This window comes from Hevea brasiliensis, chromosome 9 (assembly GCF_030052815.1).
Source record: "Hevea brasiliensis isolate MT/VB/25A 57/8 chromosome 9, ASM3005281v1, whole genome shotgun sequence".
Taxonomy (NCBI): domain Eukaryota; kingdom Viridiplantae; phylum Streptophyta; class Magnoliopsida; order Malpighiales; family Euphorbiaceae; genus Hevea; species Hevea brasiliensis.
Window position 1 is genome coordinate 27,317,731 of NC_079501.1, and position 72,089 is coordinate 27,389,819.

The 72,089-nt window shown below is 31.4% G+C and overlaps 6 protein-coding genes across 10 annotated transcripts; 2 read left to right on the top strand and 4 right to left on the bottom strand.

Annotated features, from left to right (window-relative positions):
* The first annotated feature begins 7,648 nt into the window (after nt 1-7,648).
* Nucleotides 7,649-10,195, top strand: LOC110645370 (ATP-dependent Clp protease ATP-binding subunit CLPT2, chloroplastic). Its single transcript, XM_021798511.2, has 5 exons — nt 7,649-8,006; nt 8,097-8,135; nt 8,237-8,346; nt 9,015-9,194; nt 9,883-10,195. The coding sequence occupies exons 1-5, from the start codon at nt 7,759-7,761 to the stop codon at nt 10,038-10,040; spliced, it is 735 nt and encodes a 244-aa protein (XP_021654203.2). The 5' UTR covers nt 7,649-7,758; the 3' UTR covers nt 10,041-10,195.
* A 187-nt stretch (nt 10,196-10,382) lies between these two features.
* LOC110645374 (protein DETOXIFICATION 56) lies at nt 10,383-12,154 on the bottom strand. Its single transcript, XM_058153600.1, has one exon. The coding sequence runs from the start codon at nt 12,024-12,026 to the stop codon at nt 10,491-10,493; it is 1,536 nt and encodes a 511-aa protein (XP_058009583.1). The 5' UTR covers nt 12,027-12,154; the 3' UTR covers nt 10,383-10,490.
* A 4,002-nt stretch (nt 12,155-16,156) lies between these two features.
* LOC110645382 (disease resistance-like protein DSC1) lies at nt 16,157-20,573 on the bottom strand. The gene is made up of 5 exons (XM_021798530.2): nt 19,866-20,573; nt 18,629-19,721; nt 18,179-18,490; nt 17,041-18,087; nt 16,157-16,931 (listed from the first exon to the last, which is right to left on the bottom strand). Exons 1-5 carry the CDS (start codon nt 20,306-20,308, stop codon nt 16,350-16,352), a joined length of 3,477 nt encoding a protein of 1,158 aa, XP_021654222.2. The 5' UTR covers nt 20,309-20,573; the 3' UTR covers nt 16,157-16,349.
* Nucleotides 20,574-27,534: 6,961 nt separating this feature from the next.
* LOC110644856 (AT-hook motif nuclear-localized protein 24-like) lies at nt 27,535-29,195 on the top strand. The gene has a single exon (XM_021797820.2). It carries the CDS (start codon nt 28,058-28,060, stop codon nt 28,946-28,948), a length of 891 nt encoding a protein of 296 aa, XP_021653512.2. The 5' UTR covers nt 27,535-28,057; the 3' UTR covers nt 28,949-29,195.
* Nucleotides 29,196-36,285: 7,090 nt separating this feature from the next.
* LOC110645390 (kinesin-like protein KIN-UA) lies at nt 36,286-45,840 on the bottom strand. Its single transcript, XM_021798541.2, has 19 exons — nt 45,410-45,840; nt 44,958-45,058; nt 44,699-44,821; nt 43,149-43,334; nt 42,718-42,939; nt 42,432-42,588; nt 41,564-41,713; nt 41,014-41,102; nt 40,560-40,763; nt 40,109-40,255; nt 39,792-39,926; nt 39,563-39,694; nt 38,669-38,807; nt 38,462-38,554; nt 38,161-38,286; nt 37,898-38,023; nt 37,308-37,451; nt 36,943-37,071; nt 36,286-36,848 (listed from the first exon to the last, which is right to left on the bottom strand). The coding sequence occupies exons 1-19, from the start codon at nt 45,597-45,599 to the stop codon at nt 36,688-36,690; spliced, it is 2,754 nt and encodes a 917-aa protein (XP_021654233.2). The 5' UTR covers nt 45,600-45,840; the 3' UTR covers nt 36,286-36,687.
* Nucleotides 45,841-54,150: 8,310 nt separating this feature from the next.
* On the bottom strand, nt 54,151-55,972 carry LOC110645399 (zinc finger A20 and AN1 domain-containing stress-associated protein 1). 5 transcript variants are annotated; one of them, XM_058153602.1, is made up of 4 exons: nt 55,706-55,972; nt 55,203-55,386; nt 54,700-55,008; nt 54,151-54,578 (listed from the first exon to the last, which is right to left on the bottom strand). In XM_058153602.1, exons 2-4 carry the CDS (start codon nt 55,342-55,344, stop codon nt 54,400-54,402), a joined length of 630 nt encoding a protein of 209 aa, XP_058009585.1. In that variant the 5' UTR covers nt 55,345-55,386; nt 55,706-55,972; the 3' UTR covers nt 54,151-54,399. The 5 variants fall into 5 exon arrangements, with proteins under 5 accessions (XP_058009585.1, XP_021654245.2, XP_021654253.2 ...); XM_021798553.2 differs by having other exon boundaries at nt 54,151-55,008; nt 55,706-55,963; XM_021798561.2 differs by having other exon boundaries at nt 54,151-55,008; nt 55,329-55,386; nt 55,706-55,962.
* Between the last annotated feature and the right edge of the window lie 16,117 nt (nt 55,973-72,089).

Sequence of the window (72,089 nt, forward strand, 5' to 3'; positions counted from 1 at the left end):
AGAAGTGTCCCTCAAAAGACTAGTTCAGTGTTTGCCTAATCATATGGCAAGAAATGGGTAGTGTTGTTAGCAATCATAAATTCAGAGGAGGAAATTTCTGAGTTAAAGGAGAAATGATGCTGCTTTGTCTGGCTTTGAAGAGAAGTGAAGAAGGGGGACACCATCATCAATCATCATGGAAGAAATATGGGCCTGTTTGCTTGCTCAAATGATGATCACATCATGCAATGGATGGATTTCGACCTTCATTTCACAGGCAAGGTAATTAGGAAGGCTCAAGCTTTTCTCTGTTTCATGGTTTTAAGCTTGGGTCTTTTGAAGGATTCCCTGATGGGTCTAAAGGCCCAATGGCATGTCAAAGCTATTGCCGCTCTCAAAATTCCAAATTGGGTTTGAGGTTCACATCTTGTATCATAAAGTTGGATTTTCCAATCGTAGTTTTAAGTTCTATACACTAGCCCATTTACCAACCAATTCTTGCTATCAATAGAGGATCAAGATTGAGATTAAAGTTGTCAAAATCACTTTTTTAACTTAGAATCGATAAATGAGTGGTAAAATTATATAGTAAAATTTTATAATATATTTAAAATACCTTTAAGAAAATATAATTATATTTATATAAATACATTAATAAATTCTCATATATATTTAAGCATAACAAGTTAAAAAAAAAAGCTTTTTGATATATTGATTCAAGTTTTATATTCAAATTATTTCAATTTTAAATGAAATATTTTCTTCACAAAGTAATCAATATGATAATAATTAAAATTATATATACACATATTCATATATGAAAATGATATTTAAAAGTATAATTTCAAACTTCAACTTTGAAAATATATGGATAAGAATAATAGAAATATTTGATGAATAATATATAGAAATTGGATGATATTTATATAATTGATATATAAAAAAAGTTGTTAAAAAATAATATAAAAAATTACAATATATACATGATAATAGCTGTAGTATCACAAACAAAAGTTATTACTATATTTAAAAACTTAAAAAATCTCAAAATGATATTAAAATAAACAAATGACAATGATTTTGATAAGTTAAAAAAATTAATTATAAAATTTTAAATATATAAACTCATAAAATTGTGTTTTTTTTTTAATTCAATTTTATTATTTAAAATTACGATTTTACCTCAATTTTATTCAATTTTGATTTTATATAAGTTTTAACCATTTTAGTGATTTTAATTCGTAAAATCATGCGAGTCAACTCACGGTTTTAATAACTATGAGACCATAAAAATTTAAAAATTCTTTGGTTCAAGTCTCCATTTACTAATAGGGCACAAATTTATCATAGTCTTTATCTAGGTTACAGAGATAAAAAGTTCTTTGTTTCATTGAGTTTTCTTGTGCCAAGAGCGTCGTCATTTACCAGCTTTAATCGGTTTTCCCTTATCCCATCCAGGCAGGGGACAGCCATCCTTTGGCTCTAAAATTGGGTTTCCCTCCCTACGTTAACCCTTTTTCGTTTGTTGCACGACGGCGGTGATTCGTTAGGGATTCTTTTTGTCATATCCCTTCATGCTTTAGAGTAGCTTTAGAAATGCTAAGTTGTGTGTTTGTTTTTTATGGGAAGGCTTCTTGGTGTAGGACTCTTAGGAGATATGTTTGTCTTAGCGTCAGCAACTAAGGTGTCTGCACCCAGCCCTATGGTGGTCAACTCCCAAAGGCCGGTAGGCAATGTGTAAGCTCTGCGGCATCATCTCCTTGTGCAAGCTTCCTAGCACGCTATGGTGTGGTATGCTCAATGTGTGCTGATCTTTGACTTGCTTCTACCCATGTCACTAGTGTTCTTCTTTGGGAGACCGGCTATGGCTTTGACTTCCCTGTGTTTTTGGTGTTGTTTTCTTCTAGTGACTGTCCATGGAGAAGATGATGGCGTTGCTATTGTGCTCTTGTTGCTTTGCCCTTGTTAGGGTCTATTTTAGTGGGTTGAGCGTCTTTTGTTGGGCCGTGAGCATATAGTATTATGGGTTGGAAGCTTTTTTATAACCATGGATTGGGTCTATGCTGTAAGATGAGCTGAGCTTCTTGGAGTTAGATTAAGCCTGATAGTTAACCTATTGTAGTTTTTGTATTTGAGACCTAGGCCGTTTATTGTTTCTTCTCTATTAATATATCTATCTTTCAATAAAATAAATAAATACCACGAATTTTTCTCTTTATAAAATAAAAAGATTAATAGCTTTATTTCAAATTTAAATATTAATTCGAGTCAAATAACTAAGAAAAATTATTATTATTATATTTTTTATTGTATTACGGTACGTCTTATTATTTTTATTAATAGTGACCATAAAAATAAAAATTTTCAAAATTTGCTTTCATTAGATATGAAAACTCAATTAATTGAATCAATTGGTTTAATTAGGGCATGTATTTATTTATTTTTTTTTTTTAGAACTGAAAACTTGAATTGAGCCGGTTTGATTTTTCAGTTTATTTTTTTAATTATTGATTTAATTACTAAAATGAGAAAAAAAAATCAATTATCTAGTTCAATTATTTTTTATTTTTATCATTTATTCATTAAATGTTTTTGTTTTTACATTTATGTAATATTCTGTCATATAACCGTCATCAAACTATCGTTATTAGTCAATTAATCTCTTCATAAGCACTTAAGCAAGTAATTATTAAGTTACATATTTTAATTGGATAGTTAAATTAAATTTCTGTGTCGATCACTAATTGGAATTGTTAATTATGTTTTTTAAGCAAGGATTGTTAACAATTGATTTGCTTCTATTGGATGGTTTCAAAATTGAGTTGAGAGTGGGAATTATTTACTGCTGTTATTTGATAATTTGAAATTTGGATTGGGTTGGGGATTATGCAATTGCTAGTATTGGATGATTTGTGAAAGTTGGCCTTGAAATTGCTGTTTTTTTTTTTTGTTAATTATTATTTAATGATATGTGAAGTTGATTTATTTGAGCTCACTAATGAATTTTGAATTGTTGATGGTTTTGAATAGCAATATCCTGTCGACTGTGAGTTTGATTTTTCTGTATAAAATAGATAAATCAAATAGATTTTTTTAGTTTGATTCAATTAATTTTTCTCTTTGATTTGATTCATGTTAAGATATGTACTGTAAATAGCTAGGATATGTGTATTTGTAGTGATTGCTATTTGACTATTTGATATTGCAAATACTTCTTGTAATCAGCTCCAGTTAATAGAATAGAATCTGGCACCTGATCCTTTCCATCAAGTAATGGAATAATACCATTTTCACTGGATTGAGCCATATGAGCAGTTGATCGGCCCTCATTATTTGATTGAATGGGGCATGATGGTCGACCATGAAGGGCCCAACACGTGTATTGAGTGTGATTAGTCTTATCACAATAAGTGCAATGGAGCCTTTTACCCTTGTCTCTCTGATAAGGACCCTGTCTCGGTTGGTTTCCACTTTATGCAGCTAAAACTAAAGAATTCAATTCCGGAGAAATTATTCTTATTGAGTGAGATGCGTACAGTCTGGCAGACACATTCTTTAGAGTGGGAACAACGTGACTAGTTAATATCTGGTCTCTAACAGAATCAAGATTAGGTTTTAGCCCAATTAATGTCAAAACTATGAAGAACCTGTCCCCTATTGCTCAGAAATATTATCAGTACATGGCATAATAGAATTAAATTCATCTCTTCAGTGATTCTACCTGTCCCAAATAACCAGACATATCTTGTTGATTTTGCTGCAGATGAACCATATCTGATACTACCTTATAAATACGATTTATATCATTTGTATATAAGGTTTTCGCCTTAGTCCAAACTTTGCAATAGGTTTTACAAGACTGAAAAATATTAAGTAATTTTAGGTCTAGAGAATGCCACAAGAGACTACATAATTGAGCATCAATCTTAGTCCAATTAGCTCTATTTGCTAAAGCTATATCTATGACATTTTTAACCAAGTGGTCATCATACCCCTGCCCCATAAACCATAATTCCACTGATGCAGCCCAATACATACAATTTTGACTTCCTACTAATTTAACAGTAGTAATAGCTGGTGAATTACTAATGGAAGAAAATATGGGTTTGAGAATCTCAGAACCTGTGTTGGATATGGGTATGAGAATCTCAGAACCTGTGTTGGAGGACTGCTCAATCTCAGACATGTTGGCAAGAGAAGCACACTGAAATATTGCTCAGAAATACATCAGAAAAGCCTACTGTATAAAGAGATAGTGACAAAAAAGTGAGAAACAGGTGACGGGACCAACGTGGTTGAAGTCGCCTGGCGAGTCGACGGGAAGAAGTGCCGGCGAGAAACGGTCGCCAGAGAGCGCTCACGTGTCGGCGAGTGTGACGGCAGCTGATAGTGCGTGACGGCGCTTCAAGGTGCATGTATCGGAATCTTTCATTAACGGTCAGTGGAGTGGTCGATCCTGGGCTGGGTAATCCACTAGGCTAGGCTGTGACAGCTACAGACTCCCAGAAAGTGACTGAAAAAAGAGGGAAAGTTCCTCCCTATGAGAACTTTGTTTTAGATTTCAAATCAGACCCACCGAGTGCTCTGATATCATGTGAGAAAATATAACAGAAGAAGGATATTGAGAATGATTGAAGAGCTTGATTATTCCCTCAAGCCAATGGTGTCAATTTATAATCTGTACAAGACAACTAAATAGGAAATACAATCCTAATTAAATACGTAATTATAGCCACGATTCTAGCACATAAATATATTCACACAATCACTATAAATACACATATCCTAGCTATTTATGATACATATCTTGGGAAGCTAAAGTATTTCTTGAGGATTGAAGTGGCACAATCCAAGACAGGTATCGCCATTTCTCAAAGGAAATATGCTTTGGATATACTGATAGAGACGAGCATGTTAGATTGTAGACACGTAGATACTCCTATGGATCCAAATGTCAAACTTGTTCCTGCATAGGGGGAGCCATTAGAGGATCCTGGTAGATACCGGAGATTGGTTGGAAAACTCAATTATCTTACAATCACACGCCCAGACATCTCATTTGCTGTAAGTGTGGTCAGTCAGTTCCATCAAGCACCATGTAGTAGTCATTGGGATACAGTTATTTGGATACTCAGATATATTAAAGGAGCTCTAGGACAAGGTCTATTATATGAAGATAGCGGTCATTCACAGATTATTGGTTACTATGATGCAGATTGGGCAGGTTCTCCTTCAGACAGACGATCTACTTCAAGATATTATATTATGATTGGAGTTAATTTGATTTATTGAAAAAGTAAGAAGCAAGATGTGGTTGCTAGGTCAAGTGCAGAAGCAGAATATCGAGCTATGGCTTTGGCAACTTGTGAACTTATATGATTGAAACAATTTCTCCAAGAGTGAAGTATGGGGAACTTAAACAAATGCAGCTAATTTGTGACAATCAAGCTGCACTTCACATTGCCTCTAATCCAGTGTTTCATAAGAGAACGATACATATAGAGGTGGATTGTCATTTCATTAGACAAAAGATTAAATCTGGGTGTATTGCCACTAGCTTTGTTAGCTCAAATGACCAATTAGTAGATATCCTGATAAAATCTCTCAGAGGCTCTCGAATTGAATAAATTTGTAACAAGCTTGGAGCATATGATTTGTACGCTACAGCTTGAGGAGGAGTGTTAAGATATGTACCATAAAGAGCTAGGATATATGTATTTGTAGTGATTGTGTAAATATATTTAGGTGCTAGAATCATGGCTATAATTACGTATAGTGCATGTTAATTACTTAATCTTGTTTATTTCTTAAAATTTAGTTTGAATATGAACAAATAATTAAGAAATTGAGATAACTCATGTGTGAAATTGAGAATGGAATTTTGACCAGCTTTATGGGAGTAGTATTTGATGGATTTAAAATGGCTTAGAAATGGTGTTGATGTGTAGACATAAATTTGAAATGGATTAGTATGCCTAATTGATACGTGTTGTGTGAACCTTGAATTGGAGCGAGGGTTTGGACACAAAAACTTGGATCTTGTTCATGTGTTGGTGAATGAAAGTTTAAATGGTCAATTAGTGACCATTTGGTTGTGTATGATGAAGAATTGAAGTGAGTTGTAGCTTGGGATTTGAGTTTGGCTGAGCTGCCTTGTGTGACCTGCAGGTCTGGATGTGAGTCCAGCCTGTTTGGGCAGCTATAACTTGGGTTGTGTAGGTTCAATTGGTGCAAGGCTAATTAGACATGAAACTAGACACATAATGGCACAATCTTGGTATAGAAACCTTGCCCAGAAAACCAAACTAAGTTGACCTAAAAATTGCCCTAATCCTGGTAACCTGCATTCTGCCTGGGCAAAATGACCAAATAAACAGTATTTATTCATTTGGTCATAACTCAGTGTAGAAAGGTCCAATTGACCTGAAATTTTACCAGCAGAAAGCTGAGACATAGACCTACAACTTTTTTAAAGAACACAAATCTATATTCTGATCATAACCTAGTCAAATTGCCAACCAAACTTAGGTTACTAGATCTGGCAGAACCAGTTTTGCCCAGAATTTTGGATTCTGTCCAATCCGGCCAGTTATGGTGTTTAGGCCATAACTTGAGTTACAAAACTCCAAATGGAGTGATTCAAAAAAGGAAATGTAACTAGATAAAGTAAGGAACAACTTTCATGAAGATAACTTTGCCAAATTCCTACTGTAAAAATGACCAATGGAATAGTAAACACAAGGCTTGAAATGTGAAAATTTTGAACAACTAACATTAAGCTTAGAAATGGTATTCGCAACCAATACCAACAACTTTAGAATGCAAAATGTGGTATGTTAGGAGTATTAGAACCAATGTACCTATTGTCTATGCAAAAGTCAACATTTTATTTGACTAATGAAATGAATAGTAACACCTAAACTTAAATTTCAAGAATTGTAAAGTTTAAAAGTGTAACATGCCCTAGTACACCTAGTAAGATTGGTTTGGATAGGTTGGCATGCCAATAGGGTTCAGTTAGTTGTATTGCACATGGCATTATGCCATTCTGTATTTTCTATTTAGTTGTCCTGTACAGATTATAAATTGATACCATTGGCTTAAGGGAATAATCAAGCTCTTCAATCATTCTCAATATTCTTCTTCTGTTTTATTTTCTCACAATTCACATTTATTGAATCGATTTAGAGCTATCGGATTGTTTGCACACTCTAATTTATTATATAACGAGTCATTTTCCCCGCACAATACATATATTATTTATTATTTATTATTTTATTTTAATAACATAATTTAATATATATTCTGTTATATTTTACGTTTTTATAATTATATTATAAAATTTTAATAATAATAAATTTAATTAATTATAATTTTATTTTAAATTTAATAAATAAATAAGTTAATTAATAAATACTTTTTTTATTTTTTAAATTATTTGATATATACCAATAAAAAATAAATAAAATAAAAAAATACATATACCACTTACGATTCTTGAAATATTATTATTAAGATTTTTATATTTTAAATATAAAAAATATTTTTTACAAATATATATTTAAATTTTTTAAGTAATTATTTTAGTGAATATATATACATATATAATTTTTTTTTGTTTAATAAACTTATATATTCGAAGGCCAACAATATTTTAGAGCCCAACCTTCCGGTCCTGTTTTACAAACCACTTATACGTTGTCGTACCATATCTCTGCCAAATCACAATCTGCAATTGCATCAGTAACCGAAGTCGCACACTGTTGAGTTTCGCTAGAAATGGCTGCCCATTCCTTGGCCAATCTTCCATGGGCGACCCAAGCAATCACTCAATCCAATCTTCACGGAGCGAAACCCAAATCTCTATTACCTCACTCTCTTAAATCATGCACTTCACAAAACCCATCATGGCTAGGCAGCGCCACCACCCACATGACAAACCTCTCTTTCCAATCCTCAAATCTCAGACCCTACTTCCCTGCCCGCCGCCCCATCGCTGCCACGGTCGCCTCCAGTCTTCCCACTGCGTATTTTCCCTATTTCCCATCTTTCTGTTTTTTCTTTCTTTGCAATTTTTATATTTTTAGGGACTAAATTGTAGTTTCAGGTGTTTGCAGGAATCCAGAGAGATTTGCTTCTATTGAGAAAGTTCCCAAGTCAGTGACTTTTTTCCTTTGTTTGGTTTTTGATAAAATGTTTGTATGGTTTTCGGGTAGATTTGAGGTTTTTGTTGACGTTGGTACGAGTGAAACTTTAGGTGGTCATGGAGGGCAATTAAGGCGTTTGCTATGGCTGAACTGGAAGCTAGGAAGCTCAAGTATGCAAATACTGGGACTGAAGCTCTTCTCATGGGGGTCTTGATTGAAGGTAGTAACCAATTTTGGCCATCTCATGTTTTTCGTTTGCTCTTTTTAATTCCTGACTTAAAGTTAATTTTCTTTTCATTAGGTATTTATCTTTCAATTGCCTTAATTTTAGTATTGATTTTGTTGTTTATGGTCGAATAAACTTACAAATATCTGATTTCTAGAATGCAGTGCCATATAATAATTTAATGCTGTTTGTTTCTCATCATTCAAGCTGTAGGAGAAAGCTATACTACATTTATTGTAGGAAAACAGTACAGCTAATTGGTAAATTTCACCTGTTGTACTTAAATCATTGTAACAGTGCTATTATTAAATTTCATTTTCTAACACAAAACGATTTCAATATCAATTTTGTGAACATAAAAGCCTTTCTATTCTATTATAATCGGAGCAGGGGTAAGGGGGTAAGGCTGAGTACATCAACCCTCCCTAGAGCCCACAAGTGTGGAATGCTTTGAGCACTGGATCACCTTTTTTGTGTAACTGATAGGAAAGACTCCAGTTATTCTCATATAGCAAACTGTGGATGTTTTTCTGCCTCATTTTATTTTAAATCTTTTGTGATATGTAGAAAGATTAGACGTCACAGCTCTTTTGGAAGAATTATTATGCAGTGATTCTCAGCTATTTCTTGTTGTATAAGATATCTTCTCCTTTGGATTGTAGGGACTAGTCTAGCTGCGAAGTATTTATGGACAAATGGAATTACTCTTTTCAAAGTGCGTGAAGAAACTATCAAGCTACTTGGAAAGGCTGACATGTATTTTTTCCCTCCTGAGCAACCTCCATTGACTGAATCAGCTCAGAAAGCCCTTGATTGGGCTGTTGATCATAAATTAAAATCGGGTGAGTCCTGTTAATTTTCTCATTACTCTCTTATTTGGTTTTAATTGCCTTGCTAATTTTCTTTATTGAGTGTGTTGTAAACATAAGTTACAGCAAGTTATTAAAACACAGATGAATAATATCTCAAACAAATAAACAACATTGCTGGGAAGTATTTGTTGGCCAAGAATTTCTCTGCAATTTGTATTGACTAGGCTGCATGTTTTATGAGTTATCAACTGTTATTGACTTGTAAAACTGGGCAACTGGATGTTGTTTCTATTATGGGATCTTGAAAAAGTAAAAAAAGCTTAATTGTGAATCTAGAATTAGGTGTGGAAGTTAGTTTGTCTAATTTGCGGCTGCCAGTTCTTGTTTTAGTCTCTTGTGAGATTGTTATGTTAAATAGTCTTTCTTAGTTACGGTCAGTGATTCAAGATCTTTTGCTACAATGATTCTTGGGTGCAATTCTTCCTTTTCTTGAAAAGTACTCTTCTGTTTTAGCAATATTCGTACATTCTTTGGGATAATTGTTATTGTTTCATAATTTGTCCAAATGTCATTTCACAGTTTTCCTGAATGGAACCTTGCCAGGAATACTAATACCAAAATAAGGGGAAGGGGGTGGGGTAGAAAAAGTGAAAATAATTGTTTATGCTGTGCAGGAAGCTAAAACAGTGTGTTTGACTGATGAATCTCTCAATTACAGGGGATACTGGGGAAGTTACAACAAGTGATCTGCTTCTTGGCATTTGGTCAGAAGTGGAGTCCCCAGGTCACAAGATACTGGCTAAACTAGGCTTCAGTGATGAGAAAGCCAAAGAACTGGAGTCTTTGAGTACTGGACCTGGGTTTATAGATGGATGATACCTACAGTGTTCTTTATGAGCGGTTATGTAATTCTTAAAAATCATAGGTCCAAGGGTGGTAGTTTAAGGTTTGACTTAGCTGCAAATCTTGTCATTCTTGTATGGATACAATCTTTTCAAGGAATTATCACAAGTTGGCATTTGTGTCCTCAATGAGCCATTTGAGTTGTTTTCTATGCACTTAAGTCCTATTAGAAATGCTGAATTTTCTTAAAATTGGTTGGTTCAGGGCTTGATTCCGACCTGATTTTGTTACTGGATCCTATCTGTGAAAATGCCGCTGTTATGTCTGTCTTAGTTGCTTTATCACCATTTTCATTCCTATAATGGAGCCATCAGATGGATAATTGGCTGGCCATATAATTACAGATGAAATTAGAAGTTGTCTTGAAATCACCGGTAGGAGTCCACTAGAATGAGAAGCAAAACAAATGTTTCCAAGTTATTCTCATATGATAGCACCATTGATTATTGCACTGTTTTTGTCATTTTCACGTTCTTGGGTGGTCTCTTGCATGTTACTGGCTAGTTTTTGTGCCTTGTCAGCTTCAACTTCCCAATCAATCCTCATTACAAACACCAATAACAACGTCATGCACGCAGTGATCCCAACCAGAAAACCTATCAGCAACCCGCCAAGGCCGAGTCCTGCTTTAAATGCTAAAAGAATGGCTACCGGCAAGGCCACAAGGTAGAACCCACCAAGATTGGAATAAGTACCCAACCATGGCCTAGCAGTACCCCGGACAATTCCTCCACATACTGCTAGAGGAAAATTTACCACTTCTAGCAAAGCCATAAGCAACATCATCTTCTTTACACCTCTTATAATGCCCTTGTCATGGCTAAAAAAAGGCCCCCAAATACCTCTGGCTCCTACCATCACCAGGGCACCAATGCAACCTGATACTAAACTCAACGCCATAGAAACATACGCCGACTGGTAAGCAGGGCCTGCTTGATTGGCCCCAAGTTCATTGGACACACGAATTGAAGCACAAGTTGCTAGCGAAAGCATCACAGAGAAGAGCAAGTAGTCGAAGTTGAGCACAATGGCTAACACTCCCACTGCTTGCTTGGCATTCGCCAGCCGCCCCGTTAGCAAGATTAAGATCTCCCAGCACCACCATTCAAGGCAGGTGGTAAGGCAACATGGTCCACAAAGCTTTAGCAACCTGCGCCAGTCGCAAATGCCTTGGTCGAACCATCCTCCCTCCTTCCACTTCCCTTCCTTGCTATTTTCCTTCACCAACACGTATGAAGCTAGTAAAATCACAACTATAAGATCGGTTATCCATATTGCCATGGATACCCCCTCAAGACCCTTGGATTTTACAAGAAAGATGTTAATGGGTACGTGTAAAGCAAGACCTAAAGCTGAGCTAAACATTATTGGAACCGTTATACCTTGAGAGCTCAAGTAGGCTTTGAGAGGACAGAGTAAGGAAGTGATGACCAAGTCAGGAAGAAGATAGAAAAGATAGGTTTTTGCAACAAGTGAAATCTCTTCTTGTTGGCCAAAGTGGATGAGAATTTTCTCAATATTAAGCCATAAGAAAGATGCAGGCAGGGTTACTAGTAGCAACAAGAAAATTGTCATGAGAAGAGTCTTATGGAGCAGCCTAAAATTTTTAGCTCCATAAGCTTGACCACAAATAGGTTCCATGGCACCACAGAGACCATTCAAAACGGAGAAGCCAGTGACATTAGCAAAAGTGAAACCAAGAGTGCCACCAGCTAACCGGAGATCTCCAAGCCGGCCTAGAAAAGCAGTTGTTATAGCAATCTTGGCAAACCATGCCAAATTCATCGCCAGTAAGGGAAGGGTTATCCCTCGTTGTAGTTTTAACTCCAAGAATACTACCTGCATAAGGTTTGTGGGCCATTTTCGTGTAATTAGTGGCAGTGGAGGTGGTGGAAGAGGAGAAGGCAGAGATGCTATACGAACAGGATTCTCTTCCAATTTTGTTGTGGTAATAGACATAATGGCTGAGCCTAAGCAATATAGATTGGTGCGTTTCTAAAGGAAAGGGCAAATGCAGACTTCTTTTTGTGTTGGCCAATTGAAGGAGAGATAGATGGTAGTAATTTATAGTGCCTGATGAGAATGCAAGGGCCATATAACTTCACTTTTAGATATTAACATATTCCTTTAAGCTTGATCTTCATTCCTCATTTTTTAAAGATGATTACAGTTCTACTATTTTACTGCAAATAGAAGGTTCTTTTCTAGAGTTCTGAAAAATTTTCTAGTTGCTCCTGAACTCCTAACCGTGAACCTGCCTAATTTGTATTATTCTCGTCTTGAAGAATATTTGCTCTCATAAGGCAGCCACCGAAATCTACTGCATATACTAATGTTCTAGCAGATATAATTCAGTTCTCCTTATCTTTTCATGAGCCAAAGTTCAATTTTTTAATTCAAATGTGTACTTTATTTTTGTGTTCCCATTGGAATATGTTCCAACTTGTAAGAATTCAAATGCTTAGCATCTGCTCGTGCAAAGTGTCTGCAAATTCCGAATTCCATTTTATTTGAATTTTAATTAGCTATTTCTCATATTTATGATATTTAAAAAAAATATATATATAATTAATCAAATTTCATTGTTTTAAGTTAAAAAACAAGTCAATTTAGAAGGAAAAAAAAATCGTGGATGATTTTGTAAGAGTTCAATTCATTTAATGGAATCCATTGATTGTTACATCTTGTACTAATTAAATCTTGAAGATCAGTTTTGAATGCAAAATTATAAGCAAAGGAGTGTTTGTGTGGTAGGAAATTAAGAGAAAAAGAAAAGGGTTTGATCAGTAAGCTCATAGTTTTTCTTCCAAAAGAGAAAAAAAGGGTTTGTGTGTATGTGGTAAAGTTTCAAAGGGTCAAGATGAGCTATCTGCAAAAAAAATTAAGGGTTAGAGGACCAAGTGAGACTCCCCTACTTGACACTCTGATGCTGAAGTAAGATTGTGAGACTAATGATAGAATTAATACGAGAGTAAATGCATAGAGAATAAATGAAATAAGTATGAAATAAAGATTATGAAGAGAAGACGAAATTTAGAGGGGAAAATGAAATAATTTCGCTAAGGTTAATTTCCAGAAAAAAAAAAAAAAATCTTACGAAATGTTTGAGAAGATGATAAAGACACTGGTGGCCACACCATTAATTCCTTTTTTTTTTTTTTTTTTAATTACAACAATAATGAGAATCCATCACTTTGCTTTCCACCTGTTCCCCATTTCTAAAGCTCCCATATCTTTTCCTTAATTCTAGTGCTGCTCTTGCCCATTTTCTAACCTCTCTATGATTGAGTTTACTCTTCAGCTTCCTTAATTAATCATCTCATGCGATCAGTGTTTTAGTAGAACAATCAACCTTAAGTGCGCATCTAACTTCCAAAGATACTGATTAAATTAGTTACCTGTCTCAAATGAAATTCCATGCTGCAACTTTTTTATTGAAAAGATGTAATAGATGTGATCTCGGAAACCAGGAATTGTTTTCTTTTATAAGGTTGATATACTGTAATTCTGGTGGGATATGGTGGTTTTAAGATGCACTTTACGGTAAGAATGTACTCAGAATCATACAATAAAATATGAATAAGGAATATGAGAAATTGAGTGCTACTTTAACAGAAACATTATCTAAAGTACTTTGCTTTATCGATTTCAACTTTATTGAAAAAAATAGTGGATTACTTTCATAAGTTTTATTCTGATCATGAAGGTGAGAAAGACAGATTTAAAGAAGGTTTCTCTTCTCTGTGTCTGTCTGGATATTAGAATTAGTTTCTTCAGGGAATCATAACCTGAAGGTTAGAAATAAAATCATGAGTAATTGGCAAATGCAATCTTGATCTGTCACACTATGTTCTGCCTCCAGAAAGGATGGGCATATCAATCATTTCCCAGGAAAGGAAGAGGCAACCTTGTCATTTGCATTTCCATTTCCAATAAAAAAAAGCACCAATCTTTGTAATGGCCACTATGAAAGATTGGATGTGGGATCCGTCCAAACACAGGACAGGCTGCTTTATAAGTTTTTTTTTTATTATTATTATTAAGTGGTTGAGGCATTTCCTTTATTTGAATCAGTCTTGTTAGTATCAGAACAAATTGCACAAACAAGTGTCTGTGCTAAAGTTCCATGAAAGAGACCTCGGTTTCTCTGGCCCAACAAGGAGGTTACAGTAGGTTAAACAATCACCACAAATTGTAAATGTACATTTGAGAGAGCAACCTCATATCATTAATTGATAAAGTTGATATCGATCTCCATGGCAGGAAAATTTCATGACAGAAGCTAGTTGCACGAATGCTTCAATTCTCATTGATTTGAGAATACAAGTATAGAAGTGGCTAAGAGTGGAGATGATAACTGAAGTAGAATTCCAGGATCCAAAATCCCATTCTTTTTCCTAGGAGCAGTGTCAGGATAGGCTTGAATATATAGGAGATGTGAACGAAATTGGTGAATGATGATGTAATCTAAATGAATGCAACTTACCAGGAGTCTGCGTATTCTAAATGAATGCAACTATCCACTCTAATAATTACCTGGAGTCTGACAAGTTCGCCAAATTGCTTGCAGATGTCACCAGTCACTAAATTAAGCTAATAGTCAAATAGGGTAATAAAAGGAAACACTAGCATTATTATATTATCTCAAAAAGATTTCTTTTTTTTTTTTTTAATTTTTAATGATATGTCTGGAAATCTTATGATATGCCAACTTATTTTTTTTTTCTCTTTTTAATTGGTTGAATTTTTTAAAATATAATGACACTCGAGTCCCTTTAAATTTTTATCTAGATGTCTTATTTTTTAATTGAAAATTTAAAATTTTATTTATTCATTTAATTTTTAAGGAGCTGCACAAGGTATCATTGATGTCTTCAATTTATTTATTTATTTAAGATTTTGAGACCATAGAATCTTAGTGCTGAAATGAAAGGAGTGTTTTGTCTCTAAGAAAAGTAGCAATCGCCAATCAAGGTTTTCTCAGGTTGTTGTAATGGAATTAGAGGTGTACCTCTCTGGTTGTCTTGTCCTAGTCAGTAAAGATGTATTCTTGGTGGTATTACAATGAATCCAATTTCAGTAAAATAAAAGATTGAGAAGAAGCTAGCGCAGATGTTTTTGTTTTTTTAGCCGTACAAAATCCAATCATTGTTGTCAATTTGAGTTTAATATCATTACTATAATCAACCCATTTTGGACATCACATCTATTGCATAGAAAGGCCAACCCTCATAATACAAATGATCCCAGACCCCAAGCAAATGAGTTATTCCTAAAGAAAAATATTTTTCTACTAGGAAGTTTCCTATGAAGCAAATCAACTTCATATGATGAATGACTTACACTTGCAGCAATCTACTCAGCAATTGCTCTTCTTTTTCCTTTTCTCTGGATGTGAATGTGGTTTTTGACAGAAATAAAATGATGGCTGAAGACACTCCGCAAATTGCAAGAAAATCTGTTTTTGTATAGCAACAACTCAAGGGGATTTTTGATTTTTATTGAGTATAAAAATTCATTGCCGGGTATAAGATAATTGACCATTTCTATGATCTTGTGAACAAGCCATCAATTTCCAGTAACATTCTTCCAGCCAACGACCTTTAGAATTTTGAGAAGCTTCAATGCATTTGCATGCTTAATTCTTATGCCTTGGATCCTGGTGAGGGCATATAGAGATCAGGGTAGCATTTGGTTTAAAGCTTTGCAAGTTGCAACTATTCCATTGTTGTTACTAAAGCTTTACCTTTATCTGATTTCGTAAATTCCATCTTCAACAATGGTTGAATCCCTCCTAGCTAGAGTTCACCTGAGCCTAGCTCAATCAATGGCAGGGTGGGGATTTAGTTGGAAAAATGAACTTGAAAATGCAGGGCGTGAAATCTCAATACATAGGTTCACATTCCTCTTGCATATTTCATGTGTAAACAGCCATTTAGATGAAGTCCCACATGAGTGAATGTGATAGAAAGGTGAAATGCAGCGTATTTGTGTCGATCGATCAAACTGCCAAGAGATGCAAAATAGCAGGAATTGCAGATATTCCCCTGTCCTTCCATTTGAAGCAAGGCTAAATGTAGAACACAATAGAACACTCAAAAAGAGGGATGAGAAACAATTCTCAGAATTTGTATTAATTCTTAAAATCAATTCTCAAATATAATATAATATTAATTTTATCACCACTAGGATTTGGAATCCCAAACAAAAACAATAAAATACCTAAACAAATACTAATTAGGAATACTAAACAAGCTCAAACTTCCTAGATAATATAAAACACTACTTCCTAAATTTCTTCCTAAAATGATCCTGCATCATCATCCTTTTAGGATAGTCCTCTCTCCCACTTCCATCCCAGGATCTCTTTCTTTTACAAGTTTCTTCTTCCATGTTGCTGTATTTCTCTTCTTGGTCATATAGTGGAAAGACTGCACAGTTTTTAATCTTGCAACTCTGCCTACCATTGCTGTCGTTGTTTTGCAAGTGGAATTCAAATGAGGCTTCATCATAGCGAAATTCACTGGCTCTTTCAGCAGAGAAATTGGGATCAAAAAACAGTAGCACATGCTCTGACCAGATGTTTTTAGCATTACCGGATACATGAGATCTACTGCTATAAAGTTCTTGGAGATCACTGCAGTCTCCACAATTATTTTTGAAATGGTAGACACAAAGAACGTGGAAGAAACTGTTATGATATTCAAAATTAGCTTGGAATGCAAGAACAACGCATAGAACAAACCCCAACAGAACATACTTGCGTGAATGTGGAGGCAACTGGATCATGATTGAACTTCCCTCACTTTGATTTGTGAACCACTCAGGAATTTTACTTCCAGGATACCAGATGCTAAAAGATTCCTATTACAAGAATCAAGATTTTCAAAAATAGAATACTAATACAGAAAATAATAAGTAGGAAAATAATAAGTAGAAAAAAAAAAAAAAGAGAAGGGCTCGAGAGAAATACCTCGTCATTCACTCTCATTGACACTTTCTGAATCCACAACTGTGCATCTGCTAGGAAATCACTCCAAACATTTTCCTCCACTTTGAAGCAACAAGTAAATACGAATCTTTTCTGATAGAATTTTTCCACACATTTCAATTGAAAAAGTTGTTTAAGGCCAGAGATATCTTCCAAGGATCCACAGTCATGTGCATCTAAATCTGTTAGAGACAGTGGAAGCTCCATTACAGATTGAAGCCTCTTGCAGGAACTTATGTTGAGCCATTGCAGATGAGGAAGTTTTTTGATACTTGCAGGCAGTTTCTCAAAACTGTTTCCACTTAGATCCAGCTTCGATATACAGGACAAATGATTTAGATGAGAAGGTAATTTCAACAGATTACATCCACCTGCTGTGAGGTCTTCTAATATTGTTAAATTCGATAACTTTTTTGGCAATTTTTCAAGTTGTGGGCAAGAAGCAAGAAAAAGCCAATAAAGAGCTTTCAAATTACAGAAACTCTCTGGAAGATAAGTGAGGTTTTTGCAGTTTTCCAAATATATTGAAGAAAGCCCTTTTAGATGCTCAATAGAGGATGGGAGCTCTTTAATGCCAGTTGCATTTAAGATAAGCACCTTCAATTGATCCATAACCTCAGAGATTTCTGGGAAATTCTTCAGATTCAAGCAACCATGTAGACTAAGGATTTCAAGGGACTTTAACTTGCAAATGCTGCTTGGAAGAATCTCAAGCTCAGTGCAAAAATTCATTTCCAGTATTTGCAGTCTTATGAGGTATGCAATTGATGAGGGTACTTCTTTGATTGCAGTCCCATTTAAATACAGGAATCTTATGTTCCTCGATATCTCTGGAAATATTTTGAGTTTTGAGCAGTTGTTGACATCAAGAGTTCTAAGAGATCTCAAACCAATGGTACTTGGCAAACTTTTAATGTTGTTGCAGCCAGATAGCTTCATGCAAGTAAGATTACTGGCCCTTGATAGGTCAGGAATATCGATTAAGCCTTGGGAGAAACTAAGATCAATTTCTCTTAACTTTGTAGGATCCTGTAGTAAAAGAAAAATAGCTAGAATATGTCAGAAGTACCAAAAATTATGATCTATTTGACGAAAGCACATTATATATGCAGAATTTTACCTTGTTTCCCTTCCAAAGTGTTCTTACTTTGCCATGAGGCAACGAAAGAACAATGAGGTTCATTAGGTGGAAATTAGCAGGCAAAGATTCCAATGGGTATCCGTGCCAATAAAGATACCTTAGCTCATCAGGAAGAGATTCTAGGCCTTGAGAAAGTCGCACTTTACTTTCTTCTCCAAAATCACGACAGCAATCAGACTTGTAAAATTTGAGAAATTGTAGATTATGCATTCTCTCAAATGCATTCGAACTCAAGTGCATCTTGCTTATTTTAGACATATCAAGGAACATGCCTTCAATTGCTTCAGTTCCCTGAAACGAAGAACAGAAGATACACGTGATTCCTTAATAATTACATTGAATAACTGCTGCAAAAAAGTCAGTGTCTACTTTCAATATAAAAACTATAACCGAATATAAAATTCAGAAGTTCATGGACTTATATCTTACTGTTTTCTTTTTCAATACATGAAGGATTTCTTCATGATTCCATAATCTACTACGTCGGCCTGGCTCTTTAAATTCTTGGCGAACAATTTCCTTGCCCATTTCTTGCAGTAAATCATGCATTGCTATCGTATTATTTGGAATAGAAATGAGAGATTTATCAATGAGAACACGTAATCCAATTTCAGTTGAGAAGCCACATCCATCTAGTATTTGTGTTACCATACCCAGACTCTCACCACTAAAGAAACATGCAATATGAAGAAAGATATCCTTCTCTTCCCCATCAAGCTCATCATAACTAATTTTAAGCACATTTTTTATATCTTTATGAGGAGCTTTTTTGAGTTTACACAATGCACTATCCCATTCGCTTTTGCTCTTGGCAAACAAAAAGGAACCCAATACTTTAACAGCCAAAGGAATACCCTTAGCATATTCTATAACTGAATATGATAAAGCCTGGTAATCTTCTGTAGGATTCTGCATCTTGAAGGCATTCTGACTAAAAAGTTGCAGAGCTTCATGATGCTCTAATTTCTTAACTTCGTACATATGATCAACACTTTTTCTAAGCACTTGTTTATCTCTGCTTGTTATGATAATTCTACTTCCTGGACCAAACCATTGACGATTTCCAACTAATAACTCTACTTGATCGGAACTACTAGCATCATCAACAACAATTAAAACCTTCTTACTGCTGAGCATTCGATTAATTAAAAAAGAGTATCCAATATTAGGTGTGTCAACCTTGAGATCTTTTTCCTCTAATGTTTTAGAAAGAAGCTCCTCTTGTAAACAGGTTAATCCACCACTTTTTTCAGATTTTTCCCTAACATTTGCTAGAAAGCAACATCCTTCAAATTGACATGCAATTTGGTTGAAAACAGCTTCAGCAAGAGTTGTTTTACCAATTCCGCCCATTCCCCAAATTCCTAAAATGAGGACATCTACCAACTCCGAGGACAAAAATGCTTTAATTTCCTCAATGCTTGAATCCATTCCCACAAGGCCCTCTATCTTACTTAAAGGGACTTGTTTCAATTTTTTCACAATAAATCCGACAATTTCACCAACAATTTCAGACTCTGGCCTGTCAAATATGTGAGTAAAGCAGAAGATAAAGGCCTAGAAATTAGAAAATATAATGTAGACTATGAGCAGTTGTTCGAACTACAGAGAAAGACAGACCTAATTTTATTTCAAAGCAAAAAGCACAGGTTTTCCATTTCATTACCTGGTAGGAGGCAAATTCCAACCGGATAGTTTTGCTGCCTGGTTCAAGGCATCCTTCCACTTTGGCAGTTTCTCATCTTTGGGTAACCTTTCAATTCCAGTCTGATTCAATAAATCCGATGGATTTACACGATAAAATATGGGTAGAACCATGAGCTTGCGAGTTTCACTGCATTCCATAATCTTTACAAGTTCATCTAAGCACCATGGAGAAGACGCATAATTTTTAGAGAAAATGACAATGGCAATTTCTGAGTTTTCAATTGCTGAAAAGATTGCTTCAATGATTTTTTCTCCTCCTCTAACTTCAATTTTGTCCACGAAGGTGGTAATCGACTTTCGAGATAAAGCAGCATAAAGATGACTGGTGAAATTAACGCGAGTATCTTTGCCACTAAAACTCAGAAAAACATCAAATCGGCGATGGGTGATATGGGAAGCCATTAGAACACTTGATGGATGCTGCAATCAATTTAAAAAAAAAAAAAAAAAAGGATCTGATCGATGGACGTATAGACATAAATTCTTGGAGGGAGCTAAATATAGTGCTAAACCAAGAAAACAAATATAACTTTCAATTGAAGTTTCTAAATTGAAGTTTCTTGACAATCTCTATGAAATACCCATCAAGCATCAGCAAATGCTCGTCTTCAACCTCAATATTTAGTGGAGTGTGTTAACGGAGAAATTATTAGGGGAAAGCAACTCTCTCTTTCCTTATAGCTTCTAAAGAATTTTCAAAATTCAAAAATAAGGGGGACCTTCTAAGAAGTTTTTAAAATGTTCTTTGGGACACGGCAACGTTGGCTTCCTAGAAGTTTTCCTGGTGTTTCAAAAAAGTTACAAGTTGCTTCCTATTTTTGTTGAAATTATTGTTAAAAAAATTATTTTTTTTAAATATATTAATTAAAAAATATTAAAAATAAATTTAATTAATTTTAATTATAAAAAAATTATAATAATAAAATAAATTTTTTTAAATTATATTTTTTAATAATATTTAAAATAATATTTTTATTTAAATAATAATTTTAAAATTTTGAAACGCAATGATAAATAGAACCTTTTTTTTTCTCATCGAATAATGGAATTCTGATTTTAAAAAATGAAAATTCATCCTTTATTTAAAAAATATGAAAAAATCGAAGTTTAATTCTGATTGATTATGATTCTTACAAAGAATTGAATTAAATCGAGATCGAAATCACACATCTCCAATAGCCAGAACTGGGAGACAAATAAAAATGGGCAGAGTGATAAGCAAGGCCTACCAAATGGGCCTTGGATCAAGGAATGTGACGAAAATTGGGCCACATTATGGGCACCCATGGGCTACTTATTCACAGAAACTGAAAGAATTCTGAAGTGATGGGCAATTACCCTCTGGTGGACTGTGGTCTGTGTGGCCTCATATAATGGGTTTTTATTGGTCTCCTCTACACTCTTTTAGAAAAAGAAGAGACTATTGATGGGAGAGAAGGGTACGTGGAGCTTAAATCTATAATATTTAATCAAAATTATTTCCATTTTGATAATTATTTAACGTGTATATTTTAAGTAAATGTTACCCAAAAAAAAAAACCAAATAATAATAATAATAATAATAAAGATTGATGGTGCAAAAACATTCTTTAATTAACCTTGTAGCTAACTGGTGACCATTAAATAAATTAAATTACTATAGATTTTTTTTTTAATTAAATGAATATTATTTTATGGGAATTTATCCTCTTCAGATAACTCTACTCCTCGAACATTGGAGGAATTGATGTCTATATAATATATGTAATACTAGAAAAATGTTACACATTAATTCTTGCTTGATGCACAAACAACAAAGAAATATCTATTCATAGGCATCGAGCATTATCTAGTAATAATATAACTATATATATATCCAACATTTTTTTTTAATGTTGATTTGATCTCTCTAGTTTAAATATTATAGCTTATCCTTTGTTATATTTATTATGATGATCTTTAGGTTTGTTAATAATTAAATATATGATCTAAAATTTAAAATAAAAGCACTTTTTAACTTTGTGAGAAGTTATAAGCTAACACGAAGTCAAGAAATTATATTTTGCATTGTGATCAATATTATCTTATCTTGCCCTAAAATGATGCTTACATATTTCTGATTAATTTTCACATAAATTAATTAGCACACTTTAGTATTAAAATCTTTTGTCAATTCTATTTAATTAATTTCGCTGAATTAGTAATTAACAAGCTCATTTTCCTAGTTGCTTGTATAAATATCATTTAACATATATATAGCCCACATTGCATTGTGGGAGCTGCTTTATGATTAAGTATACATAATTTCTATACATAGATTGCCCTTTCTAATCCATAAATTTGGAACTGAATTCTAGGTTTTTTTTTTCAATTTATTTTTTTTATAATATGTTTCAAGCAAAGTTTAGCTTTTGGGTAGCAATCTACTTAGTCATGTATTAATTATTTACTGAAATGTATGTTAATGAGTTTTAATTTAATAGTATTAGAATCATCTCTAAAATTATTAAGTTTCAAATTCGAGTCATAATATAGCGAATTATATATATATATATATATATATATATATATATACATTAAATTTGATAATTTGGGTAAAGTTTATAAAGAAAAGTAAGTGTGAACCGAAACACTACTTGTGGCCTTAATTAATGGTATAAAACAAGATTAAACATTGGATCAAGCAGGTGAATATGTAAGATTCCACATGGATGGGCAATTGTCCAATGATCACATGGGTGCCTCATTTGTCATTTGCTTAGTCTCTATTCTCTAAGGCAATTAAGTCCTAATAGACTATCTAATCTATATATTAATCAATTAATTAATTAAGCAACCCACATGTCCCTGGAGATTAATTAAGCAAATGGGAACAACAGGCTTTTAACTCGAAAGAAAGGACTTTATGAGAAAGCTGAAACGTGCAACACTGTTATAGACTCGAGGCAAAGAGGTGCCTTTCACATGGGGTTTGATTTGTTTAAGGCAAAATGAGACTTGCTTAAGATATGATTGTTTAATAAGGAGATGGTAACGGGCTCATTTCTTTAATCAAATGGACTCTGATTAAGTTATATATTTTTGCTTATAATATTATATGATTCAGCCACTACAATTAAAGCTGTGTTAATTTCTATGCATATTCATCTCTTTCCTCATCATTTTCCACAACTTCTTTCTCAAGGTAAGAGCCTGCCTTTCTTGAAGACCCCACCTAGCCATGTCCATCAACCCTCTTGCATATACACTTCATCATTTGTCATTTTCTTTATTGAACATAATTTTTCAGATTTTAATATATACTTAAGACTTCAGTTTCTTGATTAGAATTACAAGATCTGCATTAAGAGCTCGTGAGTTCGTTGTTGTTGTGTATGACTTTTAAGGCATGAAGGGATAATCTCTACATAAGTTTATATTAATAAAGGACAAACCATATCAATTCTTGTGAACTTGAAAGTCATGGCATAGGAAATCCAACTGAAGCATTAATTATCACCAACATTGAGACGAAAATTGAAGATTCTGTTAATTAAATTTAAGATTAAACGCTTGCAGCCTCCATCTAATACAGAAGACAGACCAATGATAATGGAATCATGTGATGTTGAACTGAGTTTATTAGGTTTTATTCTGATTTATCAAGATGAGGATATAGCTGCTCATCAGATCAATTTCTAATTTCAAATGTAGAGATAAATTGCACATGGAACTTATTAATTCTTCAAGAGCAAAACAGAAACTGAATTCCCTGCAATTTCAAGTTTATGGAGTGTGGACAAACATTAATAATTTCTTGATGCAGAATCATATCCAACTAGTAATCTGAGCAACAATTTTTTTTTTTTTCTGAAGAAAGAGAATTTCATAGATGGAATCAAGTAGGCTGAGCAGAAATTAAGCACATAGAAAGTGGGAACATGTGCATATCGTAATTCACAACCAAGGTTAACATATGGGTTGAATTTGCAGCAATCAAGTCTGCTAGGTAGCCTAAGAAGCAGACAAGGGAGTCTTGGTGTAAGCAGTCAGCTAGTAAAGTTATTTCCTAGAAAAGAAAGGCTGAGCAGTAAGCAGCAATCAATCTAATTCTAATTATCATTGAAGATGAATTAGAAGAAGTGCAATTTTAATCGTAGAAAAGAAATTCAAGAGGAAAAATTACTAGCAACATATGTAATATCATCGTCTATGGTTGTGAAAATGTGATTATGATTATGTGTGATGATAAGTGATCTACACGTCCTCCTAATGAATTGCATAAAAGAGACCATTGGTTACCACCTCATTATCCATGTCCAAATTTTTGTATTTAAAGTCAAATTTATATATATAGCATTGACTAATTGTGTGCCCCTCACTTATCTTATCATCCATCACATTTATTAAGGAAGTCAACTCAAAAAAAAAAAAAAAAAAAAACAAAACTATGATGGAAGCATTAATTGTTTTACATTTAGTTTATTTGAAGAATCTAACCTAAGATTAAGTTTTTCTACTGATAGTTACTGATATTTTATGGAATTTTTTTGGAAACAATTTGGTGACTATTTATCTTTATCAATCAATTGTTTTTTTTTTCTTAAATTTTGTTGGCAAATCCATATATATGGACATATTCTGATTAAAAAAATGATTGCAATCAGACTAAAATTAAGTCCACTTGAAAGGGCTAGAATATTATATTCAATTAAGATAATTGTTTAATTTTGATGATTTGTTATACCCTCCAAAATGAAAATTGATTCCATCCATCCTTGTTATAGATATTAAGTTTTTGTAGTTTTTTTTAATAAAATTTTATTTATTTTTATTATTGACTTTTTTTTTAAGAAAAGTATTCTATCAGGAGTAAATATTTGTTCAGTAAAAGATCTAAATTTGAAAATCATATAATGCACTTGTAAAAGGATTATGAAATAGAATAGCAAAACATTTAGCCCAACCCTATATACTCTATTAACACTATTAAATTTTTTAATTGTTTTATATTTTATTTTATATAATTAATTAATTTTATTTATATAAAAAAATAATATATTAATTTATACTTATCTTTTGTATTCTATTTCTAATTAATAAAATATTTTTTAATTTCTATCAAAATTTCAAACACCCCTCAATCACAATTAAAAAAATTAGGTTTTGTTTTTATTTACTAATAATTTTATTAAAAAATAATAGGTAAACTTTTTTTTTTATTATTAATCTAACAACTAATAGTTATATTATAATAAAGAAAGTTAAAATTTTATTCTAAAATAAATAAAAATATCAAGTGAATGCAAGTTTTTTTTTTTGGTATTATTGTAATTGTCTTAAAAAATTTAATTCAAATTTGCCTAAGAAAAAAAAAAAACACAGTATAAATAGAATCTCATCAAACACAAGTCTCAACTTCCATCAAGAGTAGCTTATTAGAAGAGAGAGAGAGAGAGAGAGAGAGAGAGAGAGAGGTGTGGAGGAAGAGAAGATGAAAAAGAAGAAGAAGAAGAAGAAGGGGGCCACAAGAGAGATGATGCAGACAAAGAGCATCTTTTGATAAAAAAGAAAAAAAAATGGGCAGGCGTGGATGCGAAAGAGTGCCTTTCTTTCAGTCGCCAGCCACCAATTTCTCCGGCGTTCTTGCAGCCTGCCTCTGTTTTTTTTATTGGTGTTTCAGCGCCTCCTACGCTTCTTTATTTGTTTATTCTCTCTTCTTTTTTCCTCTCTTCCTTACTCCTCTGTTTATTATTATGCTCAGCTCATCATCTTCCTATGTCTCATCATTGATTCTTCTCATCTCTCTCTAACTTTAAATTAATTGTGTATATATACAAAATAACTTTCATATGTGAATAGTAATACTATGTAACAATTAAGTTAGAATTTTATTTTCTAATAAGATTAATTATTTAGATTTGGATTCTGATTCTTTAATTAGTTTGAATTATTATCCCATCACCCATCATACTATCATCAGCTTGCATAAATTAAACATTTATTATTATGATTTTAGAAGATCAAGGTGCACAAATTCAATACAGGAAGACTTTATAATATAGAAAGTAGCAACTTAAAATTTCTAAAGCCATTGGAAAAAGATAACAATGGCAGATACTCGTAAAAATTATCTATTTAAATCTGAATCAAAATAATATTTTTTTAATACTTGAATTTATTTTAAATTTAATTAAAATTTATTTTCAATTATTTAAATTTGTCTCAAACTTAATTATTACTTAAAAAATATTTAAATTTATTTAATTTTATATATTTTAATTAACAATATATATAATTTTTTATTAATAACTTATATCTTAAAAGCTTAATAATTCTATAAAACATTTAAATTTTATTTATTTAAAATATAATTTTCAAATATTATTATATTTATATTTAATTAATTAGTTACATAAATAGGTTTGTCAACTAATATTTAAAATGTAAAACTCTCAAAATCTAACAGAAATATTTTTCTTTAATTTTAAATTTATATTAAATCTAATTATATAACATTTAGATTCATCTTATGAGAATTTAATCGTATCATATAACAGATCTACAAATAAGCAACATGTTATCATCCCTAATTGAAATAAAACTAGAGAGCTTTGATTATTTTTCAGCATTTACACTAGCTAGCTGGGAGACAATCACTGAAATCCTTATACCCATCAAATTCTTTGTTATTGGTCAATGATGAAATGCATGGTTTTTCAATTACTTATCACTACCAGCAAAGTTTATATATTTATTTCCATCACTTGATGCTGATTTTTGCCATTAGATATAAATTAATTTGATAGTACGTGGCCGGAAAGAGAGGACGCTGGTTGGAAATTTTGGAATCCAATTCTCATAATCCTGAAGAGGATTCCATTATCATTTTCTATACCTCTTTAGCTGGTTGGTAGTCATCTTCTTCTCTCTGTGAATGCTACATGGCATTTTCGCATGGATACTGGGAAGATGAGCCTGAGCCTCTCTCGTGAATTCAGCCACGACAACTACTGTGGAAGATACATAGAATAGACCCGGAAGAACTGGGGGGAAGAGACACGTGTCATGCTTTGAAGCATTTGAACCGTAACGTTAAGACTGAGAGGAATAGATGGAAAAATTCAACCTTATATGGTGCATGTGGGTCATGCCCGAAAATTCATTCTCTCTTTGCCACCTGCTATCATTTTGCCCAGATCACCATGAAACCGACTGCAAGAGAATTTGTATCAAAGGCTTAAACCTTTAGCTATTTGGGTTGATTATAATTACGTTAATGAAGAAAACACTATAGTACTCCTTGTGAGTGGTAACCTTATACGTCCTAGGAGTTTCATTTCATATATATGATCGAGAACAATTAAGGGTTCAGGTGCAATAGATCAACCAAGCGGATGCTGATACTGAATTATTGATACTGATGCTGCAACAGAAGGAGGAGGAGGAGGAGGAAAGATGGATAAGTAAATAAGGAGAGAAGGAAGACGTTGAACATAATTGGAGATAAGGACTAAGAAGTAAGAAAATATATAATAATAAATTAACGTATCTATATAAACAAGAGAGAGAGAGACAGAGAGAGAGAACGTGGAGTGCTGGAGAGAGAGTGAGAGAGAGAGAGAGAGAGAGAGAGAGAGAGAGGGGTGGGGACCGATCCACCGCCCATACGCACGCAGTCTTTCTCTTACCAAAACAAAACCCATCTCTGATCTATTTTTTTCTCAACCTAACCCTAACCCCCAAACCAAAATACTACCCTACCCCCTTACAAACAAAAAAAGGTCGAGACTTTAGGCCCATCTTCTCTCTTCATATCTCCTAATACTTAACCAACGGAACCCCACAGTTCTTATGCTAAATTCTGCTCTGAATTTGGTGGGTGACACCAAAAATTCACCCATGTTTCCTTTCTTGGTGAGACCTAGCTAGCTATTACTCCCAACTTCATTACCCGACTTCCTCGTCTTCTTATTTTCTTCTTATTTATTTCTCTCTGCTTATTCCACTATAGCTGTTTCCTTCAGCTCCTCCACAAACGTTAACGTTTAGTGCTACTTTTTGTCTTTCCATTAGTTCTTTTGGTGGTCTCTCTACCCACTTGGGTCTTGTTTAAGTGAATAGGGCTGTTTTTTAGATACTAAAAGAAAGAGATAAAGTCAAAGAAACAAAACAAAAAAAAAGGGCAAGAATATGGATCCAGTAACGGCTCATGGGCATTCTCTTCCTCCTCCTTTCCACACCAGAGACTTCCAGTTACACCAGCACCAATTTCCCGGCCACCACCAGCAACAAAACTCAGAAGATGAGCAAAGCGGCAGTAGTAGTGGCGCCGGCCTTAACAAGTCCCAGAAACGAGAGCGAGATGAAACTAGCAATAACAACAGCGAAGGCAAAGAACTGATCCCAACTGGCCCAGGTGGAGGAGAGATCAATAGAAGACCCAGAGGCAGACCCGCCGGATCCAAGAACAAGCCTAAGCCCCCAATCATCATCACCCGCGATAGCGCCAACGCTCTGCGCACTCACTTAATGGAGGTTGCTGATGGGTGTGATATTGTTGAAAGTGTTGCCACATTTGCTAGGAGGAGGCAAAGAGGGATTTCCATTATGAGTGGAACTGGAACTGTAACCAATGTAACTCTGAGGCAACCGGCTTCGCCAGGTGCAGTTGTGACCTTACATGGTAGATTCGAGATATTATCACTAGCTGGGTCATTCCTGCCACCGCCTGCACCACCTGCTGCTACGGGCTTGACCATATATTTGGCTGGTGGACAAGGACAAGTGGTGGGTGGGAGTGTTGTTGGTACACTTACTGCTTCAGGTCCTGTTGTGATTATGGCTGCTTCATTTAGTAACGCTGCTTATGAGAGGCTTCCTCTAGAAGAGGAGGATCCACAGCTACCTATGCAAGGGGGTGCAATTGGATCTCCAGGAGCTGTTGGGCAACAGCAACAGCAGCAGCAGCAGGTTTTGGGAGAGGCAAACGCGCAGCTCTTTCATGGATTGCAGCCTAATCTCCTCAATTCAATCCAGTTACCAGCTGAGGCATTCTGGGCCACTGGTCGACCTCCCTTCTAACTAAAAGACTGATTCTCAAGGCTGTATTAGTTCAGTTTCCCATCACCTTCAGCTTAGTTATCATCAAGAGGTGACAGACTTTGTAGCTAGCTAGAGAATTTGGGTTGTTGAGCATTTTCAGGTTTCGTTTCTCTTTTATTTTCCTGAGTTTCTGTTTTGCATTTGATGTTCATTAGCCTATATGCCTGCTTGTTGATTGAAGGACTGTAAATTTTATATAAGAGGGTCCCCGGTGGTTTTCATTTCATGTTAATAAGTGCTGCAAAATTGCCCCAGTTGAAGAAGTAGAAGAAGAAGACAAACAAAGAGAAATTTTAGAAAAGGGAATGGATCTTTCTCATCAAATACTGTGTTAGTTCCAGCTTTAGAACTCCCTCTTACAATAAGGCTTTCAGTATTTTGCCTCTAAAGAATCAAGTAGAAATTAATTTTATTATGAAACTAAGAAACTTAAGGTTAACTCATTCTTGTTTAGGAAAGAAATTATAATTAGCAGCATCCCCTCCCTTTCATGTTCAAAGATCCTCAATTAACCCATAGTTTCTTTCTAATCAAACAAGAAATATTGCATTAATCTTTTTCCCAATGAAGCCATAATTCCTATTGACTTGTGCTGTGCAGGTCCCTGGAAGCAAAAGGGACATGTAATAAGTTATGTCAACCTTGCTATAATTCAATTATATACTAAAAGATACAAGTAGAATAGGTTCTGTTGACAAGATTGTAAGGACAAAAGAGGTTCAATTAATTAAAGCCGGGTAGTGACAGTTTCAAGGGGAGGCAAGAAGGTGTTAAGCTATTTACGAGAATCACAGAGGTATGGTCTTAGAGATTCCGTGTCCATCTTTCTTAGAGGTTACTAAGTATCTAGGGTTTTAGTCTTAGATATGGAGACATGGGTACTGGTTTACACGTGCGCTGCTCTGAACTAGCTCCTTTTCGAGGCAAAGCCATAACACTTCCATAAAAAGGCATTACACAAACACACACATTCTCTCTTTCTTTCTTGATAGATTTGATTGGGTGACTTGAAAAATCAAGCGAGAACATGCTTAGATTCTCTGCACTAGATAGCTCCTGCATTCACTTTAATTTGCTTTGCTAGCTAGCTAGCTCTTGCACACCATGACCATGGCCATTGGTTTCGCCCTTCTGTTATCTTTTTTTCTTGATCCACCTGTGATTTCACAATTAAATATAGCTTCCTTAACCTGAAGCAAACTGTCATCTTCTCCATGAATAAAGCCCATTAATTATGTTAGGTTAATTGTATACCAACCATTAAATTTCTTTGCTAATTATTAGTTTTTAAATAGCTGGGGATCAGCTGACACTCCTCAAACTAATTAATATATACATTACCTCTTCTTTGGATGGGACTGCCTCTGGCTGCATGCTTTGTGCTGTTGAGTTGACCAGTTAATCCTGCATGTATTATTAGGCAGTAATATGTGTATGGAGATAGAGATATGAAGTATACATTAGTTCTTCCACTGCATTTTGATACAGAATTTCTTGTTCTTTTTGAGTATTTTTCTCCTAATCTTGTTGTTTCTTCATGCACAATTATATATAGGTGGATTTAAGCGGTTCATGTCATTTCTACTTATTGTTCTTTCATAAGAAAAATTCCTTCATCTTCCAGCAGTTTCTATTGTCAAAAGATGGAAGAAATAGATAATTAATTTTCAGATTCTGCCATTTTCTCAGTTTTAATCCGTTTAATCCTAATATAATTTCTTGGCCATATGTTTTCGAGACACAAATCAAATGAGAGATGCCTTAGCATTTGATACCTTATCATTCCATAATAGATATGTACGAACTTTATATTCATTAAAAAATTAACTTGGAGTGGGAATTAGAGTAGAAAAGAGAAGTTCCATTAAGACCATGAACTATTGGCTAGAGTGATGAATCAATGATATATTTTAAAGACTTGATTTTCTTTCATACTGTTCTTGATAAAATCAGTGTTTATCTATAAATGTTAGGGGAATATTTTAGAAGATGAGTGTTGAGAACACTACAGAGAAGAGAATGTTTTTCTTATATATTATATGTTGTATTCTTTTTTTATTTGTTAGTATAAATAGCTCCGACTGAAACTTGAAATTGAAACCTTGCAGTTTAGAGATGACTATAATATTATTAATTAAAGTCTATTAGTTATTATCTGTTGTATCTGTTGTTTTCTGGCAATACATGAGGAATATATATATACTAATTTACATGAGCAATATTGTAGATAAGGATAAAAACAACTAAAGATTAAGCTAATATAATCTAAAAGATAACAAATAAATACACTCGCATACTAAAATAATCACAATACCTAAAGGCTTCCTTCAAGAAGATAATGCGAAACTTATCCCTTACAAATTCAAATATTTAACCAGTAACGGCTTGGTAACAGTATCTCCAATCTGATCTTCTACAGAAGGAAAATGAAGCTTGATATTTAGGAGAGACAAAACTAGATACTTGTGTGTTTTGACCTATAGAACTAAATACGTAACATAATGCGTTGGCCAAGACATTCCATAACTCATAACATAAGAAGAGGTTAAACTAATAACAAAGCGAAAAAATTATTCTGAAAGAGGAGATAGTAACCAAGAAAGAATCATTTAACTTATTGCTGTTTTGAGTATGTGGAAACATTTTCAGATCAAACTTATGATGTTTTGGTCCAGATTTTTTCACTTAATTTATGGCATCTAGGTCGGGTGTATTGGAATTGCTTGTATGGCTTAGTTTGGTGCTTCAAATTAAGTTATTCTTGGAATTATTAATATAATATTCACTTACCAAAAAAACAAGAATCGTCTAAGCTAGTTGAGACTAAGTTTGATATGCTAGATTTGCAAAAAATTTTAGTGGAGTAGAAGTATGTGTTTTTTTGGAGAAACACTTGGGCCATTCATATCGCAAAACCAACAAGATTTAATTTTTTTTTTTGATAAGTAAAATTTTTTATTAATAATTACTAGGAAAAACTTGATATGAGTACATAGTCTTTAAATTTTGGTCACTGGACTGTCTCAAAATACTTAATAAAACATGACATGCGCTAAGTGAAAAAATTTGGAAAAGGAGAAAACAAAAACACCAATATCAAGCACCATGCAAACTGAAATACAATTCTAGAGCATTAAAACAAATCAAAACAAGCCAAAGCCAAATAATTTCGGGGGACATTGAATTTAATAACAAAGGTATGTTGGATAGAGGAAATGGAGAAAAAAAAAGAGATAAGTATAACAATATTTATTATATTGATAACACTAAAAGAGAGAACTAATATTTTTCATATATTGTATATGAGATGCATGAAGAATATTAAAGATAAAGATAGAAATAACTAAACATAAAACTAATCTAATCTCAAAAAATCATAGATAATTACATTCCCATATATAATCACAATACCTAACAATGAGAAGCCATTTTGGTCTATCTTCAATTTCAAAGAAATAGAAAATTAAGGTAGTCTTCTGAAATTTCTTTTAAGAAAATTGAAACACAAAATTTTTTTATGTTCATAAATGCTCTAAAATTTAATTAAGATATAAAAAATAATTTTAAATTATTTTCTATTATTTTATTTTATAACAAAAATCCTATTTTTTAAATTTTTTTCCAAATAAAAAATAATTTTTATAATCAAAATTATAATATAATTTTTTATAATTAAAATTGAATAATTATAATTAATCATATTGTTATAAAATACATGAATAATATATATTAAAAAATAAGTTTGTAAATATATTTTATAATGATTATTTATTTTTTAATTATGAAAAATATGAGTATTTTTTAATTTTTTTAAAATTAAAAATTATTTTTTATTATTTGCAAGTGAATGCGCTTTTTACATTTATCTTATTTTTGCATAAAAGAAATTAAACTTTTCTTAAAAATAAAATTGTATTTTATACATAAATAAATCTGAAATTCTTATTTTGTGTAACGAAGAAATGATGTAATATTATATTTAATTCTCATACCATCCCACTAAGAATTGAATCAAAAGATATAAGGTAGCACGTGCATTATTATCACTCTATCCATTTATTTTCTTATTCTATATTTAATTTTTTAATAAATAAAATGGCATGTAGCTCTCTTTCTCTCTCTATCTTTTCTCTCTCTCTATATATAACAACAATTATGGCCATGATATTTTAGAATTACACTTAAATATTTTTCTTTAAAAAAATTATTAAAAAAAAGTGATTTTTGGAAGATTTTTAAAATATTGTTTTTCATAATTTTTTTTAGAAATATTGTTTTTTAAAATATTTTTCAGAAAGGTTTTTTTGAAATTTTGTTGGGAACAATTTTCTTTAAAAAATTAAAAAAGTTGTGAAAAAAAAATTTTAATCAAATTTTCTTTCGATAAATATTTTTTTCTTAAAGAAAGTTATCATTTATTAATAATTTAAATTATTTTATGAGAAAAAGTACCATAATATAATATAATACATTAATGAATATAATGAATAAATACACAATTTTTATGTAAGTTATGTTTTAATTTTATGCATGAAGTGATTTTGTACTCTCCATCATTAGCACTTGGTAAATCTTGAATAAAATAAGCAAAAATCTCCACATATAAATTACAAATGCGAGCATTAATTATGAGTATTATCACATTCTAATAATTTTGTTGTAATATTCACATAATCATTCAAAGCAACCCATAAATAAATGTGTGCAGTAATTAAAATTAAAGAAAAAAAAAAGATTTTTTTTAATACAATGATACAATTATGAGAAAAAATTCATTCTCCTACATAATTACAATTATGATAATTGTTAAGAAAATAATAGCTCATAATTTAAAAAATATATATAAAATTTAAAATAATTCACATAAACTTGCTCCACAAATAAAAATTTTTATTATAAAAAAAAATAATTATAAACACTAATTTTTTTTTTAAGCTCAATTATACCCAAAGCCTCATAAATCTCCCCCCCCCCTCCCCCCAAAAAACAAAGACTGCCATCACAAAATTGGGCTGCACAAAAACTGGAGAATTAATCTCCTTTATATAGGCAGTTGGTCCAAATATTAAAGTCGGCAACTTCTATGCCAACTTTATTCAAGCTGCTCTTTCCTACTTTGAAAATTAAAGTTGAAATCTTTGACCAAGTCAAAGATTAGTCGGAAGCACCTCATTGTATTTCTTAAGTTTGTAGAGCCAAAGTTGATTTATTATTATTTTTTATTGATAAGATGAAGACAACTTCTTAACTTTAAAATTCTTTATGGTTAAGCATTCTTAGTAATTAAGAGTCAAGTCCATTTAACAATAATTAATATTATAATAAAATATTTTTTATTAATTAAATTATAAATTAATTATGATTAATTAAAAATATAAAATATTAATATAATAATATTATAAAAAAATTTATTTTTTTATGACTTAGTAAATCATGGCTTCAAAAGAAAACTTAGCGCATATATATATATATATATATATATATATATATATATATATATATATATATATATATATGAAACTTGTAATATTCAAATTTAATTGAATAAATATAGTTACATATTAAACTAAATTTTATTTTTATTTTAAATAATAATATTAATAATTATTGTTATTATTGATAATTGAATGGAAATCAATATTGTGACAAAAAAAAATTGCTTTCTTTAATTACTTAATTACATAGAAATTTATTTGGAAAGTAAAATTATATAGGAATAAAAAATCAACAAAATAATTAATAAATTTTGAGAATAGAAATCAATAATTTTGAAAGAAATAATAAAAAAATAAAATAAAATAAAATAAATTCTAAAGTAATTAAATGAAAAGAAAACACTTGATGAAAGAAAAAATATTTGAAATGTGTCAAACGTCTCATGTAGCTTACTCTATACAGGCAAACAAATGAAACTTTTTAAATAAAAATTTAATTTTATTATTAATATTATTTAATTAAAAAATATAGCAAAAGCATTCAAATTTAATTTTTATAACAATAAAACTTTCTCATTTACTTGTCAAGTTTAATTTATTAATAATAATAATAATAATAATAATAATTATTATTATTGTTATTATTATTATTATTATTATTATGCATTAATTAATTTTAAGAATGTGAAATAAAAGAAATTTAAATTATTAATTAAAAAAATAATACATACTAATTATAAATAAGGTCAATATCTATTTTTTTTTAACTTTTCATTTAGATTATATTTTTAATCTCTTAAATTTTTAAATAATAATTTCATAATAAAAATAATAAAAAAATTTATTGAAGGTATAAAATAATTCTTTATGTTCTCTTACTATATTTAAAAAATTTAATATATTTAAATACTATCTTTAAATATTATTTAAAAAATAATATTAATAATAAAAAAGTATTAATTATATTTAATAAATAATTTATCATTGTAATACCACAGGACAATTTCTCATCTAGGAATACTACAAAATAGCAGACTGTTAAAAAAGTTTAGCTTCGTTATTCATAATGGTATATGACAAGCTCTCTTTTGAATATTACATGGCAAGCTGTCTTTTTGAAATGCCACATAGCAATCTCTTAAAAAAATTTAACATGCTTTATATATATATATATATATATATATATTCAACTGGTAATGGGCGATGGATAGGAATTAACAATGACGATGTGCCAACTCATGTTCTGATTAGAATTAAGGTGTAACTGTTTACTTGGGGACCTGGTTTCGCCAAATTTGTAGTCTGATTGTGCGAGGATAAGAAAAGGCATGTACAATTCAAATTGGATTCCAAGTCTTCTTGCTCTTGTTTCGTCTTTGAAATGAGCAAGTCTCATAAATCTTAAGGCTGAAAGCTTGTTCTTGTTTCCTCATCTTCTTGTCTAGAAGCTGAAATAGAAGCAATAAATGCTGAGGCTTTATAAGAGTTTAAAGCACAAATCGGTGGCGGAGTATGAGTGGCCTCCCATGCTTTTTGTCTCCCTCCAACGCAAACACAGCCTAAACCTTATTAAAATCAACCAGCATCTTCATATGATATGATGACACTTCATAATAAATACGCCATAAATGCTATTATGACAAGAACTTGGACTTGTGAATGCAGCCTACGTGTAACATCATTCACTCACTTGTCCAAAGAAGCCAGCAAGTGGCTATTTCTAGATTTTACTGAATAGCTCTAAACAAGAGTCCAGACGAACATCAGCCTGTAATTTATAACAGCTAAAATGTAGTTTCCTCCAAAAATTCACGCTTACACCTTATCACATCGGCTCAGTTTAAGCAAAGCAGCACTGAAGTGAGAAACTGAAATCCTGAATTACATAGAACATTCACCAAATATCAAAATCTGATTTTTTTTTTTTTGGTTCTTTACAAGAAATGCTAGAACGCTAGTGTCTCTCTATTTAATTCATATACAAAGAAATTTATACACTAACTACAAACTACACGGGAATATGGACTCACTAGGGTTGATACATAGTTAATCAACAAATAGAAGGACCACTATTGGAGACTCAAACCCCCTTGATAATAAAATTTCAAGAGGAACAGCAGTAACTCTTCCTGCTTGCTCTTGTCAGAAGGAGAGATCAATAATCCCACAGGAAACTAATTTAAGCTTCAGTTAAAAAAAATAATAAACAAAATAATTTAAGCTGATGTGCTCTTTTCTAAATATTCAAAACAGTAAGCCACTTCCACTATCTCTACAACTTCATCAATAATCTATACGTAGTCGCTTCAATTCAGCTTGAAATGTAGGGCTAGAGGTTAGGGTTCGATGTGCAAGAGTCTTTATATCTTCCCTTGAACAGTCTCGCGAGATGCGAACCAATTCCCATAATGCACCTCCACTAATCATGTCTTTGGCATTTACTTCTGCAATTTAGTAAAATCAAAGCCATCTTGGCTTTCTGATGACATTCAATGACAGATCAGCTTATTCAATATCTATAAAAAGAAGCAAACTTACCATGTTGTGCTAAGTGGCAAAGTGCAAGCTCTATATGGCGCCTGATTTGTGAGGCTTCATTGTTAGCATTCTGTACAATCCATGGAAGAGCACCATCCACAATCAGAAGAGACTTTCCATTCTTAGTTCCTGCACCATTTAATACTTGTTCAATAGTAGACCTCACATAAGTATCATTTTTAACCAGATATTCAAATTTGGAATTCAACATGGCACAAACCAAGACTAGATGTGAAGTTGCAAACTTAATGGGAAAATGTTAATGTTTGTTTAACATTTAATTGCATGACAAGCAGAGACAATTATGTAGATTACAAACAGCAACGCTGACAAACTTCAATAAAGCCTCTTTTCTAAAGTAATACCTTGAGTTGATGCTCTTGACTCGCATTTTGCAAAATTTGCTATTCCACGAGCAACTTGTGCAAGAACATCAGGATGCCTGCACTTAACCATTCCTAGCAAAGCCTTGATGCCGCCTTCACCTCTTAGCTTCATTTGTAACTTATCTGGACAATTCAACTTCGTAGTAATTAGTTACAGGTCACAGGTATATGTAATTAAAAGACTAGATAACAATATTTGGTAACATCACTACCACCACACATGAAAGGATCTGTGCTGCTAAGCCTAATTCAGGAGGAGGAGGAGAAGAAGAAAATAATTAGTTTTGAGCCTCATATCCCAATTAACTATCAACAGTTTAACAGTTATCTTTCAACAACAGATACAAACAAAATGGAGTGGAAAATTGGAGAGAAATTCTCTAACCTAATGCACTATTACAGCCTCAATATTTACACCAGGAAACATGACTAATATAATTTTTTGCACCCATTTTTTTCATGCTGGACAAAAGCCAGCAAACCCAAATGAAACTTAAAATTTTGACACTCAGGAAGCAGAAGAGTTACAACTTGGCAGAATAAAAATTGAAATTTATCAAGAACTTTACCATTTCCACAAAGATTGGCTATGGCTCCAGCAACCATTCGAAGTGTTTGAGGATCCTCAGCATTGGCTGCTGTCATGGACAATAAACGAATGCCCCCTTGAGTCATTATGAGCTCTTGGTTGGTTTCTGATTGGAAAATCAAAAGATGTCATACATGGAAGATGAAAATCAGATGCAAAAGTACCCACTGAGAAAAATAGCAATAATTTTAACTGGATCTTCATATAGGACAGAATGAATCAAGTAATGGATGCAATACTTACCATTCATTGCAAGATTGGCAATTGCACCAGCTGCTACTCGATGTATGGTCTCATCCTCAGAGCTTCTTAGCAGCGTCAACAGAGAGGTAAGACCACCAGCTTCTACAATCTTCTCTTGGTTTGTTTCTGTATAAAACAGGAATTTTCACATCAATACTGGCAGATAAGCAAGACTTGCAAGCTCTTATTGTCCTAAACTGCAGCAGTTACATATGATCAATACTAGTACAATTCCGACTGATCTGGGATAAAACTGGAAGAGGTTAAGAGAAGCGCATAGCTGAAAAAGTTAGAAAGGAACCTTCAGCTGCTAGATTTGCTACAACTTTCACAGCATGAATTCGCACGTCAGCATCTTCTGATTCAAGCAATGATAGGATCTTACTCAATCCAACTGAAAAATATCGGATCATATTAGGGGAAGAAATTAGCAAAGGACATCCATTAAGTTAAATTATACAACCACATTAAAATAAATAAATAGCAAGAGTCAAGAACCAACAACTACCTTGTTCAAAGAGTTTAGCTATTGAAGCCTTCTCCCCATTTCCTGTGTCATTCAGCTGTGGATGTCTTAACTGAGACATTTGAGAATCTAAACCACCATGAATTTTCTCAGACCAACCCTTATCAAGTCTTCTTCTTGTCTAAAAGACACACAATAATCAGGCTTCAGAATTTAGACATCAAGTGGTCACATTTTTACATGTGCTATGCACATAACATTATAGGTGATCACTCATTGGCTAACAATAAGAATGCCTAAAATTTTTAACCCTAACATATCACAATAGGCAAAATCTATCATTGATCACTGATTTCTTTAGTTTAAAAAAGGCTGCTTACTCCTGCAGTATTGCAGGGTCAATTCTCAACATCTATCACTTATGGAGAATTTGGCATATTAACATCTTCAATCTGAAAAAACTGTGAGAGCACTCAACAACAATCTATTCCATAAAAGTTATGATTTCCAATCTAATTGCTATTTAAAGAATACATCTGATGCAGGACAGCTAAGAAGAGTTTTTATGAAAAAATATCAAATCTGAAAATGGTAGAACTAAAGAAATCTGGAAGAGAAAGACAGGATTTGAGTGGCTGAAATCTGCAATTATTTGCAGAATTTCAGATCTGGTTTTACTGTGCAAAGAGGATAAAAAAATAAAGATTCTAAGCTTCACATTAGAATTTCTTAGGCATCAAGCCCCTGCTCATAAATCCTAGTGCTGATCCTGCAGTAAATACTTAAATGTAATTCTCATATGAAGTTCCCTTGCTGTCCGGATCAGAGTACGATAGAATTCCAGGTTCCTTGTTACACGGTATTGGAGGATCTCTCTTAGAAGCAACTAATGTTTTCACTAAGCCACAATGTACTAACATTTCCAAGGAAGCATACCTCATCAGCCTCAAAACTTATTTGTAACAACTGACTTTGTAGCATTGCTATTTCTCCTTCAAGTTTTTCTTTCTGGCGTGCCTCATCTTCCAGCATCTTGCTTAGATTTGAAACCTCAGAATTTCCCAATGCCTATTACACCAAAGTCAAAGTTCCATGTGACACCAACACAGACTAGAGATGCCAAAGAGATAAGAGGGCAAAAAATTGCTGAGAGACCAAAACGTACCTCTGACTTCTTTGATTGAGCTAGCTCACTTTTAAGGTTATCAACTTCCTCTTCGGCAGCCTTCCTCAAGAGTGCTTCCTTCTGAAGCAATTTTTTTATCTCAGCAACTTCCTCCACCACAGCTACCCCAGAATCCTGTGCGCCACAAGTGAGACGTTGAAGACTAAAAATTGTCTATTCAACAACCAAAGAGGTGAAGTTTCTAGCAGTTGCTTGTTAGAAAAGTGTTCCAACCCTAGTTAATTGTCATCTTAACACCATTGGACCAATATTACAGACCACGAAATCTCAAAAGTTGCACAATATTATAGAATTACCTCTCCCTTAGAAGTCACATCAGAGCCATCATCTTTGAGTCCAACCATGTTTTCATCACTAGCATGTCTTTGCTGGTTCATCATCCATTTCTCTTCTAGCTTCTTTATTGAATCCATACACTCTTTCTGATATTTTACTCTTTCTTTCTACAAAAAGGAATGAAAATTCAAATACATGCCCAGTTAGCTATTACGTGGAGTCAAGCACGATACCAAGCATGAGAATTAGCAAAATGAATTCCAAGGGGCAACTAAATCAAAGGCATTTCAGCAAACACTTTAATGCCAATAATATTTAAGGTATTATAGCATTATGAGTACAATATGAACAAAGAACCACAATTTTAATAGAAGTTGAAATAAGCAATTCTTTGTCTCTCTTTCTACCTCAAGAACCAACCTATCCACCCACACAAAAACTGATACTTCATTTACTGATATAAAAACTTACCTCTAATGCATCTGCATAGTTCCTTTCAACCTCAGAAATCTGATTTTGTGCTTCTATTGTTATTCTTTCAATTTCCTCCTCAAATGCTTTCTGTTGCCTTTCATGATCTGCAATGAGTTTGTCCAATTGTATATCTAGCCGTCTAGCCAAACTTTTGTAATCGAATTCTTCCTTTAATTTCAACATATTCTCCACCTTCATTGCCTATGATTAGCATATTGGAGAAAATTTTAAAAAATTAATGAATGATAATAACAAATTAAAATAAAACAAAATAAAGGAGAGCATTATTGTGTACTATGGACAAGTAAAGGAAGTCGAGGCATAAATTAAATGTGATGATAATAGAAAAAACAATGGTTTATCACAATTGCATCGAATTGTCTAAAATGGCATCTCAAAGCACTGCAGTAAAAAAAAAATAAAAATATAAGTCAGTGACTTTAGTATTTACCCTTTGTCCAAACATTATAGTACTTGCTGTCTCTCCTCGATGACGTGGGGATGGACCAATAGTAATAACCAGTGAAGTTCTTGCTGTCCCTGTTAAAATTTTAAGAATTCAGACACCAAGAAAAAATACTGCCTCACTTTTGTAAATTCATTTGCTCAGATGCCATTTCATAATAACAAAGCCAGATAACAGAAACATATTTTGTAAAAGGCACTGCTAAAAATTGCCAAGCATGAAAACTTTACAAATTGTTGCTCTCTGCATTTCTACTTTTATATGAAACCAACACATATTGTAGACATGATTGCCTAAAGACAATGATTATATATCCAATATATAGCCCTTTAATTCAATGAAAGTGCCTATAATCCAATCACCCATTTTCATGTCCTTTAAAAAGGCTGAAAGAACCCATAGTTGGCAATACTCAGCTATATTTAATTACATTAGAAGAACAGACAAAATATTTCCATGCACAATCCAGCAAACACCCAGATACAAGAAAGGAAAAAAAAAGTAATTCTCTGCAATCTGTACGTAAATATATTACCTCCAAATGAATCTCGAAGCAATCTAGTAAGCTTTGAATCACGAACTGGGACATGTGGACTATTTTCTGCCAGTGCATTAATGCATTTCCCTAGTGCACTCAAGGAGAGATTAATAGATTTGGCCTCCTCTAGCGTGTGCCCCTCACTTCCTGCCAAATAGTGAATAAGTAAACGAACCTCAAAATGTGAATGCAAACTTGATACCTAATACATAATTTTTATACAAAAAATGCAAAATAGAAGTGAAAATAGAAAAACAAAAAAGAGGGATATCCTTTACCTACTTCATCCTGGGCACACAACAATATTGCCAGGAGGAAGGTAGAATTATTCATTGTGTTTTGGATTTTTTTTTTTAATTTTTGTAAAGGGAAGGTGTTATTAAAGCATTCTATTGCCAAGAGGAAGGGAGACACTCATTCTTTGTTTCAGATTATTTTTTTTTTTAATTTTTGTACAGGGAAGGTGTTATGAAAGCACTCTGAGCAACAGTTCTGTTTACAATCCAATTATTCTCTACAGTTGATCATACTTGTGACTCAATTATAGATCCATTTGCTGACAATAAATGAATTAGTGTTTACATTTCAGAATTAATCATGTTAAACGAGTACAATATCCATTGGCTTTTTCTACATTTTGCAAGATCACATAGCTATATCCAGCTGCTAACAGCAGAAGGAAAGAGAGAAAAATTCATCAACATGTGCTAGTAACATATAGACATTCTGAGAAAAATAGTAGAGATTTCCATATGAGTAAAAAGATGAAAAATAAGTCAAAAAAGAAGAAAACAATCATGAGACTATAAAAAAAGATGGGAGTGGGAACTGTTCATAACACCATGTTGCATTGCATCCAACATACCAGACTTATCAATACGCTCTGAACCAGCAAGATCTACCACAACAAGCTTGCCTTTCCGAACAACTGGAGGCTTCAGACTTTTAATCATGTGGGAGTTGTTGCCATTGTCACTTGAAAGAGCAGACTCTCTTCCCTTGACAGACCTCTTTACATGCACCTACAGTATTTTAGACATCTATTAATGTTTTACTCAAATAGACATGCAAAAGCTCTAGCAATTTCTATTGAGTTCTTAGCTTCTTCAAAAGAACTAAATCATAAAATAGGAAAATATCATTTAGTTCACCATCAGAATAGCATGACTACGAGAAGATTCAGTATTCAATCTCGTATTTGCAGCAAAGCGGTGTGCTTCTCCTAAACGTAATAGTTCCACAAAACTCTGCTGATCCCTAATTTCAACTATGCTAGCTCCTGGTAGTGAAACATCTCCAGTTTTTGGGTCTTCCACAATAGAAATGTTATCATTAGTAGGATCAAGGAGGTCCTGTATAGTCTCCATATATAACTGCACATTTTTTCAAAAAAAAAAAAAAAAAAATATATATATATATATATACACACACATATATATTAGACATACGTGGCCATTCTAGTCATTTGAAAAAATAATTTACCAATTAGAAAACCATAATTTAGCATATATATTAAACAAAAACAAAAACAAATTATTATATCAGAATCATAAGATGAAGATTTGGTTTAATGACCAAGAACCTGCAAATAGGAGACTGAGACAGAATCTGACTCCTGAGAAACATCTGCTAAAATATCCTCCATGGCACGGACCATTATTCCACGAGCAGCTGTATCTTCTTCTCCAAGTCGTCCAAGAGTATATGTCTTACCAGTACCAGTCTGCCCATATGCCATCACTGTCCCATTGTATCCATCCAAAACACTCTGCAGACACAATTTACAAGTAGGCATACCAATTGGAGTCTGAGATGGCGTTGGAAGAAAGGAGACTCGCATTTAAACTCTCACATGCATACAATGCATACTTTGTTTAAATTTCCAAGTTATGACGCAAAGGAAAGGTGAAAACCATTAATGAATTTCACACGAAAGCATTTAAAATATGCATTTGTTGCCAGAATACAATCTGAATTCTATCAGAAATGAATAATCTAAGGTGGTCAAACTCAAGGGGACAAGTGGAAGAAGGAGAAGCAAACAAGAGTAGATTATTTGGAATGATAGCACAATGGAGATTCAATTAATCTAATAACTTCAGAGGTACTACTTTGGCATGCTTGGCAATAGCAATGTTGTTACAGTAACTCTCCCTTTAGGCCAAGTAGACTTGCAATCATACAAACTAAAACATAAGTTGGCACCCTGGATTTCTGCCCAGGACTGTGAAGTTCCCTTGTTATGCATTATTCAATTCTCCCTTACTGAGTCGACTTCCTCCACTTCATAAGTGAAGTATTAACAGGAACACGACTTGGGTGCCAATTTCTACTTGGATTTGAAGTTGGTAGAACAAGTTTGAGCTGATGTAGGCAGGATTGGTTTGAATGAATCATAGAATAAGTTCAATTATATTACTCTCAATTTAACCTAATTGAAGAGGTGATAATTAAATAGAACATTGCTTGATTGCTATTAATAACAGATGACCACTTCAATTTCTGTTCATAATGGAAACAACTTATTCAAAATAAAAGAAGGGAATAAAATTCTAGAGGGAGATGGGAAAGGAATTAAAGTGCCCTTTCTTTATTCTGGAATCATAGTGCCTTCATTATGTTCAAAGATATCAAAATATAAACAAAAATTATATGTAGATCTACTATCACAAAAATTTTAGAACATTAACTTCTTTCCTCTGATTTATTGATTTAATGTTGAATAACTCATCTAACCATTGCCATAAATTGCTTTTCTTGGGGATTTCTTATTTATTTGCTCTAAAAGAATCTGCCCTTTGACTCCATTGATGCCTTATTGTATATGAATGCAATAGTCAAAATGAACCTAGGTATATCTATATCATGCAGTTGAATGAAAATGTAATGTAATCAATAAGGCAAATGACAATTATTGCTTTTGATCAATGGCATAGAATAGGAAACAATGGACGACATTCTGTCAATGAAAAGAGTGGCAAAAACCTAGTTTTTTATATTAACCAGTGAAAACCCCACCTATGTGCTAGCAATCAAATAACTGAATACAAACAACTAAATGATTTACCAAGAATTTTGAAAGTTGATGTAAGAAATCCAAGAACTTGTAATACAAACAAAATCCAGATTTACCTCTACAACAGGCTTTGCTACAACCTCGTAAACACGTTTTTGCGATGCAAACTCAGTGAGCACTTCATCAAACTCATAGGTATCTGAGTCCCAGTTGTTTTTCCGAAGCTTCAACCTCTTAACCTAAAAGCATGTAGGGGAGAGAGAGAGAGAGAGAGAGAGAGAGAGACAGAGCGAGAGAGAGAGAGAGAGAGAGATCATTTGGTGAGCCAAAATTTATAAAGGAGAATGCTATTTAGTTAAAACTGTGTGAAGATACCTCAGGCTGTAATTCTACACAATCAGCAAAATCAGCATCTGCCACCATTTCCTCTGCATTTCGTGGCCTCAATCTCACAGCTACCCTAACTCTTCCAGGAACTACACGCACACAACATTAAAAAAACAATTCATCCGTTTCAAGCATCGACAAAAAATGCATCATTAGAAAATTTGCGATGATCTACATTTGTGCGATAGCCAAGCAGTTTTCGCAATGTAATTCTCACAACTCCGAGAAGAAAAAGTGGCAGCAGAATTCAAATTCTCAGTTCAAAGCAATTAAAAGAAGCTGTTAAAACTAAGAAAACATTCAAATTTCCAATAATGCAATGTTCTATCTTCGCAACTACTTAGCATTCAAACTTCCTCATGAAAATTCCAAAACAAAAATAACACGAGATCTCAGTGATTTAACAAAACAAAAAAAAAAAAAGGAAAGCATTTACAAACCTCCAGCATCGTCCTTGGCGGCGCCGAGAGAAGCAGGAGCGCTTTTACGGAAGCCGGAACTGTTCAAGGACTTGGATTTAAGAGAAGAATTCTTGGGATTTGAGTTGAGGGAGGCTTTGGTGCTACTATTGAGAGAGGCCCTAGTGCCGTGAGTGCCATTTCTGAAATTACCAAAACCTGTAGCGGCCATAGTGCAAATGAAACGAAGCTATCATAAGGTCAATGGAAGAATGAAAGGAACAGCTGCTTCAGGTTGTTTTTTCTTTTTGGTTCCCGAGGAAATAATAAATGTTTAGCGTTGTGAAAACGATAAGCGAGAGGGAGAGGAAACGAGCACAGATAAATCCGGAAGTAGAGCGAAGAAGAGGGCGGAGGTGGAGAGTGGAGGTGGTGGGTGTGGTCTGGTACCCGTAGTAGTAAAGGTTAAGTCAGAATTTTGTGGGTCCCACATTTATAAGTCCCCGCCCCGCTTTTTATTTTTTGTGAATATAAAATTACGGAAACACCCCTGCTCAAGATTATTATGTTCGTTTTGTAATTTATCGCGACGGTGCGTTTAAAAATACGGCGGTGGGTGCGCTAAGTTGCTTAATTACCCTTTCAAACGCTTTCTCGCTGAGCCCGTAACTTCCAACGGCTGTGAAATTGATCAACTTCACAGCCACATGATTCTTAAATGATTGAAGGGGTAATTAACAAATCAACATCATCATTTACAAAAGCTAATAAATTATATATTTGTAATCAACTTGGTAATTATAATTAATTAATAAGATATAATTGATAATTAATTAATTCCAACAGTTCGTAGAAATTAAAGAAAAATAAATTTATATAAGCATCAGTGATCAGTCGAGCTTCAGATTTGACATGTACAAGATCCAGTATACATAGAGACTTAAATTCATATAATTAAAATAAATGTATAAGTTAAGCAGATTATTCAATATTTTAAGTGAACATTAAGTGTGGGACATAATTAAGAATATAATAATGTATGCGCTATCACCGGCCACATTAAATCGTAAATTGACACGTACACATTAAAATTCAATGCATTTTCTTATATGTATTTAATGATTTAATCTGATAATATAATTTTGGTAGGTTAAATTGAATATTGTTATATATATTACAGTCACAGAAAGTTCTTAAAAAAAATGGATTTCAACTAAAATTTTCTAAGAAATTACTTTTACAGTGTTTGATATAAATAAATTTTATAAAATTTTATGAAATTTATTTATAATTTAAAATTTTACTATTTAATTTAAATGAAATTTTATGTAAAATTTTTAATAAAAATTTATTATAATTAAATTAAATTTCATCAAAATTGATATAATTTATAAATAAATTTTAAATTTAAAATAATATATATTTCAAGTGATAAAATTATTTTCTTATTACATATCATTTTATTGTATTTTAAATATAAAATTTATTTCATTTAAAATGAATTTCATATTTAATATAAAATATATTAAATAAAAATTTATTTACTAATAAATTTTATCATAAAATTTATTTATAAATAAAATAAATTTTATCATAAAATTAAATAAAAAAAAAAAAAGAGAAAAAAAAAAATCATTAGAATAGAGGCAATCCTAAATGGGACAAAGGCAAGAGAAATTTCAAAAAGTTTTGGCACAAAGAAGCAAATCATGAGAAAGAGCTTTTGCATGGGAAAGAGCAAAGCAGCAGTGGATATGAAATTTTCAAATTCATTGTTACTTATGAGTTCTAACATACAAAACATTCAAATTCAAAGGTGCCAAAAAGGGAATGTCATATATATTTTTCAAAAGTAAGTTTATATACTATAATAAATATTAAAATTAATAGTAAAAATTTTACAATAATAATAATAATTTTGTTATCTATATATAAAATTAACATACAGTAATAATATTAATAATCATTATTAATGATATATAAAAAAGATATGAGAACAATTATTGTTATCCTTGAAAATTTTTTGCAGTAATAATTATTATTGTTAATAATTATTTTTTATAGTAAATAAAATTTTATTATAAAATATATATGATCATAATTTTATAGTACTAATATATAACAATTCATATGTTATTGTCATAATATATAACAATTCATATGTTATTGTCATAAACTTATGACAATAAATTTTATATATTTTATAGTAAAAATTATTATTACTAATTCTAAAACTTCTTATAATTTTATTATGTATAGTGCATTAATTTTGATATATTTAAATTTTTTTTTTTAAATTGATTAAGAATTCTTATACACACAAAACAAATATATAAATTTTATATTCTATACATATAATATATCTGAATATTATAAGAGCATGAAATGTGATAAAAAAAAATTAATATAAAAAAGTGAGACCCAATTGATCAATTAAGTCTAATTGTTTTTGTTTTCTTTCATTTTTATTTTTTATTTTTTATTTTTAAATACCAAATAGAAGAAGTAGCAAAGCTGGCGGTTTCTGCCACTGTTATTGCTTTTATCATTCGCAACGGCTTCAGTTCTCTAGTTGAATCTGTGCAGTGATTTCAGAAGGCTGAGAAAAGCAAATTACCAAAAATTTGAAAACGCCATCATATCAAAGATTTAATACTAATAAATAAATCCAACCTAAAATGTCACAAAATAGAAAGGATGAACGAAATTCAAAAATATAAAAATACCATTGAGATTTTCAATATATATATATATGTATAATCTGAAGTCCCCATATAACAGAACAAGCAAGCCCACACCTGCAAATTGGAACTCCAGTGATATCTAACCCATATAACAATTTTCAGTTATAATCAATTTTTGTTAGAATTAAATTGATTTAGTTGAGAATTAGATTAATAACTAATCTGGTTCAAGTTTGAACCTCTTTTATTTTGAAAATCGGAGTTGAATGACTGAATAATTAGTGAACCAATTCATCCAATTAAATTGAACCAAGTGTACATTAGCTTACTTTAAAATAAAATAAAATGTACCTAACACGAGAGTTGGGACTTGAGCCTAAGTCTTTAACATTACTTATACACTAATTTTTAATTACTCTGCAGTCAAATCAATTTGATTTTTTCTATTTAAGTATACACTATCTCTATATCTCATTTCAAGTTTTTTTTTATAGATAATTAAATAATTAAATTACTTAAATTATAATAAAATATTTATTAATTTAATTAAATTATTTTTTTTTATCTCAATTAATTAAAAGAGAGATAAAGTGTTAAGATATAATTTAAAAAATTATATAAATAATTATTATATTAAAAAAATAATTAATACTCCTTAATATTTTAAAAACAACAAATAATTATAGACAATATAATTAAATTTATTAAATTTAAATTTATTAAATTTCATCTTTTATCTTTTAAATTTTTAAAGTCAATTCATATGGTCTTGTTCATGTTTAAATTTTTGATATAATTTATTAATTGTGTTATGTTCGTGTCAATCTTAATCGTATTCGTATCGTGTATTGACACGACACGAATATGACTTATCAATCCGAATTGTCACCCTTAATTTTTTCTCTTTAAGTATATACTACCTCTATGTCGTTTAAAGTTTTTCACGATAATTAAGCAATTAAATCACTTAAATTATAATAAAATATTTATTAATTTAATTAAATTATCTTTTATCTCACCTAGTTAAAAGAGAGACGAATGCGTTAAAATGAAATTTAGAAAATTATACAAATAATTATTATATTAAAAAAATAATTAATATTCTTTCATAATCTAAAAGCAACAGATAATTATAGACAATATAACTTCTAAAAAATAATTAATAGAAGTAGATGGAGATTTATTCTTCCTCTGCAAACAAAATCATATTTATAGGAACTTAATCGAGTTTTAAACTATAACGGAGGATCAAATTAGCATATTTTTCCATATTACTAATTTATAGTTGTCATCTTTGATGTTAGAGTAATTCTTAAGGTAAAAGACTTTGACAATCCTCCCCTTTATGCTATTAGCTAGCTTTTGAGATTGTCGATTCATTTACTTTTACAATTCTTCTTAAGTCAAATCTCACTCCAGTAACAACAATAACACTCTTCAATCTGTTAATCTGAACGAGAATTGTTGGTTTTAAGATTTGATTCAAAAACCGTTTCGCACCCATCAATAATCATTAGATTTGGTATTGAATTGCTAATTCATTAAGTTGAAAGATTATGAAGATGATGATGAAGAAGAAGAAGATGGGAAGAGCAAATCAAAGTTTGAGGAGATTGCAATTTGTTGGGCAATTTTTAAAGTGGAAATAGAGGTTCGATCAGTCACCTAACCAAATTAAAAACTTAATGTAATAGTAAAGAATGCTTGTGATTTAACACTTGAACTCTGGTTAGTTGACATGTCTATTTTTTTAGGACCCTCTCATCCTCAACCTCAACATGACCAAAAAAAAAAAAAAAGAAAACCAATAATTTTTTCACAGGAGAATGGTGATTACTTCTTTTATTTTATTTTATTTTATTTTTCTTCTACTTTTGTGCCATTAATGGTTGTTATCCTTTGAAAAAGTATAAAAAAGGGAATTCTTTTATGGTGATTATACTGGCCAAAAATTATGACTCAATTTATTCTTGTACCATTTACAATGGAAAACTGGGCTGATGTTTTATGGGAGTAGTTGAGAGAGCATTGAAGAACGAGATGCCAACCAAATAAATAGATAAAGCAAATAGGATTGTTTTTCTTGTACACAATAATATGTCTAAAGCTTTGTGAGCTTAGATTTGGTTTATTTCATAAAAAATATTTTTTTAAAAAGTATTTTTTTATATTTTTTTAATGTTTAGAACATTATTTTTGAAGAGAATGATTTTTTATTTTTTAAATAAAAAAAGTTATTTATCATTTTTTTAGTTTTTAATAATTTTATTAAAATATAAAAATATTTATATATATATAAAATAAATATACATTATTAATTTATCATTATAATCAAATAATAAAAAATAAAAAATATTTTTCATATATAAATTATTTTTCATGAAACAAATAATAAAGATTTTTTTTTAAAAAAAGAAAACATAATTTGAAGGAAATGCAGAATGTTTTTGTTTTGCAACAATCTATGTGAAGCTCTAAGTTTTATTTTATTTATTCATATAATCATTTCTTTATTTTTTTTTTTTTACTTTTTTACACTTTAGTAGTTTTATTATTAAAACAATCATTATTAATTTACTTAATGGTGATTATTTATAAAATAAAATAACCTCAGAATTTTTTTTTTATTTTAAAATTTCTTTTAAATGTTAAAAAAAATTAGTGAAAAATCAAATGCATTTATGGGGCATGTAGCAAATAGATTGTACAAATTATCATGCAAGTGATAATGGTTTGAGTACATAAACAACATCAGATGGTCCAAGAAGAAGCTATGGTCCATTGATGGGTACGAATTGAGCAATGGGATGATATTCCTTTTTTTTTTTTTTTTTTTTCTTTCATAATGACCTCCTTCAATTATTTGCCTAAAGTCAATTCATTCTCATCTTTTATCTTTTAAATTTCTAAAGTTGAGGAAGCTTGATCAAAAGGAAGACGTGAAATGCTGAGCTTGATACAGGTTTCCATTACTGTGCAATTCATTACACAAACAATAACACAAGCAAAAAAAAGAAAAGGTCTGTGACCTCACGTCTGCTCCACCATGGCATGCAGGCCTTATGGGTAGCTTTTATTTTTCCTCCAGTGTTCACTTTGTTATTGATTAAGACATCTCCGGTTGTCTATCCGCAGTTTGTGGTCCTCTTCCTCCAAAGTGCCTTAAAAGGAGTAGTTTTCATAAGGTCTTGTAGGGGTCACATAGATTCTTTCCCACATAAAATCACAGTAACTGAAAGCAATCTGTTCCCTAGAATCCAAGTCACTCTATTATAGTAAAGAACTTGCAAGCTGTTCATGGAAATGCTGCGCAGAAATGGTAGTAGTTCTTCTGCCCCATGACATGTTGCCATGAGATCTGAGATTTTCCTGTAGGTTCAGATAATAATAGAAAAAGGCCCAGAAAAAGAAGAAGATGAAAAATTATAGGATGGCTTTTTTTATATGCATTAGCATGTTTGCCCCATTAGAAACGAAGTTAGCTGCACCTCTGGTGTCTAGACCATCATTTGATCCCTCTAAAGAGGAAAGAGGGGTCGGTTGGCTCATGCCTGCGACCTTTTTCCTAACCTGTTACATACATTGGTATGCACGGCACATGGTAAAAGGCAGTGCCGTGGAAGTTAGGCCACAAGTCCAAAACAATGACATGAATAAAGGCTGCACACCTCTACTGTAACGTTTATGATCAATTATATTTATAAGTAGCTACTGGTGTTGAAACTTGAAAATAAGGTTCATGTGAACATTACACTTGGCCCCTCCCATCCCTCAAAACTTGCTCTCATGCCCATTAAACTGAAGTGTGTGTGGGGTTTTGGGCTCATAGCCAGTCCAATCGGATGGGTTTTTTTAAGCTCTTCCATCTTGGAGACCAGTTTATGGCGACGTATAACCAATTTCGATGAAGGAATCCAAATATGATTTTATCAAAATGCAAGGATTTCTCGTCCCATAAACGAGATTAGTGATGGGAAGGTTGAGCTGATTGCCATAGAGAAATATGAAGTTAATTGCGCTTGAAACATGAGACGATATCGAGTAATTAATAAGAATGAATTACGAAAATACCTCGGCAAGTAGTAGTTTTTGATAGAAACAACGATCGTCTCAGATAAGGAAATCAAAATTTATGAATTTTTCATTTTCCTTATCTTTATCAGGGTTTTGTTGATCCATTCAGCATGCTAAATTTAAAAATGTAGAATTCATTTGTTAATAAATTTCAGTAGAATTTATTTGTATTTCATATTTAATATGTTAAAACTTAAAACATGTATTTGAATTAAATTCTACATAATTATATTAAAAATAAATACAAAATTAAGATTCATTTATATTTATTTTTTAAAATATTCTTCACATACTAATTCTATATAATAAATAATAAATTTATAATTATACTTATTTTACTTAACATAATAGTAGTGTGTTTATATTTTTTATTTAAATATAATATATATATATATATTTTATATATAATTATCTTTAAAATAATATCTATTACTATTTAAATTAAATAATTTAGAATAACAAATACAACAAATTTAGAAGGTGAAAAATTAAATTTTCCAAGGGATAAGAAGTAAAAAAATGAAAATATGGGTAATTTTATCATAAAAATTAAATTTTACAAAATTTATTTAAAAATTCCATCTATTTTATGAAATTTATAATAATCATATTTAATTCTACATAATTCAAATCATAGAATTAATTTTTTTTTCCTTTTAAACACAAAATGTTAGATTTAAAAATAAATTCCATGAAATTTTATAAAATTCAATTGCGGGCTTAGGCCTTTGGTAAAATAAATAAATAAGACATTTCAAGCACCTTAATAAGACAACTCTACAAGAAGACTAGCTCCTAAACGGAGGACTCACTCTTAATGGCCAGAATTATTATTCTTGATATAGAAGATTAAGTTCTAAGACTCAACATACTGCGCAAGAAGTTCACAAGCTCAAAATCAATTTACATTATAAAACTTTATTTTAACAAGAAAAAATAAACACTAGCATGCAATTGATTCTCACATTATTCTTCCATAATATATTATAAACCAAAGAAATTGTTCACAATTCACAGGGAGCTTGACCCCATTACTAAAGCAGGAACAGCTGCCTCTACCGTTTGAACCAAGGGAAATTTTCAGTCTAAACCGTCCAACATTATCTAACTCATAAAATCTGAACCGTTATAAACAATTTCAGTTAGACAAAAAACAGGAATAACTTGTTCCTGCATTGTATTGCTTGCTGTCTTCCTTTGTTTAAACATTTCCACTTTGCCTTTGTTAGCATCCAAATCCCCATCCCTCATATAGCCAGCCAGGTGACAAAAGGCCAAGAAGCACCTCCAATACAACCAATAACACTATTCCACGGGCATTGTTCAACAATCAAAATCCACATTCTATTGATCCTTCCAACTTAAGAAGTTAGAAAAACCCATCATAATGATACTCTAGTCTTCCTATTAACAAAAAAACAAGCTACTCCTATAGTAGAGGGCAATGCAAGGACAGGTATGAAGGAAAAAGAGAAAAGTTATAGAACAAAGCTGTCTTTTGAACCTAATGGAAACAACAATGGAAAAATGATCAAGATCCTCTCATGACAGGTCATGTTAACACAATACAATCCCAACTATCCATTTCAAATTCAAGGGTTGGGTTGCAAACATGATAGGTCGTGTTTACACAACATGAGAGAATCCAAATCCGTGGAAAACATACAGACATAGGATAAAAGATTAGATGGCATTATACATAATCCCATTTAAAATGGCAAAATCAAATTCCAGGAAAAGGAACAAAATAATCAACAATGTGTGTGAATTCCACATTTCCAGTACTCGGACAAAGCATACAAATATCAATTATTATATACTAAAAATATTCAATTGGAGCAGGATAAGAAGATATGCCAGGAGATGCCAATTTAATAGAACAAAAAGAAAGAGGAACTGACAATATAGTAATATATATATATATATATATATATATATATATATATATATATATATATATATATATATATATATATATATATATATATAAACAGAGCACAAGCATATTAATAGACAGAAATGGGATACACAGAGAAGTGGCAAAGATTCTTATCAGCACCAAAAGAGGAATGCTAAAAAGCAATTTAAAAGCAAACAATCCAAGTGATCCATTTTATTATGGAATCAACCTTCCCAAGTCTCCCCAATGCAACCGTCCAATCCAGCCAGTGCTCCTCCTAACCCCAAACATCCACAATCACTAACCAAACCAGCATTAAAACCAACCCTTTGACCCACTAACACTGATAATCTATAATTGGAGGAAAAAAAAACCTAAAAAAGAAAATGAAACTCCATGGTGAATTCCAAATTACCAATCCAGTAAGGATCAGATCCTCTCCACCTTATCAGCCTTAACAACAGGGTTCGCCTTAGCAATCGCATTACGGCCAGCCCCCTTGAAATCAAATGAGCAGTCATGATTTTCCGAGTACCGATGAGACCCACAGAAGGTGCCCCCGCACTTGCACTTAAATCCAGTCAAGCCAACCTTCTTATTGCAACCAAAGCACCTATTCGCTGCTTTGGGCTGAACCTGATCATTAGCAGACACCGGAGGCACCGATGATGAAGATGATGATTCAGAGGTCGCCACAGGCACAAAAGGATTAGAAGACGCCGGCATAACAGCCACCACCACATCATGGATATCAGCAATAATATCCTCTTGTTTCGATTTGATACTGAGTGTCTTCTCCATCGCCGCCTTGGCTGAGGCAGCCTTTTCTTCCTCGGCGCGAAGATCGCGGTAGCACTTGGAGCAAAGGTTCATGTTCGCGGCCGTCCCAAAGAAGCCACACCCATTAGCGCAGAGAAGTGGCTCAGAGGGAGGAAAGCTTGTGCCATCGTTCTGCTCAGAACCCATCTTGAATTCTCTCGTTTCTACACAAGAAAATGAGGGTTAGGGTTTTGAAATCTTCTGATTTCCGTTGAAATAAACCCGATGAGTCGCTGGTGAGATCGTTTAATGCATTGTTAGATTAAAAAATGAAAAAAAAATAAAAACATTACTTATATTTTTTGCATTAGTTTGGTAAAATATTCACTTTTATATTTTTATGAATTCCCGATTTTACCCTCTGACCGCTTGCTAAAGAAACAATAGACTTCAGTATACACGTAGGCGAGCAATGGCATTTGAACTTTTGCGAAGGGTAGTATTGACATAAGAAACGCGTGCGCGTGAGAGCTGGCCAAATTACCCAAATGTCCCCACATATTCCTCGTTCAGCACGCATTTTTATAAGGGCAATGTTGACCCTACAAAATTCCAGGACCTCAATTAAATGTTGGTTTACAGCTCATAGAATTCGTCGATAATGTCAACTACTTCTTTATGACTAACCGACCTGGACCGTCCAAACTTCACGATTAAAGATCCAACGGCCGTTAAAAATCACACACTAATAAAGTTTATCTTTTTAAATTAAAAAAAAATGGCAATTTTCATCAGCGAACGCCAAGAAGAAATCCATAATAATATCATCCGAAATTCGAATCTGTAATCCAAAAACCGAGATATGCTGATTGGAAAAATCAAAATCAAGATATCAAAAATCGAAAAAATTAAAACTTTTACCTGATAATACTCGCAATTTCGAGCCTATTCTCTGTCTTTTCTTTCTATTGCTTTCCGATTGCAATGGATTACAAATTTGATTCACCGCAAGACTGAAACGATTTTAGGAGTAGATATCGGAGGAGGAGGGGAAAGGAAGGCGGTGGAGGATGAAGCTAAGATTGAAGTTGGAAGTAAGAAAAACACTGAATTTGGACGCGATTATTAACGCTAAAAAATAACAGAAAACATTCTCTTCTTCGTTTTTATGTTTGCTTCCAAGGCAAGCCCATGGTTTCGTGTCGGCAATAAATTATGTTCCACTGTATTATCATAAACTCCAAATCTTAGCTGTTCGATCTCATCCTAATCTCATCGTGACATTATTCTTTTATGATCGAACGGTTAGAATTTTTTATAAGTTGTATGGTGGAAGAAGTAGCGTTGGAGCAAAACGGTTGGGTGTATTTACGTAAATTTGGCCCGTTTGTGGTGTAACTATTAAAATTAATTAACATATTATAAAAGTACTTTCTGGAAAGCGACAGCTTTAATTAACCGTTAACCCAACCCAGCTCGTCGCTTCATTCTCACGTTTCCATTCTTCCGTGAGAGACATGAGACCAACCATTTCACTGTTACGCATGTTCTCGAGGTGTCACAAAATACCTTATATTGATGAAGAAAAATTTACATCAATTATTGCTAATATCTTGAAGCTGATGTGTTGGAGAAAGGTATAAGAAGGTGAATGGATATAGTCTTTGATAGAATTGATGTAAGTATGGAGAAAATAATTTCTTCCATATAGTCATTGTTTGAGAAACTTAGTTTATTAGTTTCAGTTTTTCTAATGGCCAAACTTCCAAACCAAAGAAATTTGGTTCAACACCTAGGAGTGCTAGGGAATTCGGGAGGCAGACTCTGCCACAGACTCCTCAGGATAGTTTTGATGGAAGCTGAATTCAAAGCGAAAGAAAGTACCAGCCACCTCACAGGAGAAACAAACAGGTAGCTAGCTAATAAAAAATATGAGTTCATCTCAGCCGCCCTAATGGCAAAGTTATTATTCTCATCCAAGGTTTCAGTAACACTAACCCGGTCACTTACTTTAGTGTTTATGATACAAAGGTAGCTGCAGATCAATAGGTGGTACCAGGACCTTTGGCTCACCAATCCCTCAGATGGTGGTACTTATAACTCAAATTCCAGTGGTACCAACAGCTCCTCAAGTGATTCCAGACTTGAGGGGCATTGGTCACATAATCATCATGAGAACCAATGCTTTTACAGTTTAGCTTCCCAACATCACAACACCAATTGACAAGTCCCTGGACAAGCCAAATTCCAGCTTATAGGTGATGGAGGAAAAATTTGGTCTTCAAGTTCTTGCAACTTTTAATGACCAATGCCTTAAGCTGGAAAAGCCAAACTTGACTTCCAAGAGTATTAAAAAACTCAGGGGGCACCAATCCGAAATTCCCTTGGGGGCAGTATAAGAGGAATTAATGTTTCCATAGCCCAGATTCCTTTTATGATAATTATAATTGCTCATATTTTTAAAGTAACAGTTTAAATGACGCGATTCTACAAGTCAAAAGCCATCACACCTTACAGAAAATCTAGGGAATAACACCAAGCATAAAACAGCCAAGTCCAAACCACTGCCTCAAATAGCCGACCTCGCGGCTTTTCTTGGAATCCCTGCAGAAGTGAAAAAGAAAATCCTGACACAATGACTAACATTTTGAAGCATTCACTTGTAATAAAACAAAAGGTTAATATAACAAGTAGGCTTTATGGCCTCTTTTATTCATATATAAAAGCCGAAACACAGCTTATTATTCAATAAATATCCAAATATTTACATGTATGCCAAACTTATTACAGTAAGACATAATGACTGCAACATGTAGAAAAAAAATTCTTAGAGGAAGCTTGGAGTGAGTAAGTAGCTCTGGAACAAGGCTGGATAGATAATTCCACAGTATTTGTTACCAGCACTTTACGAGGAAGTACTAGAGACAAACACTTACATTGTTTGCAAAATAATAATAAAGAAATGAAGTTAGGCACCTTTGAAAAGCTCCTGAGAAAATTAGCTCTTCAAGTATAAAACAGTCTTTGGAGACTGTAGGTACTTACAAGAACCTTAACAAGAGCGGATAAAGGCTAAGATTTATAGAGACACCTATGAGTTAGCAAAGGTACCTGGTCAGCAAAGATTTTGATAAGTCTCCTCTACAATATAAACATCCAAAAATTTGCTTTTCAATATTTAGCCAATTTCCAACACAACAATCAACACAGCCAGCAGGGGAAGCACATAATATAAAATAGAGTAAGATTCATTCGGCAAGCACAGAAGTGATAGAAGTACTTGGACCAGGTGTTGGTACTTAAATGCAGATGTCGAGGTACTTCAGCAGGGGATCAGGTACCTGCGGAGCTGTAGATACCTGCCAGGTGGCAGGTACCTGGGTACTATTCGATACCTGTGAACTAAAAGGAGGGTTTGATACTATCTCTAAAAATACAAGGGACATAATCAAATAAGCATTCCCAAACAACCATAGTCAAGCAAGAAACGCAGATACTAACATGCAAGTTCAACATATAGTACTTATATTTAATAGATACAGACAATTTATAAGTATCGATCAACATACTGTAGATACCAATCGATATATTGCAAATACATGAACAGGTAGCTGCGAAATTCCCAAATTCCAAAATAATCAACATGAGCCATTCACATTCATAGCAAGATCAACACCTAAAGAGTAATGAAAGGTTCAAATCTTACTAAATTGGGATGAACAAGAACACAAGGAATGGCGTGGTGCCATCTGCGATACCAAGCTGATGAACAAACAATTGTGCGATGGGGATGTTTGTTGAACAAGGAGGAATCGGCGATGCCAAAATCACGACATGGAATGGCGATCGATGATTGCTTCGAATTGCAAACCGATGGTAAGGTTGGGGGGGACGGCACCATCAATGGAATAAATAGTAATTGTCGGCATGGATTGATCGACGGAGGTGAGATGACTGCAAGAATGGGACGTGCAGGTAGCTTGTCAATGATGAACAAAGTAGCACACGGATGGGAAGGACAGGAAGAATAAAGAAAGGAAAAGTAATTTATTGGTTTCTCTTGGTTGGATGGCGTTGATTGAGAGAATGAAAAAAATAAATTAGTTTTAAGTGCCCATTGGAAAGACAAATCTACAGTAATAAGAGGTTTGTCGTAATAAGAATTTTATTGGAATGATGATTTGTAGTGATTAGAGTTCAATAAGAAATTGAACTCTTATTAGATGGAGTTAGCTTAAAATTCAAATTCCCAAGAAGATCACAAAGGATACTTGATTTTTTTTTCTTTGTGAATTTTGAACAGTAAGGAGATGAGCTAAAATAAGTTATTATTCACCCAGAATAGCTTAATAGCCAATCCAGGTACAGAGGCAATTGTTTACACAAAAAATAATCACTTTTTTCTTAATTATTTTTAGGCCTAAGAATTAATTAAATTAATTTTTGTGATATTAATTTAATTTATTTTATTTTATTAATTTAATTAATTTGTGGCCTGAGATAATTAATAGTAGTTACTGGATGATTATCTAAAAGAACAGAGTTGACAATAATTTTTATCGATTCCAAGCAGTTTCAAGGAGTGAGCATATGACTACAGGTAACCGCAGAACATGACAGAGTGTGTTCTAGAGTCTTTCAAAGGTCTTCCAAATATTTGTAGGCAGAACTATAAAAGTTAGATACACTGCAATGTAAAAACCCCCAACAACATCAAATAACAACAACTCAACCAGACTCTAGCAGTCTTTTATCTTTATTTTATCAGTCTTTTATTTTTTAAAAACTCTTGCATTTAATTTCAAACCTTGTACTCTTTCTTCAATTAATCTAAATATCCTTTTGATTTTCAATTTACTTGCCCTTTTAATTTTGGAGTGAGATTGACAAAATTGCATATAGCGTAGTTAGTTCCTGTAGTCGTTTGATCCAGAAGTCAAAGCGCAATCTGAGGTGATATACTCAGCATCTGGCATGCCTGCGCTTTTCTTAAGCTGCTAGCTAGCCAAATTGTTTTTTGAGAAAATAATAACATCAACAAACTTGTCTAGCATGTATCATTAAACAAGCCTAAACCCACATTATAGGTCCCAATCCATGACAACCAAAGAGCTCATAACCCAGGAATTGGAAGCCCAAACCCATACTCATATGGAGCTATGCAGGAAAAGTAAGGGATGAGCAGCTGTTGACCTTTTGTTGTTGTTACCATCTGTAGCCAAACTCTAGGGCTCTAAGGATATTGAAAAGAATAGAGGCCATGCAATACATTAAAGACTCAAATAAGGGAAATAATGAGCTTATGCACTAACCAAATTAAATACAATGCCATAAAGGTACAAGAAGGCTAGATCAAGAAAAGGTGATGTAGGGCTCTTATGTTTTTCAAGAGTCTTCCACTACTTGGTGAGTAAAGACTTCAAAGATTTCGTCGACCAAAGAAACAAGCCTTCTTAAACCTAGTACCAAGGAACCTACATAAAGAAAGAGGGAAGCTATAGAATGCCCAAATCGTTATAATCTTTCACCATTTGGAGTTCCAAACCTGCATGCAATACATCAAAAGAACATAGTAAGACAAACTATAAGTGGATCAAAAGAAACCTCAATTATCAACACCAACTCTAACATCAAAACATAAAAACCTTATTTATGCACACATCCCCATTTGGAAGAAGGGGGAGGGCAAAGCCACTTTAGGACTGGTGAAAAGAGTCTCTTTTGCCTCAGGCAAGGGAAACCGCTAAGCAACAAATACAAAAACCAAATGCCTCAGAAACAAAGAACAAAGAAGAGAGAAAAAATTTCTCTCTACCAGTATCGGGTAGAGCAAGTAAATTAGTTTTGTATATATTCCTCTTTGTCCATTGCCTCTTCCTTTATTTTTGAGGATTTAAATTTGATCTAACAATTTGAAATAAAAGTTAAATTTTTAAATTTTATAAAATGTCTTTAACATTTTTAAATCACTTAAACAACTAATTAAAAGTGTCAATCCAATTGATTTTACAAATAAATGTAAATAAATAAAATTTTAAATTTTAAATATAACATATAATAAATTAATAATGGAAATATAAAATTTCAAATCATTGCAAGGAAGTTTTTGTTATTATTAATTTTAATAAAGGTAATTTAGTCTAACTAAAAAAATTTAAAAAATAACTACTAGGTTTTAGAAAGATGATTTTCTAATGCGTGCACATATACACTCATTAAGATTTATTTAATACACTCCACTAACATAGAAAAAGATGAATTTGTCATAAAAATTATAGTTCTCCATACTAATGCGTGCACATATACACTCATTAAGATTTATTTAATACACTCCACTAACATAGAAAAAGATGTATTTATCATTAAAATTATAGTTCTCCATACTAATAAAGTGCATTAAATAAATCTTAATTAGTGTAAATGATGCATGACACTAGCTTTAATGAGTGTGTATTTACACTCATTAAAAAAAATTGACAAGGTTCCAAAATGATGCTTTTTCGTATCCTAGTTGTTTATGGTCCTAGTAACTATTCACAATATATTTTTATATTGGTCAAATATATAATTTCACTCTTAAATTTTATAAAAAATGGTCTCGTCACACCTCAAATTTTTAAAACATCTTTATTACACACCTAAACTTAATAAAACTGAAATTAAGATAATCATGCGAATCCAATCAGAAAGCATAAAAAAGATATGTGAATGATATAGAGAGTGAGATATTAAAAAAATGCTGACTTGAAAAATTAAAAATAATAATTAAAAAAACATAAAAAAACATCTCTCCATCAAATAAGTTACAAAAAAACATCTCTCCAACAAATGAGTTATCTCCTAAAGATTTATATAAACCTTTAATAGAAGTGAGCAGATTTCGGTCTGAATCGAAAAATCGAACTGAATTGAGTTAATTCGGTTCAATCGATTTGATTTAAAATTCAATCGATTTGATTCGGTTTATAAATTTTGATTATTTCGGTTAATTGATTCAGTTCAGCTATTTTCATAAAAAAAAAAAGCGAACCAAACTGAAATTACTAATATATATATCAAGGAAACCCTAAGATTTTTGAGTTCTGATTTCTAAGTTTTTTTTTTTTTTATGTTTTTGTTATTGATATTTAATGTTGAAAATATGAAATCTTACAAAATTCAGTTTGATCAGTTTAAAACTGAACCGAACCGATATTTATCGATTTGGTTGGGTTCGGTTGTCTCTTAGTGATCGGTTTAGTTTGATTTTCAAAATTCTTAATTTTTAGTTTTCGATTTTATCAATTCGGTTCAGTTCAAAACTAAATTGACCGTTTGCACACCCTAAGCCTTCAAATGGGTTTGGGGATGGGGATTTTCTTTGCTTCATTTAATCTATTCTTCTCCTCCTCCTTTCTTATCCATCGTGGATCACCAATTGCAGTCAAGGGAAAAGAAAACAAATTGGCATTCACAATTAGAAGCAGTCAAGGGAAAAGGAAAAACAACTTAGCATTCACAACTAGAAGAAGTGACAACTTACCCGAGTTGGACTAAATCCTTGAAAACTAAGCCTCTTCATTGAAAGGATTAACAAAAATCACCAATGTTACAGTTTTTATTACTATTATTATTCTCCCCATTACTTTCAAAATTCTCTAAACCCGAACAAAGATCTTGAAGCATACCCAGGATTATCCGGGCTTCTCCTCTCCCTTGTCCTCCTAAACAAGGATTGGAACTCTCTCTGGTGTTCACCATTTTCTTCTTTGCATTGCTATTTGATGTTATTAAATTTAAGCCCATAATGAGATATTTTAAAAGTTTAGAATACAGCGAGTCTTTTTTATAAAGTTTAAAAGTGAAATCATATATTTTTAAGTTTTAGCACATGGAATAACTTAGGGTACGTGGCATTACTGTGAGTTTTTTTTTTTAAATATTGAAACTATTTATAGTTTTCTATTTTTTGTTTTATAAAACTGTTTTTTAACAATTATTTAAGTTTCTTATGTCATTATAGAATAAGTAAAAATAATCATTTATTTTTTTATACATTTATAAAAAAATAAATTTTAGATTTAAAAATAATATTAACTAGAATAAGATATCAATTTATGATATTTAAAAATATTATTAAAAACAAAGGAATGATAAAAAAATTAATCAGTGAATTACATTTGATAATCTTCATAAGAGCAAAATAGAAATCATTAGTGAACTTAATGCATTTAAATTAACCTTATTATTTATTATAACTATGAAATGATATAGACGAGTTTATAGAATCTCAATAAAAAAAATTATTGTCAACTAAGGTAATCTGATTGGTCATTTTACGCCTTAAATGTGTAGGGAGTTAGTAGAGATGTCTCAAGTTCGAATTTCCCTATTTACTTTTCTAAGATTATTCACAATTGTACCGTAGCACAAAGACAAACAAAAACACGAGAAAAAAGAGAAAGAGAGAGAAAAATAGAGAAAAATATAGAGATGAAAATTGTTCTTGGTCCCGATTCGATTGATAATATACTCAAATTATAATTTTACTCGATCTCACCTCACTCTCATATAACGCCTTTGTTTTATTATTATTATTATTATTATTATTATTATTATTATTATTAAAAGATTCAGTTATTTTTATATATTTAAATATCATAATTTAATAAAAAATACACATATTATTAAGATTATGTTTAAAACTTATATGTTAATTTACAATTTATTTTTTAATTAAATTTATATTGTGTAATGATGAATTAAAATAAAAAATAAAAAAATTCCATAGAAAAACTAGCATGGCTATGCACCCTGATAGAGAAATTCTTACTACAATCCTAATTTTATATGGAATAAAAATAGGGAGAGTGATCTCGTCTCTAGTCTACTCCATTACCATCTCTAGCAAAATGATACGACAATTTGACATAAATCAAGAAACTCTTAACTTAAACATTTAATTTAGGTCAGTTTTATGAATTATTATTAAGTTTTGATTATGCTATTATTAGGATTTCTTGTATAGGTTATTAGAATTGTTTTTCTAAATCCCTGCAATTAACTGAAGGTAATTAAAGGGCTTTAATTATATTTTTGTTGAATTGAGCACTTGAGGTAACACACTAACATTACATATCATTAATAAAATGTTAAAAGTTATAAAAATGATAATTACTATTAAGCAAACAACTCATAATATTTAAAATCTTGTCAATTTGGCTAGTGGGATGGAGTGCATGTGCTCCTTTATATAATCGTTTGGTGCACATCAGATTTCATGTTGGCTCTTAATTATATTATGATCTCCTATTGAGTCCAGCATCTTGATTGAATTTGTTGTGATGGAAATTTTTTTATTTCAAAGCATAGCATGATGGAAAAAAAAAATTATTGCTTATTTTGCATGCATGCATGCCAAATGAAAGAGCAATAACTTTCACATTAATGAAATTAATAAATGATTTTCACATTAGGGAATGGCATGCTTATCAAATTTTATATTCTAATAAAATGATACAATTTTTTTATAGTCTAAATTCAATGATCACAATTTTTTCTAATGTCTAAATTATGTTATTACTTGTTAGCCAAAAGTTAAGTGTCTTAAGAATCAAAGGTGTCATGAGCATATATCCATTATAGCAAAATTTTTTTATAAGATAATAGAATAAAATAAGTGATATATTTTTTATTACTGAATCAAGTTAAATTAAACTCTATTATAATCATTTTATAGCTACTAATTAGGGATTTGTATTCTCTCATAAAAATGAAGATTATACTATATTATTTAGGAATGCCAACGAATAGGGTATTCATGAAAATCACTTTACTGAAACCCAAATAATAATCTCAAAACTCGAACCATTTCAAATCCAATTAAAATTTGTTTTTAATTACTTAAACCTCTCCCAAACTCAATTATTATTATTTAAAAAATACCTAAATTTATATAAATTTATATATTTTAATTAATAATCTACATAAAAAAGTTATTTTTTATTGATTTTTATATATTAAAATTTAATAATTTATAAAATATTTAAATTTTATTTTATTAAAAATAAAATAAATAAAAATTTTTAAACATTGTTATAAAAAAATATATTTTATATTTAATTAAATATTTATATAAACGAGTTCAGGTAATGGTTACCTAACCTGTAAAACTCAAACTTAGCCTGATCCCATCATATAAATTATTCTTCAAATTGAAAGCTCAAACTTATTTCAAATCCGATTATATACCATCTAAACACATTTTATTAGGATTCGATTAAATTGAATACTTGTAAAAATCTGATCTGTTGGTATCTCTAATATTGTTGATATGCACCGACTATTATTAAAATTTGAAGAAATTTTTAACCTTGCACGTTCTTCATTGTGAAGTATAATTGGAATAATATTTTAAGTGTGAAAAAAATAAATGAAATGTTTCGAAAATTATGCTTGCATTTTTTTTAAATATAAATAAAAAAATATTGTTACTCTTTTAATTTTGCACAATTAAATTTAAAGGACATCAATAAGAGACTGAGTGTTTTTAATATTTAATTTGATAATCATGAATACTTGTACTCCAGTATTTCAAATAAAAGTAATAAAGATAATAAATTAATCGTGTCATATAGATAATTTTTTTTTAGTAAATTAACTGTGGTTAATGTCATACAGAAATTAATCACATATATTAAATATTTATACTTTTTAATTAAGTAATAAAGTATTAGCTTTATGGTGTTTCGGGATCGCACATCGATTATAAAATGTGTGTGCATAGTGCTTATATAGAATGATGGATCTTAGTAAAATTGCCATGATTTTATTAAGATGTCGAATTTTGTTCCTGAGCACTGTGTGTGTGTTTTACTTAAAGACCAAAAAAAGCAAGCTTCGTAAGAGGTGAGCAATTTGTAGTGACCGTTATGCGACACCATAGTTGAGGTCCGCGTTCTCGTGGGTGTGCCTAGAGGCTGATTTTTCAGAATCTCACATCGGTTATGGAGTATATGTGCGTATTGCTTATATAGTATGAGGAGTCTTGGTAAAATTATCATGATTTTACCAAAATGCCAAATCTTATCCATGAGCACTGTGTGCGTGCATTATACGTAAAGAAAAAAAAAAGTATTAGCTTGATTAATATTTTACCAATATGTTTAATTTATTTTATTGATGTTTATTGATATTTTATCAACAAGAACACAACAACAATTAAGCTTCAATCGTTTATTATTATTTCACCAAATTAAAAATTTTTTAAAATTAAACGTATTTCATTATGTAAATTAAATATAATTATAAGAAATTGAATAAAAAGAATAAAAATAAATTGTTGAAAAACTAAACTAACATATTCATGGCTATATGTATTTATAATCATTGTTTTTTTTGCTTATAACAATACTTTGAACAATAATTTAACTAATATATAATAATTTATTTTTTTTTATTTTTATTTTTTTTACAAATGGCTCCGACTGAAACTCAAATTTTTAAATTTTACAGCACGAAAATAATTTTAATATCATTAAGCTAAAACCCATCAGTTATGGTTAATGCTCTTTTAACTTTTAGAATAACATAAAACAACAATACCAACAAATCTTAAAAGGGGTTTGATTTAGTTATTGAAAACCGATGAATAGCTTTTTGACTTTCAAATAATAGCAACAAATTCAACTTGTTTGGTGAAGCTAAAAAATTAGTTGTTGAGTGCTATTTGAGCATTTATCGGTTGTTGATTTTAAAGTTTCATTTTGAAACTTTTTCTTATTAGTTGGTAGCTATTTTAATTTTTATTTGTATTAAGATATTTTTATTAAAAGTTATTAATAATAAAATAATAATTATTTAAAATAATGTTACATAATAAAATTATTTTTAATAGACAATTATAAATAATAAATAATTATTAAATTATTATAAATAATAATTAAAATAATTATAATATTTGTAATTATAAGGAAGAAAATTTTATTTAATATTTGTAATTATAAGGAAGAAAATTTTATTTATTAAAAAATATAAATTATTTATTAAAAAATATAAATTATTTATTAAAAAAATATAAGTTATAATTTTAATTTTCTATAATTTTTTAAATAATATAAAATTGTCACGACCCAACCTATGGGCCAGACCGGCACTAGGACCTGAGCCAGTATAAAGCCCCCGAGTCCCGTAGTAAGCCTTACTGTTTTCAAACCTATGATTAGACCCATAATTTAGACCCAATATGCATATAAAATAATTTAAATTAAACTGTTATAATTGTATTTTGGGCCAACTTAACCCAGTAATTATCAGAAACTAAAATTAGGGGAGCCCAGCTCAACTCTATTACCTCATTTACAACCATTTAAAACTCATTAAAAAATTTTCATTTATTAATACGAAAACTTAAATTCATGCAGTCCCTGACTGGCTTAATGCTACTACTAGCACATACGGAGTCCTAAATTACAAATTTGAAGAATAATAATACAATTAAGTAATCTTTTCATAACCTGAGAGGAAAGGGACAGGTTATTCTGAAAAAGGTCTCCTCCTGTAGCATGGAAAAATATAGTGAACATGAGTGAGCGTTAGACTCAGAGAGTAAAATATCAATTTTAACCATAATCTCTATAGCTATCTAAAGCTAATGCATCCTATAGAGTGAAATGCAACATCGTCATTAATTTCATACAAACCACATCAAAAAGGTAATTTGGAGCACTCACACACCCGATGATGTCAAACAATACATAGATGGGAGCTGATCCCCTGTACAGCTCTCTTAATCCAAACTGTGTCAGCGAAGAACTCAAGCTTGGACTTCCACTTAATAAACCAAATTGGGGTCCCAGCAAAAAACTCAAGCCGTGTCTACCCCGAAGGACCGGGTCCTAGCGAAGATCTCAAGCCATGTCTACCCATCCTGTCCATAGCCAACACCACACCACACGCACGCCAACTCACGCACACTGCTCCAAATTACCATAACAATATCTATGTCACTTTAACATTATGAATGCAACATAAAACGTGCCTATTGTTTAACTACATAGATACATATTTATAAGTGATGCATGGGCATGCTTGAACATATAATAATATCGAAATTATAATTAAAATTAATATTTTACTCACAGTACACCGATGACTATTGTGGCTGCTGGATGCAGAAAAATAACTGATCTCGATCACCTAATAATTAAATTATAAATTTATTAATACTAAGTCAAAATAAAACTCTAAAGAGGCAACAGACAGCCTAATTCATACCGAAAATCCGGCAGAGTTTCCCCTATACCTGGAACCTACCCAACCTGCAAAAAGATTTAAATAACACTTCTAAATTCTCAATTTCCATAATCACATCTTATCAGCATCATATGGCCCCTCCTGAGCCCTCCAAATCAGAAAATAGTCATAAACTTAGAAAATTACGTTTTAGTCCCTATAACTAGCCCTTTTGCAAAAACTACCCAAATGAGCTCTAAAAATTCTAAAATTTTGTCCCGTGGTCCTTAATAATATTATAAGCTATGGAAAAAGGACCTTATTTATTTATTAAAAAAAATATAAATTATTTATTAAAAAAATATAAATTATTTATTAAAAAAATATAAATTATTTATTAAAAAAATATAAATTATTTATTAAAAAAATAAGTTATAATTTTAATTTTCTATAATTTTTTAAATAATATAAAATACACTAAAAGCAAATTATACCTTTTTAAGATAATTTAACATATAAACATCAATGACATATAATATTTATTTTAATTAGTTAGGGAAATTATATATAACTGTAAGTGTAGTTATAAATATGTGAAAGGCACACACTGCATGCTTAATTATATGTAAAGATATATAATATATTAAAATTATGCAATGCACATAAAAAACAAAGAAAATACTGTCATTTTATTTTACAAAATAATTATTATTTAATACATTGATAAAGTCTATTTGAAAACAATAAAACATAAATAAAATAATTAATTATAAAAGATATTTTAGTCTATAGTGGGCTAAATTTCACTTTAGGCTTAGAAATTGAAGTGTTTTTTTTTTAACATTAAATATTATGATGTGTGTTTTATGAATAATTTATTTTTAACTTTACTTGTTTTATCATTAGATCAAATTTTAATAATTTATTTATTGATAATTATAAACAAAATAAATTTTACTTTAGATGATGCTAGTTGAGATATAAAGTGTTAATATCTGGTAAAAATTCAAATCTTTTAACGGATAATTTATGCGATATGATCAACTGTGCTAATAAAGTACACTAATATATTGTTCGATGCAATTTGTTTATAAACAAAATGATGATCCATCTTAATATGCTTTGTGCAACATGAAATAACATATTACCAAACAAATAAATGACACTCAAATTGTCATACCATAAAGGGATATCTTTTATAATTCGTTGCTAAACTTTGCATTATGCTTCACTTCTATTTTTTAATTTTAATTTATTATTAAAAAAATCTCTAAATTTTAATTTTATTTAAAAAAAAAATTTAATCTACAATAGCAAGTTTTCAGATTAAAAAACTCCTTTATACTATAATGGACGTCTATAAATGCAGTTTTAGCACTTTTTTATGAATGATAAGTTTTTCTCCTTTTCAAAAAGCAGATCGTTGTGATGATATTGATATTTTTGTGATAAGTGTTGCAATGTGTTTTGCGGTTGTCAGGCAATTCACACCGAAGTGGAAAAGTGTCGAGTCGCTACTCTAATTTTTGCAAAAAAAATAGAGAAAACCTTTTATTATATTTTTGAAACTTTTGTTTGAAGAAAATGATCCACTTCTATTTCAGAGATTCAAGGCTCAGGGTCCTTATAAGTGTGGAAAAGTTGTTAGACACCCCACATCATCCCAAAAGGATAGATGGATTTAAGAATTTGCTCAAATAAATTAATGTCAATTATTTGAAATGGAAATGGAGATTAATTTGCAATGTCTGAAATAAATTAATGTCAATTATTTGAAATGGAAATGGAGATTAAATTGCAATGTCTATTCCTTATTTTGATCGAAAAGGTAAGAACACTTGAATGTCTCACTCTTAGGGTAAGTCAAATATATAAGTAAGTGAAAATACCCTCAAAGTGACTCGTGACTCCATATTTTGTTTTTGAAAATTTTTATTTTAAAGAAGGCTTCTAAATTTGACAGATAATCTGAAAATAAAATTTATTTGAAAATTAAAATTGAAAACAAAATTCTAATTGAAAATTAAATTTGTTAAAATAAAATCTTGTTTGAAATGAAATTAACTTGAAAAATTAAATTTTGAATTGTAAAATTAAAAAAAAAAATGTTTAAAATGGACAATGAATCTTAAAATAGATCTTTATTTTTAAGAGTTTTCATTTTCATATATTTTTAAAACCATACTATTGAAAATAGAAGCCAAATGAATTTTAATTTTTATCTTAAAAGGCATCAATCATTTTATTAAATACAAATCTTGCTAAAAGAAATCAAGCATATATGTGATGCAAATGATACCCATTTAATATTTTATTAATTTCCTCCCTTTCCGTGATTAAAACTTTAATACTGAGAAAGGTATTATTCAGTTCCTAGGGATTCCAATAGATCGTAAAAACTTTTAACTCTCTATTGTTGATCCCATCATTGGTGTTCGAATGACCAAGGGTGTTATGTGTGTAGTGTGCCTAATTATATACGAATGCAACTTATGAGTTGAACACGTATATTACTTACAAGTTGACCACGAGATTTAGCGAGATGCCCCCAAAAGCTGGATTTTTCAAAATTCGTAGCTCTCAGCCGGTTAAATAATTCCCATAGAATAATAATATTCTATTTGAATTTATTATTTTCTTTAGAATAGTTTAAGAGGAATTAATCAAATTATTTTATTTTATGGGGTATAAAACAAAATTATCATTATACCCAACAAACCATTAATTGTTATTTTTTAGGTTCAAGATGCAATTATCATCAAACCCATGATCTTTATTTTATTTTATTTTGTGAGATTTAAGATAAAATTATCATTAAACCTCCTATTATTTTAGTTTTATTTGATTCATAGAGCTTAAGATAGAATAATCATTAAACTCTAAAATCTTGATGATTTTCTGACTTATGAGATTTAAGATAAAATTATCATTAAACCTTGAAAAATTTTATATGCTTTATTTCAAGTTTGCAGGATTTAAGATGAAATTATTATTAAATCCTAACAATACTTTATTTTTTTTTTAAATCCTAAGGTCTAAGATGCAATTATCATTAAACCTGAAGTAATTAATTCTAAATTTTATAATTAAAAAAATCTAAAATGAAATCATCATTAGACCTAAAATTATTTTAATTTTGTATTTTAGTGCATTTTATGGGGTTTAAGGTTATACTTACATTTAGGTGATGAAACTATCAACCAACTCAACAAATTTTAGTTAACGATTAATTTCTTTTTTTTTAAATATGTTTAAGGTGAAATTACCATCAAATACTAATTAGGGTCCATGATGAAATTATCAATAAACCTAAAGGTTTAATTAATTTATTTCCATTGGACTTTAATAGGGCTTAAGAAGAACTTTCCATTAAAACCCAAAATTTAGATTAATTATTTTATTTTAATAGGTTTAAGGTAACATTACCATTAAACCTAAAGCATTAATTATAAAATTTTATTTTAAATAGGATTTAAAGTGAAATTACCATTAACCCCAAAGCTTTAATTTAGATTTTTATCTTTAGAATTTATGATAAAATTATCAATAAGTCTAACAAATTAATATGATTTTGTGAGGTCTAAGATACAATTATCATTAGACTGAAGATCTTGTTCCTTTAATTCAATTTGCTCATTTCCAATTTATTTTTTTGTTTTTAGGATTTATGATCAAATTATCAATAAATCCCAACCAATCTTTTAATTAATATTTTTTTAATTACAAGGTCTAAGATGCAATTATCAATAGACGTAGAATAATTAATCTCAAATTCATGACAAACAGAGTCTAAGATGAAATTATCATTAGACCTCCGATATTTAAATTTTATTTTAATTTAATTTGTTTATTTACTTTGTTTTCCAAGGTTTATGATGAAAATATCAGTGAATTCAAAATTTTAATTAATTTTAATTTTATTTATTAAATATTTATTTTCAGTATTTACAATGGAACTGTCACTATTTTTTTAAAAAAATTACCTATCAAAACCACATCCTGATGTAAAAACCCATTCTTAAAAAAAATTGTTCGACTACTCCCTACTAACATAATACCACTTGAAGGCCTTCTATTTGGACTCAACAAAAAA

What these genes read in the sequence shown, in the direction of transcription:
- LOC110645390 (XM_021798541.2), bottom strand. Translation starts at nt 45,599, where the DNA reads ATGGCCGCTACAGGTTTTGGTAATTTCAGAAATGGCACTCACGGCACT. An exon ending in GTAGTCATGCTATTCTGATG is followed by an intron (nt 42,589 to 42,717) that starts GTGAACTAAATG and finishes AAAATACTGTAG; the next exon opens with GTGCATGTAAAGAGGTCTGT. An exon ending in ATGTGACTTCTAAGGGAGAG is followed by an intron (nt 39,927 to 40,108) that starts GTAATTCTATAA and finishes TGTGGCGCACAG; the next exon opens with GATTCTGGGGTAGCTGTGGT.
- LOC110645399 (XM_021798553.2), bottom strand. Translation starts at nt 55,344, where the DNA reads ATGTGGGGACATTTGGGTAATTTGGCCAGCTCTCACGCGCACGCGTTT. An exon ending in CTTTAGCAAGCGGTCAGAGG is followed by an intron (nt 55,009 to 55,202) that starts GTAAAATCGGGA and finishes TTTCTTGTGTAG; the next exon opens with AAACGAGAGAATTCAAGATG.
- LOC110645370 (XM_021798511.2), top strand. Translation starts at nt 7,759, where the DNA reads ATGGCTGCCCATTCCTTGGCCAATCTTCCATGGGCGACCCAAGCAATC. An exon ending in GCCTCCAGTCTTCCCACTGC is followed by an intron (nt 8,007 to 8,096) that starts GTATTTTCCCTA and finishes AGGTGTTTGCAG; the next exon opens with GAATCCAGAGAGATTTGCTT. An exon ending in TGATCATAAATTAAAATCGG is followed by an intron (nt 9,195 to 9,882) that starts GTGAGTCCTGTT and finishes TCTCAATTACAG; the next exon opens with GGGATACTGGGGAAGTTACA.
- LOC110645382 (XM_021798530.2), bottom strand. Translation starts at nt 20,308, where the DNA reads ATGGCTTCCCATATCACCCATCGCCGATTTGATGTTTTTCTGAGTTTT. An exon ending in ATGTATTGAAAAAGAAAACA is followed by an intron (nt 18,491 to 18,628) that starts GTAAGATATAAG and finishes TCTTCGTTTCAG; the next exon opens with GGAACTGAAGCAATTGAAGG. An exon ending in CAATGAGAGTGAATGACGAG is followed by an intron (nt 16,932 to 17,040) that starts GTATTTCTCTCG and finishes TTCTTGTAATAG; the next exon opens with GAATCTTTTAGCATCTGGTA.
- LOC110645374 (XM_058153600.1), bottom strand. Translation starts at nt 12,026, where the DNA reads ATGTCTATTACCACAACAAAATTGGAAGAGAATCCTGTTCGTATAGCA.
- LOC110644856 (XM_021797820.2), top strand. Translation starts at nt 28,058, where the DNA reads ATGGATCCAGTAACGGCTCATGGGCATTCTCTTCCTCCTCCTTTCCAC.